Genomic DNA, 72,089 nt, shown 5'->3' on the forward strand with positions numbered 1-72,089 from the left:
TATAAGCAGAGTTTAAAAATAAAAAGTACTGACTGGCTGCCCCAACAGGTTGGATATAATTGGATATCCTTGATAAGACTGTTACCTGTTTAATCTTCTTTTACTTTCTTCCTTGTCTCAATTCTGATTCTGTAAAATAGGTGAGAAAATTCCCTATTGTGCTGGGCAGCGGTGGCGCACACCTGCAATCCCAGCACTCGGGAGGCAGAGGCAGGTGGATCTTTATAGCGGACAGAACTTTAGGGTCAAATCAGGTTTATTAACAGGTGAAATCAATAAAGCACACACACGACATAGAACAAAACAGAGAGGCTGCTGCTGGTTCAGCTGCTGCTGTCCTGCCAGTCTGCCCAAGGGAGATGGAACCAAACTGCAAGCCACATCTCCGCAGCGAGAGTGACTTTTTTAAAGGTTTTAAGGAGTCACGAAGCTTCAGAGAAGACCACACCCATTGTGTCAAAAAACAAAACAAAACAAAAACAAAAACAAAAAACATTCCATTTGATTGGTCATTAGACGGAATGGCAGAATTCCCATAACATATCCTTTTGTTCAAGGCCAGCCTGGTCTACAGAGTGAGTTCCAGGCTAGCTGGGACTACACAGAGAAATCCTGTCGGAGGAGGAGGAGGAGGAGGAGGAGGAGGAGGAGGAGGAAGAAAGAAGAAGAAGAAGAAGAAGAAGAAGAAGAAGAAGAAGAAGAAGAAGAAGAAGAAGAAGAAGAAGAAGAAGAAGAAGAAGAAAAGTGAAAACAAAAAAATTTCTTAGTTCTCAGGCCCTCACATGAGAGTGGTCCAGTGAGGCTCTGACTAAAATTGAAAATTCGAGACCGCTAAGATTTAGAAGAATGGTTGTCTCTGTGTTTTCCCAGAGGACAAACTCCGAACAGAGATGCCGGAGTATTATCCTGCCTTTTTGTTGCCTTACAGGTCAGAACAAAAAATTGAACTTTTAAAATAAAATTGGTTTTGAAATGCTTGTTATGAAAGACTTGAATCTTATGCTAGTTAGTTTATGTCGTGTGACAAACTGGAGTCACCTGGGAAGAGGAACCTCAACTGAGAAATTGCCTCCATCAGACTGATCCATGGGCATGTCTGCGGGAGGATTCTTTTTCTTTTTTGATTCATGATTAATGTATGGAGGGCCCTAGTAACATCATTTTCAGGGGGTTGGATTCCTTCTGGTCTCTGATGCATAGAAGTCACCTTACAATAAGGACAGCTTACGATACTGTCCTACTTACTACAGATGTGGCTCTAGAACAGTGTACGAGTTACTTTCATGATGCTATGATAAAGCAGCCTGATAAAAGCAAGCTAGGAAAGGACAGCACTTACTTTGGCTCACAGTTCCAGAAGACTAGAGTCCATATTGGCAGGGAGGGCATAGTAGAAAGAACAGGAAACAGAAATGACATTCAGTCACACACAGGAGTTAATCCACTTGCCATTTTTCTGAATTGGACAATCTAACTTTTTTCCCTCTTCTACGTTTTTGTTTTTGTTTTGTTATTTATTTATTTATTTATTTATTTATTTATTTATTTATTTATTTATTTATTTATTAATACTGACTAAAGCCTGTGGATGCTTTCCCCTGATGCTCTGGGCCTTCTCATTCATTCTCTGAAACTTAATACTCCCCTAGCCATGCTGATGCTTACCAACCGCCATTGTAAGAGGCTTTTTCCTCCTTCTTCCTATTCCAGCAGCTGCCAAGATTTACATCTCGCCTGTTGTGTTATTTTACTTGTCTCTTGCTGTGATAAAACACCACAGCCGGGATTTCTGTGGGCTGATGGTTCCGCAGGTCCTCAGTGGGGAAGCGTGGCGGCAAGCGGCGGACAAGGCAGCAGGAACAGAAGCTCGGAGCTCACTTCTGGAACCATAGCACAAAACAGAGAGCAAACTGGACATGGCACGAGGCCTTAAACTGCCAAAGCCCACTTCCGGTGACGTACTTCCTCCAACAAGGCCCTGTCTCGTCAACGTCCCCCAAACCACACTGCCAACTGGGATGTGAGCCTCTAAGGGACATTCTCATTCAAACCACCACACCTGGTCTGTTAGTTTTCTCTTAAATTGGAATAGAGTTGACTTTGCGCCCTTTTCTAAATTCTTTATTAATGAAACTAAGAAGAGAGAGAGAGAGACAGAGACAGAGACAGAGAGAAGACACAGAGAGAGAGACAGAGAGAGACAGTGTCTCAGTTTCTCCAATAGCATAACTCTAGGGAACCTTGTAGATCAAACACTTGGGCGTTCTCTTACTGAAACACACCTTCCACGTACAGTCATGGCCCACCTCTACCAAGATTTTGCATTTGAATACAATGTCTAAATCCAGATGTTGTGGCCCTTTAATCCTAGCATTTGGTGAAACAGAAGCAAACAGTTCCAGGCCAACCAGGGCTACATAGTGAGACTCTGTCTTGAAAAGAAGTGAAATGTCTAATCACAGTCCAAGGGCAATAATAATGAAGATAGAGGCCGATCCCAGTCACCCATGGATGTGGATGTCCACGTTCAGTTAGTTTAGCAATACTGGAAACTTAGGTAATTGTTGCTAGTTCTAAGAATCACTGGGGGTAAAGTACAGGCCAATAATATTTAGAAAGCTTCCCTCAAATCTGTGACACTCATAATAAAAGCAGGTGCCACCAATATGACAGAAGGACAGGCTGACTGCTCTGGGTTACTCCATGCTGTAGAAAATGCCAGCTTTGTTGTTGTGCCAAGTCTGGAAGTAATGGCTGCTTTGATTAAGCAATGGCCTTAACCTGATTTACTTCATGTTAGCAGAAATGTGCCAAGAAAGATGAACCTTGTATCTTGCTTACACAAGTAAGCAGCCACCCTCTGTCAGCAAACCAGAAGATACAAACTTTCAAAAGTATCTGAAAATATTTAAGGTCATATCAGAAACTCCAGCCAGCCAGGTGAGCTTATCAACCACACAAAGTGCAATCCCTTTATCCGTGACTATAAAAGAAGGACCACCCCAAGGCCAAAGTGTGGCAGGCACTGAGTGATCTGGTCAACGGTCAAGAGCCCGGAAACTTACCACAGGGAAGGACTCCTGCCACGTCAGTCCCATAGAGCTTCTCCTGCTTGGAACACTCGGGCCCCTTCAAATCTAACAGCCTGCATCTCGCCACACACATTGTCCACTTCTGCACCTTTTCTCTGCTCCAGTCTCAGTCCTTGCCTCCGACTTCAAGACAGGATCTCTCATCTCTGCCACTTGTTTAACTCTTTCTTAGCCACTCTGTGAACAGCACGATTGCATATAGCTGTGTGAAACATTAATGTGTGATCTGCCGGTAAATATTAGCGACGAGATTGTTACAAAATCATCTCTGATTGCCACCTGCTGGCTAGCAAGCAAAATACGGCAACGAAACCGACAAACTTGAGAACTTATTTATCATCTGTCTACCGGTCTCACATAAAAAATTCAGGACCCGGAACTGCCACCCCTCCGGAGCATGAACCCCAAACTGAGTGCAAATCTCCTCGTCCCCCTCCGCCACCACCACCCAGACTGTAGAGATGCGGCCTACGGGCGCCCAGCTGCTCAGAGAGCCCGCAGCAGCACTGAGCGCTCAGCGAGGCACAGGACAGTGGCTCTGCCTGCTGGCCCAGCTCCACCCCGCGGGACCGGGACCCAGCGGAGCCGGACTGCTGCTTCGCACAGGTTATGTCCTCACAGCGCTTAAGGCTTGCAGCAGCCTCGTTCCCAAACCCAGGACGCACGCAGCAGTCACCATTTTCAGCCACTAGGTGTCCTCGGATCCTCCTATAACTCTAGCGGCCGGTGGACGTGACACAGACATGGAGGGGGCTGTGTACGGACATCTAATATGGCGAGTACAAAAGGTGGCACCAAAAATGTGTTTTGCAGAGTCTCCCTTCTAAGGCCAAATCTTCTGGTTGGACAGTTTATGCAGTACGGAACAATCCTCCTCCCATCGTGCAGCAATCCACGGGATTCTATGCACAAAGGTCCCAGACCGCCCGAGGGAAAAGCATGCGCTCACAGAACTTTGTCCTGGCTTCCAAGCAGCAGGCGATCTCTGCTTCTGTTAAAGTGATAGGGCCACGTATTCAATATTATTATAACACATTTATATTTCATTCTGTAGGAAGGAATCCACAGCACACACGGCTAATGATTTGTTTCATAGTTTTTGCCCCTAACAAAATGCCCCAACCTATGTTCACCAGACAAACAAGCCAATCGTCTCCAAAATGGCCACCACAGTAAGTCTCCACGTTATAATAAATGTAAACAGAGAGTAAGACAGAAAATCATTAGATTCTTCCTCCCACCAAAGTAAGAACTCCATGTACCAAGAAGGAATGAAGTAAGAAAGACAGGGAAAATTTAGAGGAAATTGGAAAGGAGCCCCTCAGAGGTGCTGTGGCTAAAACCTCTCACCAGGGCGTTAAGAATTCCAGCACAGGATCCTGGTGGCTTAGTGAGTAAGCCACCAAGCCTGCCAGACAACCTGAGTTCCTTCTCTGCGACCTACATTGTGGGAGGAGAGAATTGACTCCTGAAAGAAGTCCTCTGACCTCCACGCCAGTGCTCTGAAAAGTGCGCTTGCATGCAGGTACACATACACATAAATACACTGTACAATAAAATATAAGAAGAAAAGGATTCCAGTACACTTAACATTTGTTGTGAAGGATGTCTATGTCAAGACAATATTTTGTGTCAAAACCGTTTTTTAAAGATTTATTTATTTTATGTGTATGAGTGTTTTGCCTGCATGTGTGTGTGTGTGTACCACACATGTGCCTGGTACCTGTGGAGGTGAGAAGAGTGTGTCAGAACTCCTGGAGCTGAAGTTACAAATGGTTTTTAATTTCCGAGGCAGCAGAAGACAGGCCCTGTCCGCAGATGGGACTGTTGGTGTACATGGCAAGGTGAAGGATCTGCTAGGAAAAAAAAAAAAAAAAAAAAGATGTCTGCAACCTTTCATAGGGGCAGAAATGGTTGTTGCCTGCCTAAGGAAACGGGCTGTCAATTTCAAGCCACCACATCAAGTGCTCTTGACCCCTGAGCCATCTCTCCAGACCATAAGGACAATATTCTTTTTATATAGAGATATTTTGAGATAAGAATGCTAAAAGAGCAATGAATCGTGCTTTAGTTGTAAATATATATGACCTTGAGTATGGCCTGTCTCATATACTCCATATATCCCTGTCCTAGGTATTTTATGGGGCTCTCACAAGCAAGACTTGATAGTCTTGCCTCTACTAAACTTCTAGTTGTAGTAAAAATAACCTGGCTTTCTCATGTAACTCCTGTGTTTTAAGGATTTGTCAGATCCAGTCTTATCCAATATGCCTCAGAATCCAGCCTGCAACCTCTCTTGTAAAAGATTTAATATTATTATTACTATTGGTGGTGGTGGTGGTGGTGGTGGTGGTGGTGGTGGTGTGTGTGTGTGTGTGTGTGTGTGTGTGTGTGTGTGCATGTGTACACATGTGTGCTGATGTTTGCAGAGGTCAGAAGAGGACACTGGATCCCCTGGAGCTAAAGTTACAGATGGCTATGGGTTTCCCTTTGAAGATATAACTGAAGAATACATTATAATCACATCTATGGCTATCGTAAAGACAATTAAGTGTAGTATTCTCCCTTGAGAAGTCTGCACTCTGTCTTGGATTTGTGTTATTCTTTTCTCTTTCTAATAACCCTAGTGCTTAAATCTATTTAGAACAAACACGGGGAGTTGAAGAAAGCACTCCTTAAGAAACACCTGTCCTAGGTGTTGTATTCCATTAATCCCACTTGGGAGGCAGATGAAGCTCTGTGAGTTTGAGGCCAACCTGGTCTACACAGTGAGTTCCAGGACAGCCAGAGCTACTTAGTGAGACTGTATCTCAAAAAACAACAACAAAAAGAAACTCCGATGGGCGGTGGTGGCACACGCCTTTAATCCCAGCACTTGGGAGGCAGAGGCAGGTGGATCTCTGTGAGTTCGAGGCCAGCCTGGGCTACCAAGTGAGTCCCAGGAAAGGCGCAAAGCTACACAGAAAAACCCTGTCTCAAAAAATCAGGAAAAAAAAAAAGAAAGAAAAAGAAAAGAAACTCCAGTGTCCTTCTTCATAAAGATTCATTCAGAAATCCTTTTTTTTTTTTTTTTTTTTTTTTTTTTTTTTTTTTTTTTTTTTTTTTTGCCAGTCAAGTGTATAAACTAAGGGCTTTGGCACCTGACATATAAACTGAGGATGTGATTTCTCCAAGGTGTAGTTGAGGGGAAGGTTTTTATTGTAGATATGAGGGAGAGAGAGTACAGCCAGAGGCATCTGGAAGAATCCAGAGCTGGGAGAGAAACTGAACATGGCCAGCAGACTGGACAGGCCATGAAAGGAGGGAGAGAGGTGGAGAGCACGAGAGGAAGACAGACAAGGAGGGTGTGGGCCAAGGAGACCCAGAGAGAGGAAGATGAAACAGAGCATAGCTGAAACACCAGGGTTATAAGGACGAGGAGAAGCTGGGGGAGGGGGTAGGTAGGGAAGCCCATGAATTAGAGCAGTTTAGGGTAGGGGGCAAGGTGAAAAGAGCCGCAGATTCTGCTAATACCGAGAGAGCCTGGAGGCCAGCAAGTGCTTTTGTGCACTGATAAACACCTCAAATAGCCCACTATTCCAAGTTTCTTCTGGACCTGACATCAAGAATCCCAGACTGACTCGGGCTGGAGAGAGTTAAGAGCACTGACTGCTCTTCCAGAAGTCCTGAGTTCAATTCCCAGCAACCACATGGTGGCTCACAACCATCTGTAATGAGATCTGATGCTCTCTTCTGGCCTGCAGTCATACATGCTGTATACATAAGAAATAAATAAATCTAAAAAAAAAAAAAAAAAAAAAGAATCCCAGACTCACGTGGGTAGAAGTTGCTGAGGACTCCACATGCTGCTAAGGCAGGGGCTTAGAGCCAGGTGCCACCTGCATCCAACTGCGGCACACAGGAACTTAGCGCGATCATTTGCTTCGATCAATCTCCAGCTGCTGCCCTTTAGCTGAGATTCTGGGATGAGATCCAATCTCTAGAGTATATCGTTCTGTCTGATATATATATATATGTGTGTGTGTGTGTGTGTGTGTGTGTGTGTGTGTGTGTGTGTGTATGTATATGTATGTGTATATGTATATATGTATGTATGTATGTATACACACACATATATATCAGGTCTGTAATCATATATATATATATATATATATATATATATATATATATATATATATATAATCAGGTCTGTAATTCCCTTGATTCCTTCCTTTGCTCCTGGCAGGAGAGAAAGGAGAAAGGCTCTCTATCTTTTTCTCTTTAACCAATCTCTTTACCTTGGGAGAAAGGGTGGGACACTGTCTAAGTTTGTCTTAGGGTTTCTATTGCTGCAATGAAACACCATGACCAATAAGTAAGTTTGGGAGCAAAGGGTTTATTTGGCTTGCACTTCCAAATTGCTGTCTATCATGAAAGGAAGTCAGGACAGGTACTCAAACAGAGCAGGAACCTGGAGATAGGAGCTGATGCAGAGACCATGGAGGGTGCTGCTTACTGGCTCACTTCTCATGGCTTGCTCAGTCTGGTTTCTCATAGAACCCAGGACCAGCATCCCAAGGATAGAACCATGGACTGGGCCTTGCCCTGTTGATCACTAATTGAAAAAATGCCTTACAGCTGAATCTCATGGAGGCATTTCCTCAACTGCGGTTTCTTCCTTTCTGTTGACTCTAACTTGTGTCAAGTGTCAAACTGACCAGTACAGACATGCAGTACACATGTAAATCCTTTCTTTCTTGTGTTCTTGTTCCATGTGCCCCAGTGCCCATGGCTGGTAGGCATGATGGGGAATGTAAGGAAGACGAAAGCATTTAACTTCCTATAGTCTTCTTCTGGCACCAGGAGTCACCCTCATTTTTTTTTTTAAATTGGTTTTTCTCCACGGTGCCTTTGCTACCGCAGAAAAATATCTGACTCAACCAAAGGGAAAGAAAAAGGAAATACACAAAGTAGCCCTAGCCCGATGAACATCCATGGGAGTCTGGGCTTGATAGCCATGGTCATTTTGTTTTGTAAAGCTCCTACACTTTGGTTAAACAATGACAACCGCAGAGACTAATTTGGTTTGTAGAACTAAAGTAAATCGTTTTTGATTCCTCTCCATCCTCATAGCAGATTCTACATACAGGTCCCAGGCAAACAGACCCTCATAGCAGATTCTACATTCAGGTCCCAGGCAAACAGACCCCCATAAATCAAAGACAGCCTGGCTACAAGTGCATCCTACTGTCTTCCTTATCAATCGAATGGCTCAGAACTGTCCCCTGTCTTCTGAAACCCTTTAAGAAGGGACCCCACTAACTCTTCTCAGAGCCTCCAATATTCTTCTATTGGTTAATAACCCCTCTAATAAATCTCTTATTCCAAAAGACAATGTGCCTCAATATCCCACTTGGATTCCATACCTGAAAAGTTTCATCAGTGTATTAGAAATAAAATCTATGCAGGGCCTTGACTTCCCCAGCCTCCAGTGCTGGAGATCACGGCCCTGATGAAGTAGAAACACTAGAACAGAATGGGACCATGTTTGCTGAGCCACCACCGGGCACAGGCACACTGTCCCATGATCCCAACACTTAGCTGCTGCTTTTGTTGTTTTTGTTTGGTTTTGGTTTTGGTTTTTTCAAGACGGTGTCTCACTATGTAGTTCTGGCTGTCCTGGAACTCACTATGTAGCCCAGGCTGGACTTGGACTCACAGATCTGCCTGCCTCTGCCTCCCGAGTGCTGGGATTAAAGGCGTGCGCCCCTATGCCAGGCTAGCTGCTGCTTAGCGACTGCTTTTCTAGCTTAGACAGAACACACAAGACTGCTGTGGATTTTAAAGTGGAGTTGACTGGTTTTAGGAACGTGGCTTCTGAGGAATTTGATTTGCCTGCCACCACACAGAGAGGACCATTCCACATCTGACTTGTTAGTTTGTTGAGATAGGATCTAACTATGTAACTGTGGCTGCTTGGAACTCTTTCTACAGGCCAGGCTGGACACATATTCATCATAGAGACCCAACAGGCTCTGACTGCCTAGTGATGCCGTTAAAGTTATATGCTACCATGCCCATCCTGAAACTTTTTTTTTCCTATCAAAGGTCATTAGCTCACCAGGAGCCAATATTCCATCATTCTCCTCCACAATGTAAATCTTTTATGCAAATATTTTATTCTTCCCCCACCTTGAAAAACTTTTGTTTACACAAAGATACTGTTGCATTCCCAGAGAGGCTGGCCCCTCACTCATCCTTCCTGCTGTTTTCAAAATTAGCTAATCAGGAATAGACTATGGAGTTGAACATCAGCCAATGAGAAACAGCTAAGCTCACCCTTGCATTAGGGATAAAAGACAGAGGTCTTCTTGGCCATGCATGCTGCTTGCTAGCCCAGTGTTTGGTTGGTGCATCCATTTTGCAAATAGAAACCTTGCTAGGTTACTTTCACTTTGTTTCTTTGTGCAACACAGAGAATTTTTTTTTTCCACAGTCACCAATGACTGGTTTACATATCTGATTTTTGGGTCATGTTTTCCAAGGGTGGTAGGACAATGACCCTTCTTGAAATACTGTCTCCAGTTTGGTCTTGTGCTTCCATCATTGACACCCCACATTCTCCTTGAGCAATTCTTGGTCTTTCTTGGTTCCTCCACAAGTTCCCACCCAATTACAATACTTAAGAATCCAACCAGGATGAGGAACACTCCTCTCTTCCCTCTGTGCTTCACTTGGAGTTAAAAATAAGATGTATCCCCAGGATAGAAGGGAGAATCTAAGTTGGTGAATGATGTGCAGGCACAGTCTGCTGCATTCTCCAGGGAATAAACTTAGGAAGGTTGGACAGTAGTGATCAGCAGAGGTTAGTGATGCCTAAGCATCTCTACTTTTAATAGCAAGGTAAAATAGAGAACTTTATAAAGCAGAAGGGTACATCCAGTCTGTCTTGAAGCTGTAGGCTTGAAATGGGGTGCTCTGCCCTCACAGAGAGAGGGAGCAGCAAACGCAATGGTAGAAACTGCTGTGGGGTAGAAACCCAAAGTCTGAATTGTGAGTCTGTATTAATCTACTGGTGACTGCCTAGAGAGAAACACTTCTCACAGAGCAGCATCAAATGCATTTTACAGGGAGCCTTTAAAAGGCAAACAACACAGAAAAACTATATCCTGGTTGGCAGTTGCAGGGGAAGTAAAGCAAGCAAGCAGTTTAACAGAAGCCAAAAACATGCAGTTAACTGGGGCATTTTGACCAGTTTCTAAAACAGGGTTGGGTACTTTCCCATGGGACTTTTCAGGGCAGAGTTCGGAAAGAGGGGGGTCAGTTTCAGGTTAAACTAAAGATTGCACCAGCTGAAACAAGATGAAGGAAACTTTGCCATGTCACAAAGCCATGGCTTAAAACAAGAGACCTGGAGGGAGGGACTGGAGATAATCTTATGATGGCTCAGTAACTAAGAGCACATACTGTTCCTAACACCCATGTTGGCTAATTCACAACTACCTATAACATCAGCTCCAGGGGCATCTGACTCCTCTGTGCTCCACAGGCACCTGTAGTCACACACCCACACCAGCACACTGGCACAGGCACATACACACACATGCAGTTTAAAACAAAAACAACAGAACTTCAGAGGTAGAGACAGGCATATGAGTTCAAGGCCAGCCTGGTCTACCTAGTGAGCTGCAGGACATCCAGGGTTACATAGAGAGACCCTGTCTTAAAACAACAACAAAAATCACAGACAAAATGAAAGCAAAAACTAGAAAGCAACAACAAAAACAAGAGAATGAAAATGTCTGCACTGAATGAGCAGTAATACTTTAAAAAACATGTATTTTATTTAGCGTGTATGCATACTTATGTGGAAGCATTGCACGTAAAAGGAAAACAGAGAACAATTTGTGAAAGTTGGTTTTCTGTTTCTACTATGTAGACTCCGGGGATCAAACTCATATTAGCAAGAGGGGCTTTTGCCCACTTAACCATCTCACTTGCCAAGTAATGGGCATTTAAAGGAGTAGAAGGAGGGGAAGAGAAGAGGTATGTGGTAACAGCATTGTCAGAGGGAGGAGATATGCCAGAGAAACCCTCTCTTGACACATGGAGTGGGGTATTTGGGGAAAGCCATTATAAAAGACGCCACCTTGTGACAGGTAGTAGTGGTGCACGCCTTTAATCACAGCACCTGGGAGGCAGAGGCAGGTGGAACTCTTAGTTCTAGGCCAGCCTGGTCTACAGAGCAAGTTCCAGGACAACCAGGACTACACAGAGAAACCCTGTCTCAAAAAACAAAAGACAAAAATGCAAAACAAAAGACGCCCCCTCTTAAGGGGGCGGGGGTGGCATCCCTAGACTTCCTTTGAACTGCACTTTCCAGAATCTCAGAGCAAGTGTCACATGACTATACACCAAAACTCAGCCAGTAGACCATTGTGGTTTGAATGATAAATGTCCCCCAAAGTCTCTGGCATTTGAATACTTGGTTCCCAACTGGTGGCACTGTATGGGAAGGTTTAGGAGGTGTGGTCTTGCTGGAGGAAGCACATTACTAGCGGCAGGCTTTGAGAATAAAAAGCCTCTACTTGCTTTCTCTCTCTGGCTCCTGCTTGCCATTCAAGATGTGAGACTCATCCAGCTTCTACTCCAGCCCCCATACCTGCTGCTTGCTGACACACCCCCGCCCCCCACCATGACCCCTTATCCCTCTGGAACCATAAGCCCAAAGAAACTTTTTCTTCTATGAGTTGCTTTGATCATGGTATTTTATCACAACAATAAAAAAGTAGTTAATATAACAATCTCTCAACTTCTGGGAAGAAACGAATCTGTAAGAGGAAAACCTGATCAGAGTGTGCGGAAACACAGACACAGATTCCAAGCAGCACACCAGACAGTGGAAAAGACCATGGGGTGGAAACGGGGCAGAATTTAGAAGCCAACCCCAAAAGACAGGACTAGCCTACCTGTGAACCAAACTTGCAAAAGACTCCGTACTGTGAGACATGGCCAGCATTCATGGCTGGATGCATAAAGGTTCACCCAGAACTGTGACTAAATCTATGAAGAAATACCCACTGACAGGACTAGCATATTTGCCCCAACCTCCAAAAGACTACACTGAGGCAAGAACAGTATTTGAGACTTGACATTTCAAAGCCTCCATGGGTGTAATGGGCTTCTGATAGACTGTGAAGGAAGGCTTGTAGACTCACAACCAGGGTCAAGATGCTCGCTGTCATATTTTTAGATCCTCATCCAGTTCATTACACTTCATATTTATTCTTCTTTATTTAATGCCTGATGTCAATGTAGTGAAACTGTGTCCTGCTCTGGGTTGTTTGTTTGTTTGTTTGTTTGTTTGTTTTATTTTTGATTGACACAACATCTCATAGTGTAGACCAGGGTGGCTTTTGTCCTCCAAGTGTTAGTATTAAAGACTTGTGCCACCATACCCAGTTCTGTTATTATCCTTTCTACATCCCTTTTTATTCCTACTTTCTTTTTCCTCTATTCTTTAATTTTTCTTTTCACAGGCTCTCACATTTCAGGGACTCTGTGTCTCAGCTTCCTGAAGGTTGGGACTATTTTAAGTTATCTAATTAGACATTTCCACTTCCTTTTCATTCTTCCTTTACCAAAACTTCCTCATCATGAAATATGGACTTAGAAAGACCAAGGACAGGCAGAGAAAGGTGGAATGACAGTCAAAGACTTTACTGAAAGGCACTGAAGGGCTGAGTAAGGTGCTTCTCCTTGGCACCAGCCTGTCAGCCAGTGAGTGCTTCATGGAAGTCTATCCTTGTCCAAATGTTTGAGTTCATATATCTTTCAAATGGCTTACTATGGATACTGTAGCTAGATTGGAAAATATTTTCCAAGTCTTTGAGAATGCACACCAATGTATTAAAAACTAAGCTATACCTAAGTAGAAAACGCATTTCACAGTGCATAAAAAATTGCCACTCAATTTGAGATCTTTGCACTCAGCCTCTAACTGTAGTTCTGTGTCACTTTGGGATTCCAGTTTGCAAGATATTGTGAAAGCATTTAAATAAAGTGATGTTAGGAGGTTGGAGCTGTAACTCAGTGCTCAAGGGTGCTTACTGCTCTTCCAGAGAACTTAAGTGAGTTGGTTCCCAGCACTCATGTTGGGTGAATCACAACCACTTGTGACTCCAGCTCCAGGGGATCCAATGTCTCTGGCCTCCATGCATAGCTGTACTTACACCGACATATCCACACCCACACATATACATACTTAAAAATAGTTCTTTTTTAAGTGGCTAGGGTATCCTACTTTGGTCTCCAATTCCAGACTAAGAATTGGATTTTGGATAACACTAAGGGCTTCCAATTCTTTGGATGGGTAGATTCATGGCAAAGGATGTCATCTATGGGTGTTTTGTTGTTGTTTTTTGGTGGTGGCAGGTTTTTTCTTTTTTTGAGAAAGGGTCTCACCATGCATCATTACTTGATATGTAGATCAGGCTGGCCTTGAACTCATAGAGTTCCACCTGCCTCTGACTTCTGAGTGCTGAGATTAAAGGTGTGTACAATCATGCCTGGCTCATCTATCCATATTTTGTGCCTACATGGACAAAAACTATAGGGCAGAGTTTCAGCTCATACTTTCACAGGCTGAAATCTGCAGTCATTTCCTCTAATGTTTCAGGGCCCAGGCATAACATTACAGTGGGGACCATGTGGTGGAGTGCAATGGCTCATTTCATGGCCGACATGAGGTAGAAAATACTAGTGCTAGTGTGCCTCCGTATTCATTACTTTTATTTTGCATCTGGGCACCTATTGGATAACAAACTTGTATACCCCAACAGTGTCTCCCATTAATTCTACCCAGAAACACCTTCATAATTACATTGGCTAGTATATTATATACTGTTCTAGATATCAATAATCCTTAACTATCATAGCTGGCCATGCTGAGTCAAAGAAGTAATCTCAATACTTGCAAGGTCATGGCAAGTGGATCAAGTGTAAGGACAGCTGTGGTGGTTTGAATGCAATCCCCCCATAATCTCAAATGGAGTAGCACTATTAGGAGGTATGGCTTTGCTAAAGTAGGTATGGCCTTGTTGGAGGAAGTGTGTCACTGTGGGAGTGGGCTTTGAGGTTTCCTATGCTCAGGACACCGCCCAGTGTCTCAGTTGACCTCCAGTTGTCTGCAAGATGTAGAACTCTCAGCTACTACTCCAGTACCACATCTGCCTGTATGCCACTATTCTGCCCATCATGATGATAATGGACTGAACCTCTGAAACTGTAAACAGCCACCCCAATTAAACGTTTTCTTTATAAGAGTTGTTACAGTCATGATGTCTCTTCACAGCAATAAAAACCCTAACTACTAGCTACATAGTATCTAAAAACATTAAGTTACATGGATCCACTGTATCTGAGAGCTGGACCATTTTCCAATCTTCTTTGCCATTTGATCCTTCAGAATATCAGGCGACTTCACAGGTCATAAATATTTCTGTGGACAGTTAAGTTGTTTCTTTCCCATGATAGTTCTTAGGAGTTAAAATTAATTTGGGCTGGTGAGATCACTCAGCCTGCCTACTGACAAGCCGTACAATCTGTGTTTGATATCCAGAAACTACCTGCTGGTAAGAGAACAAATTCTTACAAGTTGTCCTCTGACCTCCTTGGGGTGTGCCTTCTCTTTAAGGACAGATGTCAAGCTTATTTGCTTTCATCCATCAAACAGTGGTGCAACACCATGAAGTTGGGACATTTGTTTCCTGTCAGCTCAGACTACTGTAAGGAAGGCTCTGGGAGGAGATGGAATCTACATCATCTACAGGTCACAAAGTGATCGATTCTGACAGATGTTCTAAATACCAAAGAGAAGCCTGCAAATCCAATGCAGCCTCAAGGTAGAACGACTCTTGGTGGTGGTCCTCAGCTCCTAGATGCCAGCTTAGAAAGATGACGAGACTCCATCTCAGACTTACTTCCTCCCCTTTAGGTAAGACTTCACTACTCGAGGAAACAGTGAGAATGCCCCCATAGGCTCATATGTTTAAATGCTTGATCTCTAGCTGGTGAAACTGTTTTGGGGAAGAAATAGGTGTGGCCTTTGTTGGAAGTATGTCACGGGCGGGGGGGGGGTAAGACTTTGAGGTAAGACTTTCAAAAGCCCACATCATGACCAGTCTCTCTCTGTCTCCTGGATGTTTATTCAACATATAAACTCTCAGCTACTGCTCCAGTGCCATGCTTGCCTGCCTGCCACTATATCTCCACCATGATGGCCATGGATACACCCTCTGAAACTATAAGGAAGCCCCCAATTAAATGCTTTCTTTTGTAAGTTGTCTTGATCATGGTGTCTCTTCACAGCAATAGAAAGTAGAAAAAAAACACAGTTTTGGGTAAATTTTCCTGGGAAGAGATGCACAAATAAATGTCTACTTAACCTACATAGGGAACCAATAACAGACGAAAATAATGATCCCAACAAAGACTAGGTAAATCAAAAGTAGATAGCTGCATTGCTAAAGGTATCAGAACAAGCAGAATCTTTCTCACAATGCTTGCATTTTAGGGTTTTCTCCACTGTGTATCCTTTCATGGAAGTAAAGTGAATTGTAATGAGTGAAAGCTTTCCCACATTTTTTACATACACAAGGTTTCTCTGTAGTGTTAATTATTTCATGTTTTTGTAAGGGTATAAGAATAAGCAAAGGTTTCCATACTGCTTACACACATAAGGATTCTCACCAGTGTGACTTCTTCCATGTGTTTTTAGGAAACTGCAACAAGTGAAGCCTTTCCCACATTGCTTACATACATAAGGTTTCTCTCCAGTGTGTATTCATTCATGCACTTCAAGATAAGTAGAAGTAATGAAGGTTTTCCCACAATGTTTACATTTGTAGGGTTTTTCTTTACTGTGTATACTTTCATGGACATGATATAAACTATAATCAGTGAAAAATCTTCAATATTTTGTGCACAAATAGGGTCTCTCTCCCATGTGAATTCTTTCGTGTCTTATAGGAGAAAAGGAATGATTAAAGGTTTTCCCACACTGCTTACACACATAAGGCTTCTCACCAGAGTGAATTCTTCCATATGTTTTTAGGGAATTGGAACAAGTGAAGCTTTTCCCATATTACTTACAAACATAAGGGTGAATTGCTTCATGTTTTTGTAATTGCTATGAAAACAAGAAAGCTTTCCCACATTGCTTACACATGTAAGGTTTTTTTCTAGTGTGAGTTTATGTAATTGAAGGGGAAGTAGACATAATGAAGGTTTTCCCATAATGCCTTCAGATGAAAAGTTTTTCTCCACAGTGGACCCTTTCATGTACAATATATGAAGTATAAAAAGTGAAAATATTTCCACACTGTTTATATACATAATGTTTTTTTCCAGTTTGAATTCTTTCATGTCTTTGTAGACTACGGGAACAAGTGAAGGCTTTCCCATATTGCTTACATACATACATGGGACTTCTTGGCGTGGTAATGTCATTTATGCTTTTGAAAAGACCTGAAAACTTCCCCATATTGCTTCCATATTTCTTCAGTGGAAGGACTTTCATTATTTTCACCACATCTGAAGTCTTCTTCACAGTGCTTATTTTTAAACAGTTTATTTCCATATTCCCAATGCTCATATGATCTGTGCCCTGTATTAGGTTTAAGGTGTACATTTAGAGATAAATGGTCAATAACCACTTTTGCATACTCATTGCTTTCATATCTATGTACTCATGGGTAATAAGAGTTCTGATTTACAGGGTTGGAGAGATGGCTCAGTGGTTAAGAGCACTGGCTGCTCTTCCAGAGGATTAGGGTTCAATTTCTAGCACCCACAGGACAGCTCATAACCTTCTGTAACTCCATTTTCAGGGGATCCAAAATTCTCACAAAGACATACATGCAGGCAAAATGCCAATGCACATTAAAGTAAAAATAAATAAATTTTGAAAAAGAAAGTATGAGCCAGGTGGTCATGGTGCATGCCTTTAATTCAGCACTTGGGAGGCAGAGGCAGGCAGATCTCTTAGATCTCTGGCAACCTAGTATACAGAGTGAGTTCCAGGACATTCAAGGCTATACAGAGAAACTGTCTCAAAAACCAACCAAACAAACAAAGTTCTGATTTACAATACCCTCAGCAAAGAAGGTGAAGATTTTTGCATGCTGATGACCTTTTCTGCATCCATAGAATTTGTCCACCAGTTGACTGCTGCAAGAAAGCAAAGGTGCATTATACTTTCCTTGTTAATGATTTACTAGTAGAAATGTCGGTTCCATTAGCTTTGAGAAATTTTGAACATGTCTTCACTGAATGGTCTGCAACTTGGTTTGAGGACAGCTACAATAAAAACAGTGGTATTTATGAGTGGTTGTGTTATATTACTTCCATGTCAGGCAAAAATGTCTGTCACACTTAATACAAATTTAATACCCAATAGTATGCATAATTTAATACACACCAATGGCCAAAATCATGCTGCATTTCAAATTTTTTATGTCCAAAATGAGATATTTTAACAATTGGTCCCTGTCTAAAAAAATTTTATTTTTTCATATACCTTATAACTGTTTTAATTTTAATACTGTATGGAATAAAGCTGGTGTATGTGAAGCATGATGAAGTATCATTTTTGGCATCATGTTTCAGTTGTTTTCCTGTATGGGAATATTTGGACTGTTTTTCTTCTGATGGTAAAAATGTTTGTGGTTTTGCTAAAAATTCCCTGAGCTTAACTGAGTTTGAAGCTGGATGTACATGTATCTTTTATTTCTTGGTAACATGTCTGATCACAATGTAGCTCTTAAAGAACATGGATGTCTCCCAAGGCACAAGTTATCTTAGTTTTATCCATGGATTCTGGTACTTATCTTCAATGTTTTGGTGTTTCCCTGTTTTCTAAAATACAGATCCAGAGAATCCATTATGAATTATTATGTTATAGTGGATTAGCATATATGACAATCCCATCTCACACATTCACTAATGTTTCTTAAATGTTTTTTCAATTCTTGCAGCAGCAATGATAAAACAGAAATACTTTTTCTTTAATTGACTAATAAAAAGAATGATTACATACTTACCGACAGAGGCCAGTTTCCTCAAGGTTTCCTGCATCATCTCTTTATAGAGGTCCTTCTGGGATGGAATCAGGATAGCCCACTCCTCCAAGGTGAAGTTCCCAGTGACATTCTCAAAGGTCACTGACTACTATGAGTCAATGAGCCCACAGGAAGCATGACCCTCATAGCACTGAAAATCCATGGACAACATTCAAATTACAGCCTCAAAATAGAAAAAATATTCCAATGTTCTCAGGTAAAGTGAAACACAAAAGTTAAACCCACATCCCAGGACCAAGGCCAGAGAATTGTGGGTCCCATGTATGCCGCTATATATAAGTGAGCTTGTGGTAAGACTTTTGCAAGACAAAGAGAAAAAATTATGTAAAAGAATCTAAAAACACAATAAAAACCACTGCCACCAACAACAAAAGAACCCTCTAAACCAAAAATGAAAAAAGAATAAGTGACAATAAAGTCTGAGATGTGTAGCAGATAAAACTTTATAGTCTACACATGGACAGAAAAATCTTAGTTTTTTTCTACTCTTACAGAAGTGTAATCTTACTTTGACTATTTTATGTCTGTGGGTATTTTTTGCCTGCATGTGTGCCTGCGTACCACGTGTGTGCAGTGTCTGTGGAGGCCATGAGGCATCAAATCCTCTGGAACTGGAGTTAGCGATGGATGTTATAAACCATGTGGGTGCTGGAAACCAATCCTAGGTCCTCCCCCACCCCGCCCCCCCCAAAAAAAAAAGAAGTAAGTGGTCTGGCATATTAAGTTCCAGAGCAGCCACAGCTATATTGTGAGACACTGTCTTAAAATAATAATAATAATTAGCCTAAAACAGTTACATTAGTCCGCATTCCTTCTAGTTCATAACGTAACTAGAATATGAAGTGGGACCTCATGATCCTGATAATCACAGCAGATTAAGTTTGGTTCCTGGCCCCATATGCCAATAAAAAGAACAATAAAGACAGAGGAAGGAACAACAATTGCAGAAATAAATGTAGGTCTGCCAAGGGCAGTACATAAAGTGGTCTGACAGGCCCAGATCTGACTTTTGATAAACTGATGACAAAAAAGGGCCAAGTTAAAACAAAGTATTAAAACTTACAGATATAAGTTATGTAAAAATCTGAAAGGAGTTTTTAGAAGAAGTGAAGGGAGTCAATGAGATGATGTCTCTTGTAAAGTTGTTCTCCATACAATCTTGAAAAACTGAGTTACATTCCCAGAGCCCACGTACTTGTGGAATGTCAGAACAATTCCACACGCATGCCATGGCACAAGTATGCTTACATTTACAAACATACACATTATACACACCAATAATAAATAAATACATACATACATATATACATACATACATACATACTTAAATTATTAATGGAGGGCAAAACCAGAAAGCTTGAACAGGTCACAGAGGGTCTAAGTAAATTACTAAACAGTTCTTTTTTAAAAAAAAAATGTTTTTATTTTTGAGCACATTTATCTGTGTGAGGGTTTTGGATTCCCTGGAACTGGAGTTGCAGACAGTTGTGAGCTTCCACGTGGGTGCTGGGAATTGAATGCAGGTCTTTGGAAGAGCAGCCAGTGCTCTTAACCACCAAGACATCTCTCCAGCCCTACCAAACGGTTTTATAGGAGATAAAATATTTGAGTTTCAGGACAACAAGGGCTACACAAGGAAACTCTGTCTTGAAAAAACAAAACAAGCAAAATAATTTAAAAGGTCAGATATTGACAGATGTTTATTTTATCAGCCCATCTGATACAAACTTTGGGGAAAAGTAGCAGAATAGCTGGGCCTGGTGACACAGGCCTTTAATCCCAACACTTGGGAAGTAGGGAGCATTGTTACTTTTCTGTTGCTGTGAAACAGAAGCACCAGGATGCACAGCAACTTACAGAAGAGTTTGTTGTTCCAGAGGGAGTGGAGGTAATGGAGACAGAAGGTAGAGGAGGCATGGTATACCAGGTAGCTGGAGAAGGAAGCCAAGAGATCACATCGCAACTACACACAGGAAGCAGAGAGTGTGCTGAGAGTGAGGCAAGGGTATAAATTCAAAACCCACCTCCAGTGAGTATTTCCTTCAGCAAAGCTCTGCCTCCTAACATTGCCACATGCTGGAGACTAAGTGTTCAAATACATAAGCCTATGGGGAACACTTGTCATTCAGACCTCAATACAGAAGCAAATAGATCTCTTCCAATTTAGGACAACTTTGGAGCTGGAATTTTCTTTGGGCTGTCCACCAGCTCCCAAATAAAGTCACTGTGACTTATTATTAATTATAAATGCTCGGCCTTAGCTTAGGCTTGTCCCACTAGCTCTTTTAACTTAATTTAACTTGTTTCTATTCAGCTATGTTTTGCCTTGGGGCTTTTTACCTTTCATTCTGTATGTTCTACTTTCCTGCTTCCTCCATGTTTGGCTGGCTGACCCCTGGCATCTTTTCTTCCCCTTCCCTCCCCACCCCCCAGCCTAAATTCCTCCTCCTACTTACTCTCCTTGCCTGGAAGTCCCACCTATATGTCCTCCCTCACTATTGGCCATTCAACTTTTTATTAGACCAATCAGGTGCCTTAGGCAGGCAAGGTAAAACAGCAACACATCTTTACATAATTAAACAAATGCAACACATCTTTACATAGTTAAACAAGTACAACACATCTTTGCTCTTAACTGCTGAGCCATCTCTCTTATGCTTTTTTTTTTTTTAAATCAAGAGTTAAGTTTGCATTGTTGAAACACTTTAACTGGAATGGTGGTCTCTCTATTAAAACTTTTTTAATTTTAAATTTTAATTTAAAAATTTCTGAAATAGTTCTAATCCCTTCTCTCTCCAAACCCTCCCATGTCTCCTCTCCCCTTTCAAATTCATGGCCTCCTTTCCTTTATATTGTTATATACATATGTAAATTAATAAATATATAAAAACAACCTTGAGTCCATTTAGTATTGCTTGTTATTTATGTTTTCATGGCTGGCCACTTGGTAATAGATAACCAATTAGGTAGCTCATCCCTGGTGAAGAATGATCCTCCCTCTTTCAGCAGTCATTAATGGTCTACAGCTCTAAACCAAGTGTGGGGCCAGTGGGAGTTCAACCTTCCAACCTTGGCCTGTCAACTAGTGTTGTCATTGTTCAGATCTTGTGTAGGCCACCGCACTGTTGAGATTTCATGGGTGCAGCTTCCCTGTTATATACAGAAGACACTATCTTGCAGCAGATGTTCTGGTCCTCTGGCTCTTACAATCTTTCTGTCCCCTTGAGCTTTTGGTGTAGGTTTTTTGTAACAGGCACATCAACAGGGATTGGGCACCCCACTGTTTGCTGTTCTCTGCATTTTGACCAGTTGTAGATTTCTGTAATGGTCTTCATCTACTGCAAAAAGATAAATTACTTGACGAATGAAGGAAGCTACACTCATCTGTGACTGTAAGAATAAGTTCTAACAATGTACCTGCTTGAGAAAATTACAGTAGTAGGTTCTTCTCTAGATTACATGGCTTTTCCAGCCACAGGCAGTTGGGTAGGTTTTCAGTACCCTCCGACTGAGAAAGACTTAAGGCAAATTAGACAGTTGTTGGTTACTGCCAGGATGTAAGTGCCACTATTGCAGCATTGGGGATATAATGTCATGCTGCTCACTGTGGTTTTTCAGCACCCAGCTGGTTAGAACTGCTGATTGCTTTTCTTTCTTGGCAGCTCTTATAGCACCTCTAGAAAGGAGGCTTGTGGTTCAGCTCTAACTTGATTCATCCAAGTCCTGTGTCCTGGATAGTTTTATGTCAACTTGACACAAGCTAAACTCATCTGAGAGCAGGGAAGTTCAATTGAGAAAATGCTTCCATAAGATCGGGCTGCAGGCAAGCCTGTAGGGATTTTTTAAATTAGTGATTGATGGGGGAGGACCCAGATCATTGTTGGTGGTGCTATCCCAGGGCTGAAGGTCCTGGTTTCTATAAGAAAGAAGGCTGAGCAAGCCATGAGGAGCAAGCCAGTAAACAGGACCCCCTATGGCCTCTGCATCAACTTCTGCCTCCAGGTTCATGCTCTGTTTGGAGTTCCTGTCCTGACTTCCTTCAGCAATGAATAGCAATATGAAAATGAAAGCCAAATAAATCCTTCCCCCCCCAAGTTACTTTTAGTCATGGTGTTTCATTACAGCATGACTAAGACACCCTATGTCCAAAGTGCATGGTGTCTTCAGCCATAGGGTCTTCCCTTCAAGTCTGAGAGGCAACCTTGCCAATATATAGGTCTCTAGACCAACAGCTCAAAGGGAGGTTTCCCATGCCTGGCACTGGGGTTTTCATAAGATAGTCTATGGCTCTTGGAGGCAGCATTGCCATCCCAAGTGGCAGGCAAATCTTCACTAAAAAGTTATATATATATAACTTTTTATATATATATTTATATATATATATAAATGTGTGTATGTGTGTGTATGTATGTGTATGTATATATATATACAAATATACTTTATATATGCAATTTTAGGCAAACACAAAATCATTTTATAGCTTTTTCAAACATCCTTAGTGTTATTTATCCCTTCTTCGTTTGTATTCTCTCCATCCTCTAAATTTTTTTTGTTTGTGTGTGTGTGTGTGTGTCTTGTTGCTGTTGTTTTGTTTTGTTTTGTTTGTTTTCTGAGACAGGGTTTCTCTGTGTAACAGCCCAGGCTGTCCTGGAACTTGCTTTGTAGACCAGGATGGCCTCGAATTCACAGAGATCTGCCTGCTTCTGCTTCCCAAGAGCTGGGATTAAAGACGTGCACCCCACTGTCCAGCTTCCCCTAAGACACAAAAGTGCGTCTGGAAGCCACTCTCAGCCCTATCGACTCCGTCCTTTCCTCCTTCTCCCTTTCCTTCTCTTTCTGAATGTTCTGTCCCCATGTTGTCTTCAAGCCTTGCTATGCTGTCCTTCCCTTGAACAGGTGACCAAGCATCCAAACATATAAGCCTGCGGGCCATTCTTATTCAAACCACCACAGTCTCTCTCTCTCTCTCTCTCTCTCTCTCTCTCTCTCTCTCTCTCTCTCTCTCTCTCATTCTACTCTTAAAAGCAAAACTGCCTCCTCTCCTCTCATTATCCTCTTTCCCTCTTTACTGTCCCTCCATTACTGTTTCTCTATCTAGACAACACTAGTCACTCATCTCACTTTGCTTTTTTCCCTTTCCATTCATACCCAACGGAACTAATATAACGGTGCACAAAGAATTCTCAATACTCCTTTATTTCCTAAAATTATTGACATTCAGGTGGTGATAGTTTTATATTCCACACAAGACCCCCAGATACTGATTAGTTTTTGCAGACAATATTCCCCCTGTGGTGGGAACATGGGCATTTAGCGTGGGGGACCCAAACACCACAGGGCAGAGGTAACCAACACCATAACACTACCATAACCCAGTCTCTTCTAAACACTGGCACTGGAAGAATGACGTAATTTAAGAGAATAAAATTCAACAAATGATTTAACCCAACATAAACAAGCTTCAATGAAAACTACAGCAAAAACAAAAAACCAAGACAACCTGACTCCTATGAAAACTACTAATCCCACAGTAATGGCCTTCAATGTGAGTGAATTAGTTGAGAATGAAATCAAAAGAGTAACTGTAAATATGTGAAAGAAAAAGTGGACACAGACTCCTGAATGAATTCAGCAGAACAAAAACATGAATTAATAAGTCAGCAGAGGAAGTGGAGTTCAGTAGAAAGAAACATTGAAGAAGAACCAAACTAAATACTGGGAATGAAGAATTCACCAACAGAACTGTTCAAGGGAAGGACAGCATAGCAGGGCTTGAAGACAAGATGGGGGAACAGAACATTCAAAAAGCAACAGAAATCAACCATAAGAACCACCATCAGAAAGGGTTTGGAGAGACAGAAATCAGTTATAAGAACCCACTCCCAGAAAGGGTTCGGAGATAGCTCAGAGGGTGAAGTACTTACTGCACGAACTTGGCAACTTGAGTTCCATCCCTAGGATGAAACATATAAATGTGATAGGAGAAAGTTTATTACACAAAGTTGTTCTCTGACCTCCATATGTGTGCTGCATGATGTGTATGGTATGCACACACACACACACACACACACACACACACACACACACACACAGAGGAATAAATGAGTGGATGGATGAATGGAAAAAATTCTAACACTGTAAAAAGACTAAATCTATGTATCGTGGGCATGCAAGTTTATTGTGTGAAAGGCAAAAAAAATATTTTCAATAATATCATACCAGAAAACTTCTGAAGTCTGAGGAAAGAGGCCAATCCAGGGATAAATGGTGTGCAATTAGCACACTAAATGGAAAAACTGAAAGGATGAGATAAGAACATCCACATGCCATATTATAGTACAAATATATGTGTGTGTGTTGTATACATATGCTGTTTGTACTATAATATATATGCAGGACAAATGAAGTATACTGAAAGGTGCAAGAGAAAACATACAGGCAGAAGGAATATCTCATTAAGTTCAGGAATGCTTGAAAAGAAAAGAGCTGATGGGGGCTGGAGAGATGGCTCAGCGGTTAAGAGCACTGACTGCTCTTCCAGAGGTCCTGAGTTCAATTCCCAGAAACCACATGGTGGCTCACAACCATCTGTAATGAGATCTGGTGCGCTCTTCTGGCCAACTGTCATATATGCTTTATACATAATAAAAAAATTAAATTAAAAAAGAAAAAAAAAGAGCTGATGGACCAAAGAATAGATTGCAGTTCCTACAAATAACATGCATAGGCAGAGAACTTAACAAGGCTGTATCAGCAGGAGAGTGTATGAACATTGAGACACAGAATTGAGGCTGAGCTGTCTGCCCACCTCCCAAACAAAACCCAACAACATGCACACGTTAAGAGGGAACTGGATTACGACAAGGAAAAAGACATGTAAGTACTATCCTCTTAAGTAGCCTATTGCTTGGCAGACAGTGGAAAAATGAAAGGGTGCTGGTTTGCCTTTTGTTTTGTTTTGTTTTGTTTTGTTTTGAGACAGGGTTTCTCTGTGTAACAGAATCATGCCTGTCCTGGAACTTGCTTTGTAGCCCAGGCTGGCCTCAAACTCACAGAGCTCCTCCTGTCTCTGCCCCAAGTGCTGGGATTAAAGGCATGCACCACCATGCTGGGCTGGTTTGCTATTTCTTAATACCTAACAGGATGCAAAGGATAGAGAATACAGTTTGGATAAATGCAGGGAGCCCTTTCTCAGATCCCAAGCCTTGGAATTCACAGGAACACTCACATAAGAAGGGATTGAAGTAGAAGCAAGGAATGAAAAACATCTTTAATACACAAAAAGGGAGCCAGGCGTAGTGACACACACCTTTAATCCCAGCACTCAGGAAGCAGAGGCAAGCGGATCGCACTGAGTTCAAGGCCAGCCTGGTCTACAAAGCAAGTTCCAGGACAGCCAGGTCTGTTAGAGAGATTAACCCTGTCTCAAGAAAACAAAAAAACAAAAAAGGAAAAATCACGATAGCTGTCTTTAAAAAAAAAAAAAAAAAGATTTCATTTGTATATGTGTATCTATATGCTACATACATGTAGATGCTCTTCAAGGCTAGAAGAGGGTGCCAGATCCATGGACCCTGAAGTTATGGCAGTTGTGAACTGATATGGGTGCTGGGAACCACACCCATGTTATGTTCCTCCAGACAAGCAATAAACATTTGTAACGACTGAGCTGAGCCATTTCTCCAGTCTTGAAGGTCTTACTGTGTGGTCCGATTCTGGGAACCTTTGATACTCAGAGAATGCCCTGCATCTAAATGGTTTGGATTCAGGAGAACTTTACACAATGAATGAGCCTCTCACATTCTGGGTCAAATAGGATCAGATTAAGTCAATCTGGAGTGGAGAAACTAAGAAATATAACTACCCATTCTCCTGAGACAAAGACTTCCTAATCAGTAGGGACCAAGGGACATAAGTCTCTATGGACTGGTTCATATAAAATTTTCTCTTAAATTATTTTGTTTATTTAGTGCGCATGCACATATACACTTGCCATAGCTGAGCACGGACACCACAGAACAACTTGAGATAGCCTGTTCTTTCTGTGCACCATTCGGGTCAGAGATCAAACTCAGGGTGATCATCAGGCTTGACAGCAGGGGCTTTTATGTATTGGCTTTCCCACATGGTACCACCTTGAGAAGGGACCTATGGACTATGGGTGAGTTGGCCTGAGCATTACTGTGACAGCTTATAAATCCAAGCCTGCAGCCAGTGATTACTGACCCCTCTGAAGCTGCTGCACACACATAGTTTGTGACTGAGACTAAAACCTGAGCCCACATCCTGGGCATAGTCAGATTCCCATCTTCTCCTTCCTCATTTGCTTTAATAGTAACAGTGCTTTTTAAAAGGCACAGAGGCCAGCTGGGTGGTTGGTGGCACATACCTTTAATCCCGGCATTCAGGATGCAGAGGCGGTTCAAGGTCAGCCTGGTCTACAGAATGAGTTGCAGCCAGGGCTGTTTACACAGAGAAACCCCGTCTGGGGGAGGTGGAGGGGCACAGAGCCTGGTAGGCAGAATGCTCGGTTTCCTGTTTGCCTCCTCCGTGGCATGTCAGTGCTCAGTTTACTTTTTTCCACTCACTGAAACACTGGGGCAATACCTTGACGCCTGGACATTTGTTCTTGTTAGGTGTTAAAACTGATGTAGGCAAGGCTCAAGATGAAAATGGCAAGTCAGAAAGTATGCTGGGGTCTGGGCTCTGACAGCGGCTTTGAACATGAAAAGGGAAAGCTCTAAATGAAGATGCTCCTAGGCTGAACTGACTTTTGAAAACCATTTAAATGACATTTGTGTGAATGGAGGTGGGTGAAAGGACAACTTGCAGGAGGTGCGATTTTTCTTCCACAATGTGTCTCCCAGAAGTCAAACTCAGGTCTTCAGGCAAGTGTCTTTATGCTTTGCTATCACACAGGCCTAACCCCTAACTTTTTTTTTTTTTTTTAAAAGATTTATTTATTATGTATACAGTGTTCTCCCTGCATGTATGACTGCAGGCCAGAAGAGGGCACCAGATCTCATTATAAATGGTTGTGAGCCACCATGTGGTTGCTGGGAATTGAACTCAGGACCTTTGGAAGAACAGCCAGTGCTCTTAACTTCTGAGCCATCTCTCCAGCCCATACCCCTAACTTTTGATGGGGCAGGCCTCAGCTGCCATGTGACAGCTTTAAAAGACAGACCAGCAAGAGGGTCCTGCTTGGACTCCCATTTTTTTCTCCTGGGAAGATTCCACTAGAGAACACAATATGGCAGTTCCAGGGCAGACATGAACAAATGGCCACTTACTACTGTGTCACACCAAGTAATGATCCCACCAAAGACCAACTCGGAGAACAATGATTTTATTGAGATTTACTTACAGGAGTATTAATGAGGGGTTACTTACAGGTGTATGGGTGACTCAAAGTCAGTTGCACCACCAAAAAGTACACTGAGAAAGGGTGGCCACTCAAAAAAAATTCAACCCTATAGCTGCTCCCTACACAACTTTCAGGCAGCCATAATATTTACAAAGTTTTAATTAAGTACTTCATTGTTTATTATCTTATGTTTTATTCATATGAATGTTAGAGTTGAAAAGGGAGACATTATACTACACAGTAAATAAAATCCAGAAAATGATTAGATAGTTTGAAAACTTATATCACAATAAACTGTAAAATCAAGAATAGTTTCAAGACATTTATGAAATATCAAAATTATGTCAAAAGGTAAGAGTCCCATAGACATCCTCCCCAATATTATAGGCTATTGCTATTGTCCTTGGTTACCACGCATAACTTGATGGCAAGACCCCATTACTGCAGACACCACATACTGAGTCACAGAACATGAAGAAATCAAGCTTCTACTGACCTAGAGGCTTCATCCTACTGCTAGCTTCCACCATGGTGCTGGAAGGTGCTGTGCCTACTACCAGGGGAGAAGACAGACGACACAGCAAGCTTACTCAGCTGAGACCCTCTGATCTACAGTGATGATCAGTCTAGGACCATGGGTATGGCATGAATGTTGGGGGAATAACCAACCACTTTTTAACCAGATTTAAGGCTCACTCTACACACTCCACAAGATGGTACTCATGCTCAGCACCATTAAGGTGGAGAACTTTCTACTATTATTCTGTTAAAAAGACATGGTGCTAAAACCAACTCCTTTGGGTATCTTAACACCCATAAATTTCTTTTTCAACCTTCATCACGAAACATTTTTGTTTTGTTATTATTTATTAATTTATTTATTTATTCATTTATGCAGTAGATGGCAATTAACAGACTCACAACTGGTCAGCATGCAGAGAATAAGAGATTTTGGAGGGCTCAACCCTAAATAAGACATCTATCTATATCAAATCCCTTCTCTCAGGGGACTAGGGATCATTATGGAAGAGGGGGCAGAAAGGTTGTAAAAGCCAGAGCCAATGGATTACTGTAGTCAAGCAGTGTGTTCTGCACAACAGGACAGTTGCACATTCATGCCACAATAAAGATAGCTTTGCACCCTTGTATACACTGGCAGCATTTAACTCTATCAGTTAAAAAATAGAGAGCAAATGGAGAGGGAAAAGAATTAGAAGAAAAGAAACAGGGGTGGGTGGACTTGATGAAAATGCATTATGCGCATGTATAAAATTCTTAATCAATAGCAAAATGAACAGATGAAGAAAAAAATAAATCAAGGAAATGTGAACAATGTAAAAGAGCAACAAACTGCTGAGCAGTGGCGCACACCTTTAATCCCGGCACTTTCGAGGCAGAGGCAGGCGGATCTCTGAGTTCGAGGCCAGCCTGCGATACAGAGTGAGTTCCAGGAAAGGAGTCCAGAGCTACACAGAGAAACCCTGTCTCAAAAAACCAAAATAAAATAAAATTAAAATTAAAATAAAAAAAGAGCAACAAAACTAAGTTAGAAATGAATTTTGTCTCCCAAAGGAAAGCATAGGACTTGAATTCACTACTGAATTCACTACTGAATTCAAGCTTCCTAAACTATTTCACTAAATATAAAGGGAAGAAACACTAATTTATTCTTGGAAGGTAGTATTACCCTGATAGCAAAACCATGAAGGACTCAACAATGAAGAAAACTACAAAAAAATTCCTTGATGAAAACAGACCCTCCTCCCCAAAAAACCCCTCAAAATTATACTTTCAAACAAACTCAACATATTAAAAATACCACAAACTATGATCAGGTTGATTTCATTCTTCACATATAAGCATGTTTCCACAGACAGCAATCAGTAAATGTAACAGAGAACATAGATGTCCAAGGACTGAAATCTCCCTATCACTGTAATACACGGAGAAGTGGACTTTGTCCAAAGTTCTATATCCCTTGATGATAAAGTCTGGAAAAACCTAGAAAAAGGAACACACCTCACTGTGACAAGTTATAAATGACAAAACTCGAGCCAAGATGATACCAAACAGGAAAACTAAAATAATGAGGAATAACACAAAGGAGTCCACTTCTCTACACTGCTATATACATCTCCTGAATTCTCAGCTGGCAAAATAAGAGAAAAGAAAGGATCCAAGAATGGGGCTGCAGTTCAGTGGTCCAGCACTTGTCTACTACACACAGCCCCTCAATTCAATCTTGAGCACAAGGAAAGACACGTGAAATGAAGAAGTCAAATCTCTACAGACAGTATGATCATCTTTAAAAAAAAAAAAATCATTGTATGTGTATGGCTGTTTTGCCTGCATGTATGTCTGTGTACCATGCACATATCTGGTACCCAGAGACCAGAAAAGGGAGCTGGAGTCCATGGAACTAGAGTTAGAGTTGTGAGCTGCCATGTAGGTGCTGGGAACCAGGCCTCAGGCCTCTAGAAGAGGAGCCAGGGCTCTTAACTACTGAGTCATCTCTAGACCCTATGGTCATATTCTTTAAGACCCAAACACCGAAGACTCTACATCTGATTTACTACTTCAGTAAAGTAGTACAATAAAGTCAGTATAGAAAAAAATCAGTAGCTATTTATATGACAATGAAAATGGTGATCAAAAAATCAAGGGAAAAAAATCATCTTCCAAAAGCTTAGGAAATAAGTTACAAGACAAAAAGTCAAATTCACCTATGAATAAACTTAGTCAAGCCGGTGAAAGGAGTACATAATGACAATTTAAAACACTGAGGAATTGAAGACTCTGGAAAATGGGGAACATTTCTATGCTCACAAATCAGCACCATTATAATATGAAAAAGTGTAAAGTTTCTTTAGACTCAATACAACCCCCCATTAAACCTCCAATGCCATTATTTATAGAAATAAAAAACACATTCCTATAATTATAAGAAAATCAAAATACCCCAAATAGTCAAAGCAACACTGAGCAAAAAGACCAATGCTAGCTAGAGTTAACACAACATTCAACTTAAATGAGACAGTGAAACTTAAAAGTAGACATGTAGAGCAATGGAAGAGAACAGTCCCAGAACAACCACGTAGCCAAACCTTCTGATTTCAGCAAAGGCATCCAAACCGTGTACAGTATAATGGCCTCTTCAACAAGGAAAACAATACCATATGTACAAGAATATCCCTAAATCCCTCTAGCATTCTGTACAAAAGCCAACTCAAACTGAACCAAAGACCTTAACATAAGGCTAAAAAACTTGAAATTCATAGAGGAAATTTAAAGAATACATGAAGCTAGGGGCACAGACAATGGCATTCTAAATCTAATAATTTACAGGAAGAATAGGAAATAGGGAATGGGCACTAGAGGCTCATGATTACAATGTTAACACCCAGGAACCAGAGGCAGGAAAGGCTACTTACTGTAAAATAGGTGCTAACCTGGTGTATGCAGCAAACTCCAAGCCAGTCAGGCCTCCATAGCCAGAAGCAATGTTAAAGACAAACAAACAAAAATCCCCAAAGATAAATGGGATTGAATCACTGCAAGAAGTTAAAGAGCTTTTACACAGAAAAAGGAAACAACTGTAGGAAAAAGCTACAGAATGGGGGGAAAATATCTTTGGACACTCATTTATCTTTCAAGGATTTAACATAGAGAAAACACACACACACACACACACACACACACACACACACACACACACACACACACACAAATTATATTGCAAACCAACAAGTAACTGAATCAATACACAGGGAAACAATCAGTACAAATGTACAATTTGCCAATAAATCATGAAAATTCTCAATACAATTAAGTTCACCCCAGTGTGATTAGCTATCAAGGAACCAAATTAAAACACAAGCTGGTGAGAATGTAGGGCTGTTCCTGGAAATATGTTAGTATGGTCACTCTGGAAAATAGTAGTGTTTCATCAAAAACTCAAAATATGATCTTTTGATCTTGCTGTACTATTGTTTAGTAGATAGCAAAAGGAAACTAAGTTAGATTATACTCTGCATACTTGTATACAGGTTCATATGCTACTACTCATAGTACTCAATTACAGAATCAGCCTATGTGCCCATCAATAGATAAACTAAAATTTTTTAAATGTGGCATACATAAAGTTTAGACTATACTAGGTCTAAGAACTTAACAGGAACCTTGGCAGGAAAATGAATGGAACTAGAAATCACTAGAAATGACTCTCAGCCCCAAATGGTGCTGCTATATACAGAATAGAATGTAGACTTTAACAAACAAGAGAGATGAAACCATAAGTGAGTCTGTTAGGGAGAACGGGACTACTGGGGAGAAGGACAGTAACAAGAGACAGTGATTATGGTTAAAGTACATAAAAACTTGGGTCACAATGTCATTACAAAACCTATAATTATGCCAACATAAACACGAACAATTTTAAAACATTAAAAAAATTAAATGTAAAGAAAAAGAAACCCTCCTAAATGTTTACCTTTAGGAAGATATAAATGGGCCCCAAATATGTTGACGTAGACTAGTCTAAGGTTTGGTTATCACTAGGTTGAATGTAAAGTGTTTTTCTTGTATTTTTCACTTTACTATGGGCTTATCATAATGTAACCCTATGGAAACTCTAGGAACTTGTGGATAACTGCATTCATCATATTCAACATTAGTGAAGGTGTTTATATAGGAACTAAGAAATGCATAAAGGACCCAAACACTAGTTCACCTCACACAGCAAGGTCACTGAAGGACGTCACAAGCCTCCACCAATGAGAAATGCTCTTTAATGACTATGACAGAAAGGTATTCTCCAAGAACATCTGCATGCTGAAAAACCATAAAACATTCTGGATATGGAAGTATCTCATACTCACTGATGAACTGACTAGCACATCTCATGAATTACATCTCCTTTTACTCCAGTACCGTAGTCTTCTGGGTAACTGCTGTTTTGATTACAAGAGCAGAATTACATTTGCCCCTCAGTGCATCCAACATGGGGGACACTTAACTAAGAATAAATCCTTGTAAGACCCCCTAAATTAAAACATCAGTCCTGTCAGAAACTCTATGGAGAATGCTTTTACAGATGAGCCACTCACTTGTCATGTATGGAGAGAGTTAGTAGAATTTATTGAACACATTTTTGGCAAGAAGGCAGTAATACCAGCATATCCTTTAGTGTAATGACTAGAGAAATCACAATGAAAAGGAATATACATGAAAAGCAAAATTTATACAGTGAAACGCCATAATCACACATATATGATAATAACAGTTCCTGACATAAAACAAAACTAAGCCCAAGTTGACAACAGCCTGGCCTACACAGAAAGTTCCAGGCTAGCTAAGGCTATGTAGCATGACATCATCTCAAAAACAAAACAAAACAAAAAACCAAAAGCAAAACCCAAGTTTCTTCCAACCACTCAGCTCCTGGCATCAACAGACCTTGGCTACTCTCAACATTGGTCAGAGAAGCTTCTTTTTACAGTGGACAGATGTCAATGGAGGTCCATAACTGGCCAAAGGACAAGAACAGACTGAATGTTCACCTTTAAATGAGAGCTATAATGATCCCTACCACCACCAAGGCTCAAGGAAAGCCAAAGAAGCAACAAAAATGCAAGGACTGAAGGGTGAGGAGGACTGCTATGAAATGCTGGGGGTTTGGCATAGTTACTAGAATCATAGCAACTGTGACTGCATGCACAAGACCTATAAAATGAAGCAAGCCCAAATCCCAGTACAGATGGGGTAGATTATCTCCAGGCCCCAGCCCTTACTAAGAAGCTACTGGCAGTGAATAGCTATTGGGGTGTGGAGAATCATTTGTGAAAATGTAACTACTAGTCACCCATCCTCCAGTGGATGGCCCCATACCCATGCATGTATGAGCAATACTAACTAGACCTAATGGGTAATTTAAAGACATAAAGTTAAGAGGGGGATATGAGGGAGAATACAGGGAGAGCTGGAAGGAGAAATAGTGGGTACATATGATCATCTTTTATTGTATACATGAAATTCTCAAAAGTAAAAAATAAGCCAACTTGGCAAAGTAATCTGACCTATGATTACAATATACTTACACCTACTGTCTGAATAAGAAAAATAAAACAAAACTAAACACACCCTAATATTTGCTATTCTAAAAGGATTTTGAAAATACTTCAAAGTTAAAAGAACATGTACTCAAGGATTGTGAGAACACATCAGAGAAAAACATAAACACAAGAGACAAAATCAATTTAAAAGGAGTTTAGGCCCGAGGAGGTGGCTGAATGGGTAAGACCACATGCTGTGCAATCATGAGTGTATCTATACACCCAGCACTATGGGGAGTGAGGAGACAAGAAATGCTGGGTGTTCTTGGCTGGCTGTCCAGTGCCAGGGTCAGTGAGACCTGTCTTGGGGGAATAACATAGCAACAGAGTAGTAAGACATCCAATATATTACTTTGCTCACATTGTGAACACCACTAATACATAAACCATACCATCAACACATAAGCAATGCTCCAACATACACACTCGTGCACGCACAAGTGTTTTTTTTTTCATGAAAAATGAGAATATACACAAAATCAGCCAAATGAAACCAATAGGATTATTCCAATATTCACAAAGTCATATTTTTAACCACCCATTAAACATGATTGAAAACAAGACATTTATGCAGGGGCTTGAGGGATGGCTCAGCAGTTAAGAGTACTTACTGCTCTACCATGAAGATTAGGATTCAGATCCCATCACACACATCATGCATGTCACAGATACCTGTAACGCCAGCTCCAAAGGATACAACACCATCTTCTGGCCTCCACTGGCACATTCCTACTCTCTTACCTCTTTCTCTCTCACACTCACACACAAATACTAAAAAGCCTTTTAAAGATATTTATGTGGACTGGCATATTTCAAATATCATTTCACCAATGATTCCAACATAATTTACAATGAAAGCACCTACCTTATTTGATACAAAAAGATATCACTCATTAAACTAATACATGATTGCTTTAAGAAACCTCACAAAATAATTTAATAAAATACACTTTCTATTAATGTAATTTTTATATGTAGGTCTTACTGGTCTCTAGTTCATGGGTTTAAGCTGCCATTCCATATTAACACAAGGCTCTGCTTAATGCTTACTTTGTAGAGTAAAATTTAAAAATGAGTCAAGAGATGAACTTTTAAATAGTAGCCAATGATAATGAATGTGGAAGCAGACACCTTTCATTAAACATTCAAGAGCTAGAACCTGGGAGATTTCCAGTTCCAGGGAAACCTGGGATACACAGCAAAAGCTTTTGGGCAGGGGGCAGGGACAAAAAAATTTAAAGTTTATTTTTATGTGTACATGTGAACCTATGTCACATGTGTGTGGGAAGAATTGGATCTCCTGAAACTGGAGTCACATGCAGTTGTGAGCCCTGTGATCTGTTGCTGAAAACCAAATGCAGGTCCTTTAGAAGAGCAGCAAATGCTCTCAACGCTAAGCCATTCCTATCAGCCCCGGAAAAATTTCCAATAAATACAAAATACTATACTGATAACATTCTCTTCAGAGTGTGCATTTCCTGGAGCATGCTACAAGAAAAAAATATGTTCAGTCCTTCATAATACTGACATTTATGAGATCAAATATGAAAAGATTTCAAAAGACTTTTCCTATATTTGCTACTGCTCTAGATTTTCAATGTTTTTCAACAGCAAAGGTTTTCATCTGGTGTTTCCATGTGTGCCAAATGAAAACTTGAACATCTCTTTCAAGCAAATCAGCACTTCATATCAGGTTTTTTCCTTATCTGTTAACTGAACCAAGTGGTGTTCATATCAGTTTTCCATTGATAGGAATTCTCCCCATGTACATTCTCGTGAGTGCTATCAGGATGATAATGAAGAGTTCACAAATCCTATTGTTAAGGTTTCTCTACAGTAGGTTCTCTCACGTCTGTGAGAGGATGTGATGATAACTGAAGACTATCTAAGATTGCCTATATATGAAGGGTTTCTCTCCACAGTGACTCCTTCCATGTGTTCAGGGGCAATGGGGAAGAAGTGAAGGGTTTTTTTTTACAACACCACATATACAAGTAAAAGTTTTTCTAGAGTGAACTTTCTCATGTCTCCTCCATGATCTGGGACTGCAGAAGGCTTCACCACATCACTTGCAGTCATAGGCTTGTTTCTCTTTCATGTACTTCAAGGAACTTTAAACACAAAAACCATTTGCGCATTATTTTTTTTTAAAAAAATGTTTCTTTCCATTGTGGCGCTTCATGTTTGTTTCAATGAAACAATCAAAAGGTTCTTCCACTTTGCTAGCACAAATCCAGGTTTTTTCCCCCACAGTGTGATTTTGCTTGTCTTTGAAAGCTACCAAGCCAAAAAAAATTTTTTTCTCTAATTCATTATTAAAAAATACTGGAATCCATGGTAGTGTGAAGTATTTCATGTCTATGTAAATGGTTCAGAGTAAAGAAGGGTTTCCCACAGTATTTACAATTATAGGGTTCATCATCAAGGTGTATTTTTTCATGCACCTGAAGATGACTGTAATACGTGAAAGCTTCCCCACACTGTTTGCACACATGGGGCTTCCCATCACCATGAGTTTTTTCATGTCTTTGAAGGGAGTAAGACCAAAGGAAGGTTTTCCCACACTGCTTACACTCATAGGGCTTCTCGCCAGTGTGAATTCTTTCATGGGTTTTCAGTGACCTGGAAGAAGTGAAGCTTTTCCCACACTGCTTACAAATATAGGAAACGGGGACACTGTGAAGTGCTTTATGTTTTTGAAACTGACTCCAAAGCACAAAGGCATTCCCACATTGCTCACATACGTAAGGTTTCTCATCAATGTGTGTTTGTTCATGTTCTAGAAGTTCAGTAGAAGTAACAAAGGCAACCCCACACTGCTTGCATACATAGGGTTTCTCCTCAGTGTGGATTTTTATATGTCTTTGAAGAGAAGCAGAACGAGGAAAAGTTTTCCCACAATGATTACACACATAGGGCTTCTCGCCAGTGTGGGTTATTTTATGTCTTAAAAGCGAGTTCAATCGAGTAAAGCTATACCCACACTGGTCACACACATAAGGCCTCTCCCCAGTGTGAATTCTTTCATGTGTTCTCAGGGAACCAGAACAAGTAAAGCTTTTCCCACATAGCTTACAAGCATAGGGTTTCACACCACTGTGAATTATTTCATGTTTTCGTAACTGAATCCAACGCATGAAGGTGTTTCCACACTGCTTACATTCATAAGGAGTTTCTCCAGTGTGAATTCTTTCATGTATTCGAAAGGAACGATAAGTAATGAAGGCTTTACCACATGGTTTACATACATAAGGTTTCTCTCCTGTGTGAATTCTTGTATGAATTTGAAGAGAACTATAATGACGTAAGGTTTTCCCACAGTAATTGCATACAAAGAGGTCCCTAACAGTGTGAGTTCTTTTATGTGTTTTAAGGGAACGAGAATGAGCAAAGGTTTTCCCACACTGCACGCACACATAGGGCTTCTCCCCAGTGTGAATTCTCTCATGGGTTTGTAAGTAAGTGGGAAAAGCAAAAGCTTTCCCACATTGCTTACATATATAGGATTTCTTTGCCCGATGGCGTCGCTCATGCCTTCGAAAGTACCTTGAAGAACTGAAAGCTTTCCCACATTGCTTACATTCAAAGGGCTTTTCTTCAGTCAAAGTCTTTTGAAGATTTTGACCAAATCTATAGTCTTCATCACAATTCTCACTTTTATACAGTCTCTCTAGAGTGTAAGTACTTTCATAGTTCTCAAACGATGGGAGAGAACTGGAGGTGGCCCCAAATTCCACATTGTTGTACAATTCCTTTCCATACTCCTGCTCTTCATAGGATTCATGCTCTGTGTCGGGTTTAAGGAGCACACTTAGAGACAAATGGCCAATGACTACTCTTGCACATCCACTGTTTTCACATATATGTACTCCTGGAAAGGGGTTCTGGTTTACAATGCTCTGTGTAGTGAAGTCAAAGATTTCTGCACACTGATGATCATCTTTGAAGTCATAGAGTCCCTCCACCACTTGACCACTGTAAGAAAGCAAATGTGCATCACTGATACTTTATTAACTAGTTGTCAGTAGAAACGTTAGTTCTATGCAGTCTGAACTTTTAAAGGCATTTGCCTGAATGCTCTCAGAGACTCTGGGGACAACTGTAACAAAAACAGTGGTATTCAGGGGTGGTTGTGTTATACCATCGACATGTCTAGCAAACATGTCTTATGTCACACTAAAATACGTATTTCAATTCTTGATGCCATCTTGGCACCTGAAGAGGCCTGCTAGAAACAGGACTTCTAAAAAGCAAGTATGTCTGGAAGGCTGTTGGTGCAAGACTATTTTTGCTGGCTATAATAAGTGAGATCTCCAGAACCAAAGATAGCACATGGCTCTTCTTAAAACTGAAGGAGTTCATGACCAAGATGAAACCAAATTCTACTTAGGCAGTGATGTGTTTATGTGCGTAATTCGAAAAACAACACAGTGACCCCTGGAAGGAAAAACACCAACAGCAATAATCTGGGGAAGGTAATTTAGCTCCAAGAAACAGTGGCATGCTTCATGCCAAATTGTCAAGAAAACTTGCTGCAAAGGCCACTGGACATAGAATCCAAGTGAGACTGTACCCTTCATAGAGCTAAAATAATGAAAAAAAATCAATAAAAATGGATTTGTAAAACAAAAACAATATATTTAATTCTCAATACTTGTACAATTTTGATGCACCATACAAATGACCACAATCATTTTACACGAACTAATTCCAAAGTCCACAATGAAATTTTGATATTTAGTCCAAGCCTAAAAATATACCTGCTTTTTGTATCATATATACCTTATATGTAAGGTTTATGGATAAATTAATATTTCAATTTTAATAACACTGTATGGAGAAAAGTTGGTATGTATCAAATATGATAAAAATCACTTCAGGGATCATGATGTTCCAGTTATTTCCAGTACTGAAAACCTTATAATGTTTTCAGAATGTTGATATTTAATGTTTCCAGTTTTGAAGAAAATTTCCTAAGAGTAACTGAGCTTGAAACTGGACATACATGTGTCTTTTGCTACTTTGGAAAATGTGCAACCACACAACTCTTGGGGCTGTCTCTTGAGGTCCGTATTACCTTAGTTTTCTCCAGGAATTTCGGTATATATTTTCAATGATATGGTGCTCTAAACTGTTTCCTAAAACACAAACCAAGTGAAATTATTATAAATTATGACATCATAGTAAATGTTAATAAATTCTAGCAAAATTCACAGTAAAAAGTGATCCTTTTCACAGGGGCTAGAGATGGCTTAGTGGTTAAGAGTACTGACTTCTCCAGAGGCCACGGGTCCAATTCTCAGCACCCACATGGTAGCTCACAACTGTCTGTAACTCTATTTCCAGCGAGCCAACACCCATGGTAAAACACCAAGGCACATGAAATAAAAATAAAAATTAAAAAAGTGATCCATCTCACATATTCACCTAAATGTTTCTTTTCCATACTTAAACTTACACAGAAGCACTTTTTCTTTGACTGACTGACTAAAGGAATGATGACATGCTCACCTATAGTGGCCAGGTTCCTCAAGGTTTCCTGCATCACATCTTTGTAGAGGTTCTTCTGGGATGGATTCAGCATAGCCCACTCCTCTAGGGAGAAGTTCACAGCCACATCCTCAAAGGTTACTGACTCCTGAAAGAGCCCACATACATTTCCACAAGAAGTGTGAGTCTTACAGTACTGGAAAGCTAATCTTAACTCATAAGAAGTTGGTAAGATTCAATGTTCTATGTGCGTTTATCTTGGTCATCACACTTACATTTCATACACACTAAGAATCTCTCACGCGGTAATTCTGACAGTAGATTGGAGCTATCTGGTAAGGCAACAACAGGATAGGTCCATCCTTGTTTAGCTAGGTTGTGCTAACCTCTCTTTGTACTTGGGTTCAACATTTACAATGAATTCTGATTGTCTAATGTCACAAACGCAGTCAATACCAGCTGTCCTAAGACTGCATTCTTAGTAATGCAGAAGACAATTCTACTTCTCCTGGTGTCTGCAGCTGCTATTCAGAGGGATTCCTCCCCCATCCCAACTGTAAAGAAAGAAGTAGCTTTCTCAACAGTTGATATCAATCACACACCACTTTTACAGTATCTATTTTCTCTCAGAATTCTTGTAATGTTTGTAAGTGCTCATCAGACACAGGTTAGAACCCAATCTATTCAGAGACCCAGTGTGACAAGGCACCTCAAGATCTTCCTGCAATGCCTTCCCAGCCACGATGCTCTGTAAGCCAAAACAGCCTATTCTCCCCAAAGATTTCTTCTTAGGGGAGCTGGAGAGATGGCTGGCAATCAGGAGCACTCACTGCTCTTGTGAGGACCAGTATGCTGGCTAGTTTTAGGTCAACTTGACAGCAGCTAGACTGTTTTGGAAGTAACCTCAATTGAAAATTGGCTCCCAGTGCTAGGCAAAGTGGTTCATACCTCTAATCCCAGTACTTAGGAGGGAGAGGCAGGCAGATCTCTGTGAGTTTTGAGGCCAGCCTGGTCTACACAGTGAGTTCCAGGACAGCCAGGGCTATATAGTGAGACTCTGTTTCAAAAAAGAAAAATGCCGCCATCAGATTAGTCCATGGACAAATCTGCAATATATTTTCTTGACTGATGATTGATGTGGAAGGGCCCAGCTCCCTGTGGATAGTGCCGCCCCTGGGCAGGTGGTCCTGGCAGAGCAAGCCATGGGGAGCAAGATAGTTAGCAACATTCCTCCATGGCCTCTGCATCAACTCCCGCTTCCAGGTTCCTGTCTTTTTTGAGTTCCTGCCCTAACTTCCCTCAGTAATGGGCTATGATGTGGAACTGTGATTTGAAATAAACACTTTCCTCCCTAGGTTGCTTTTGATTATAGTATTTTACCTCAGCAACAAAAACTCTACTCATATCATACAATTCACAACCACTTGTAACTCCAGTTCCAGAGGATCTAATGCCTCCTTCTGGCTTCTCTTGGGGAGGGGAGATACACGCGTGTACGTGTACACACACACACACACACACACACACACACACACACACACACAAATAAGTAACAAAATAATCTTTAAAAACAAAACATTTCTTCTTAGGAATTTTGTCACAGCAACTAAACACGAAAGATAGTACTGATTATGGGCAATTCATTGTACTAATAAATTAACATTTCCATTTTTATTAGAGAATGTCAGTAGACAATGAAACAAGAATGCCACATGTTCTAGAAGCAGCTCTAACTAGCCACCATGTCACCTGTCACAGACATGTACAAAATTTTGTACATTCTGTAACAAACTTTTATGAAGTGTGATGGTTAAGGTTGTCACCTTATAGAATGTATAATCATGTAGGATGCAAGCCCCTGGTACATTTGTGATTATCTAGATTACATTACTTGATGTGGGAACAAACATCTTAAGTGTTGGTGGTAGCATTTCCTGAGCAGGGGGATCCTGAATTGTATAAAATGAAGAAAGGAGCTAAGCATCAGTATCATTCATCAGGTTGTGCTTCCTGTTTGTGGGTCATGTGGGCAGCTAATCCAACTTCCAGACACCCTGACCTCCCTGCCACGTAACTCAGCCAATCCTTCTTCCAGTTACTTTCACCAGGTTATTTTAACCCAGCAACCAGGAAAGAGAAAACTGGTACCCTATACTGGGGCTGTTTATGTGATAAAATGACCATCTTAGGCATTGTTTGTGGGAGGAACATGGAAAAATTTGGTATTTGGGTTAGAAAAGCCCTTGAATGCCAAAAGCAGGGCTTAATGGGCCATGTCTGTGAGCAGCTGTACCTGATAAAAACATCAGTGTCACTAGAGGAAAACCTATTAGGGCACATTGAAACAAGAAGAAAGATGGCCTGAGGGCAAAACCAGAGGCTCCAACCTGAGGTGGCTGTAGAAATGGGCACTGGCATCCACATGGTACTAGTTTTGAAGGAATGAAGGATGTCAGACAGGGAGGTCATACAGAACAGCTGAGGTCAGGCACCTTATAGGAGAGTCAAGAGTTCCTGCCAAGTGGGCCTCAGAAGTCAATGTGTAGAGTTCTGAAGGTGAAGTCTATTGGAGACCACAGGATACTAGAGATACCAGGACCTTAACAACAGCTCTCTGCCAAGGACAGCTATAGGCACAGAGTCCAGTCCAAGACACAGACGATATGTGATGCAGGCAGCAGCTCTGGGGTGGTGGTGCTACCTACCCTTTGGAATGTAGACAATTTCATCAAATTTAGATGTCAGGGACAGAGATGTAGGATTTGATGTTTGCCTTGCTGGATTTGTATCTTATTTTGGTCCACCATAGCTTGCCCTAATTCTTCCATTTTATAACAGGAATGTTTGCTCTGGGCCATTATATATTTGGAATTATACAGGGCTGGAGAGATGGCTCAGCAGTTAAGAGCACAGCTACTTTTCCAGAGGACCTGGGTTCAATTCCTAGCACCCACATGGCAGTTCACAACTGTCTGTAACTCCAGTTACAGAAGATCTGACACCTTCACACAGACATACATGCAGGCAAAACATCACTGCACATAAAATAAAAATAAATGAATAAATAAGTAAATGTATATATTGGATGTATGTAACTTCATTTTATAGGACCTCACAGTTAAGATACTTTGGAATCTCCAACTGTTTAAATATGCTTAATGACTATGGGGAGGTTTTGGTGTAGGGATAAATGTATACTACATTATAACATGGTCATCAGTCTATGGAGATAAGGGGCCGAAGGTTATGGCTTAAAAGTGATAAGTCTGGGTGTCAAGCTGACAAGGGCTGGATGTTAATGTTAATGTTGTGATGGTTAATATTATCAACCTGAAAGACTCCCGAGTCATCCAAGAGGCATGCCTCCATGTGCATGCATGAGAGGTATCTAGACTGAGGTTAGCCTTTGAGAATGTCTCTGAGAGATTATACTGATTGCATTAACTGGTGTAGGCATATCCACCTTGATTGTGGGTAGGATCATTCCCTAGGTAGAGGACTCTAGACTGTATAAAATGAAGACAGTGACCTGAGATCAGCATTTATTCATCATTTTGTTTCCTGACTGGATTGCATGAGCATCTACTTCACCTGCTTGTTTACCTTACTTCCCCACCAAGGCAAACTGTCCTCTAATCTGTGGACCAGATCTTTCTCCCTTATCTTGCCTGTCAGATTTTTATTTAATCATACCTATAGAAAAATAACTAATGAATATAAGTCTATTTTTATCAAAGTAGTTGAAATCAATGTCCAACAGTTATTTATTATTTAAGTAAGAATATAAAATTTGCCTAACATAAACAAGAGACTGATACAATAATCAGAGCACTAAGCTATTGATTCAGACAAATACACTGAATGAAAGAAATCAGTCTTTACTCAGCAATCTTGAAACAGAAGAACTGACTATTGAGAAGAGATAGTGTACCAGAATCACATCTTGTGTACAAAAATCACATCTATATACACAAGGCAAAGATAAACTGGCACCATGCAGTATATTTCCCCTCTTCTCCGTGGACAATAATCAAATATTCAGTCTTCAAAGTCACAGTCAGCCTGACTAAAATAATGGACAAAAATAATCCCAGCGGGCTGGAGAGATGCCTCAGAGGTTAAGAGCACTAGCTGCTCTTCCAGAGGTCCTGAGTTCAATTCCCAGCAACAACATGGTGGCCCACAACCATACACGGCTGTACATAATGAGATCTGGTGCCCTCTTCTGGTGTACAGGGGAATTTAAGGTTACTCTCTATATGCCATAAAAAAGCCTGAAGCAAGACTTTTGGGACACACACACACACACCAACACCAACACCAAAAACAAATCAAAACAACAACACAGTAGGCCTACAAAATGGGTGGGTCAGTGGGTAAAGCTGCCTTCGACAACCTGAGTGTGACTCCCAGAACCCACATACTGCACAAAGAGAACTGAAGCTCTCTTCTGACTTCCGCACACATCACAGCATATAACATACACAACACTCAGTTTTTTAAAAAGTAAACTAAAAACACGAGAAAACAACAAAAACCCAAGTACAAAGTCTGTCTAAGCCCAGCAAGGGACAAAGCCTTATCCATAAGAAGAAAATCTTCATTTGTTCCGTCATATCATAAATGTGAATTGAGTGGTAACTCCTGTTTAATAGGTCACTTTATTTGTTTTGTCCGTCTTTATGATACTGAAAAACAAGAAAAAGAATCCAGCAGGGAGAATATATAAATGTTAAACATGTTTTAAGTTACATTTATTTATTTTTATTGATATGTCTGGCAGGGGGCAGAGAGAGAGAGAGAGAGAGAGAGAGAGAGAGAGAGAGAGAGAGAGAGAGAGAGAGAGAAGAGGGACCTCCAGTACCACGGTACACCTGTGGGGTTGAAAGGTCAACTTCCAGTGTGGAGTTGAAAGGACAACTTCCAGGAGGTGGTTCTCTCCTTCAACCATGAGGTCTCAGGGATCTAATTAAGGTGGTCAAGCTTGGTGACAAATACCTTTACCCACCAAGGCAACTCATAGGCTCTAAGGATGTATTTTTAGTAAAAAGTGTAATAGAAATGTAAAGACTTTTAGTGAGAAAGGATTTTAAATTGTGAATGTTTTATTGGGTTGATATGGTGAGAAAGACGGGAAATTATTGGGGCCTACGAGAGAAAGTATGGGGAAGAAACTAGGCCATTGATTCAAGGTCTGGCTTGCCATTCCTGCTGGTGGGGTTCAGGAAAGACCAACAATGACAAAGCCAAAATTGCTTATAGAAACATTGTGTTTTCTTTATGACATCTTATCAAAGAGAATTGGACTAAATAGGGTCAGAACTGATAATACCTCCTCATTGCCAATTTAAACAAACCTCATAAATCTACTTTACAATTTTGTTTACAAAAGGAAATTCTTTATACTTTTAACCCTGTTGTAAAATATACTATGAGGAATATTTAAGAAATTGGGGGGTGGGCGTGGAGAGATGGCTCAGAGGTTAAGAACAGTGGTTGCTCTTCCAGAGGACCTGGGTTTGATTCCCACCACTCCTACAATGGCTAACAACTCCAGTTCCAGGGGATCCCATGCCCTTTTCTGGACTCTGGATACTGCACACATGTGGTACAGATACATGCCAGAAATGCATCCATACATATAACATTAAATTTAATTTTAAAAAGTTGGTAGAGGGTGTAAATCTTCATAGTACTTGGAAATATAACTTGAAAGCTACCAAGATCTCATATATACTCATTGTAAGGACACTTACCTGAGACTCTCTCTTGAGAAGCCCATGCCTAGTTTAACCCCTGGACATCTCTCTAATAATCTGTGCTAATATCTGTTTTAAAATGTCTCTTGGTAGCCGGGCGGTGGTGGCGCACGCCTTTAATCCCAGCACTGGGGAGGCAGAGCCGGGCGGATCTCTGTGAGTTTGAGGCCAGCCTGGGCTACCAAGTGAGCAGGAAAGGCGCAAAGCTACACAGAGAAACCCTGTCTCGAAAAACCAAAAAAAAAAAAAAAAAAAAAAAAATGTCTCTTGGTATATCTCCAATTTGCCTTTATATTGGTTTGCTCCAAAATAGGCCTAATAGGTTTCAGTTTAATTGCCTTTTCTGAAGATACAGGCACAAGAACTCGTAACCTCCAGCAGATACCTAAGCTTACTCCATGTAATTTTAAAAAGAATTATGTCTTACAAAAAGTAAAAATAGCATAGCTTCCATTTTTCAGATAAATTCTAACATATAATTGCATTGTTAGTATATGATCACTTGCATGCATTTCTCTCTCCTCTAAGATAGAAACAAAAGTAGAAGTTTTCTCCAAGTTTCTGCGATGGCCAGTGTAGGAATAAAAAAACAAAAATGTCATTTGAAAACCAATGTGTTACTGCCTGCTTAGAGATCAGGGGAGAGTTTATGTTTTCAAGACTTAAGTTTTACAATACAGGTTATCACTATTGTTCTTGGTTACCCACCAGAACTTGATGGTAAGACCCTATTGCTGAAGATACCTCATACTGGAGCCACAAGAAATGGAGAAATCAAGTTGGTACTCATATGGAATCTTCATCTCTGTTGGCTAGCTTTCACAGCGCCAAAGGTAATGTGTAGGTTGCTGGGGGAAAAAAATCTTACCAGCCATGAACTCTCCAAGCTATAATATAATGACTTGCCTGGCAAGACATGCCCACTGATGCAAGGGTGGCATCAATGTAATGGGTAACAACCAACTGCTTTCTGATTGAATTCACAGCCTGCTCCACAAGATAGAACCCCACAGCTGTCTAGGTCACAGGCCTTAGGGGAGAACATATGCTATTATTCTGCTAAATAGACACAGTATCAAACTGCCTTCCAAATACTTACGGTTATACCAATAGATTAGTTAGTGTAGCTTTCAATGCTCATCAAAGAAGCTTGCTTCTTCTTGAAGTTAATACAGAGACCCACAATTAATCAAAATGCAGGGATAAGTGACTGTGGAAAGCTTAGCTCTAAATGTATCCTGTTCCCCATGAGGCTCAAGAATCTTTATGGAAGAGGGGGAAAGAAACACTGTAGGAGTCAGAAGTCAGGGAGGACTATTGGGAATCATGCTTTCTAGACATAACAGGGCTGTTGCATGTATGAACTCAGAGCAGCTGTGGTTGCCTGAATAAGAACAACACAAGATCAAACTAGTCAAACTTTCAGAATAAATGGGGAGGGGCCAACAGAGGAGCTATTGACGGTTAACTGCTGTTGGAGGAGAGAGAATTTGTTTTCTTAAGAGATGTTGTTCCTGCTAGGATGACCCCACTCCCACAAACATACTGGAAACACTAATTAAATTCAGTGGATTGAAGAGGGCATAAAGTTGGTAGGCAGGTATAGTGCAGTAGGTCTGCGAAGAGACTGTAAGGGGGAATCATGGGATGGACATAATCCATACACTGAACACATGTGAGGCATTTTCAAAGAATAAACAAATACACATTTTTAAAAGTACTTAAATTTTCTATGTTGCTTACATTTAAAGTTGTATCTATAAAAGTACAGATTTTGGAAGCACCATTTAATAATGATAGAAAAGAATATGCAGAGGCTTAAGAATTGGCTACGCCATTAAGAGTCAGTCCCTCATGTTCTTCCAGAAGACTCTAGTCTGGTTCCCACTCACAACCACCTGTAACTTCAGCTCCAGAGAATCTGACACCCTCTTCTAGCCATCTTGAGCATCTAGTCATGCTTAGTAGACATTCACACACACACACACACACACACACACACACACACACACACACACACGAGAATTTGACATCCTCTTCTAGCCATCTTAAGCATCTAATCATGCTTAGTAGACATTCACACACACACACACACACACACACCAAAAAAAAAAAAAGAAAAAAATTAAATGAACAATTTAGCTTATGACTGACAAATGTTAAATCTAAATAAATACTGTAACATTTTATATTTTATATTTAAACCTGTGTATGGCTATATAAGTATAAATCCTGTCTACTCGTACTTACATTTTTATATTGTATGTATGACAACAAATTGGCTCATCAGAAATAAGTGCTCACGGGGCTGGAGAGATGGCTCAGAGGTTAAGAGCACTGACTGCTCTTCCAGAGGTCCTGAGTTTAATTCCCAGCAACCACATGGTGGTTCACAACCATCTGTAATGAGATCTGGCACCCTTTTCTGTATACATAATAAATAAGTAAATCTAAAAAAATGTTGAAAGTACTATAAAAAAAAAAAAAGAAATAAGTGCTCACATAAATTAAGACAGAGGCTGGAGAGATGGTTCAGTGGTTAGGAGCACTGGCTGCTCTTCTTAAGGACCCAGGTTCAATTCCCAGCCCCCACATGGCAGCTCAGAACTGTCTGTAACTCCTGTTCCAGGGCATCTGACAACCTCACACAGACATACAGGCTGGCAAAACACCAATGCACATAAACTATAAATAAATAAATCCTAACAAAAGAAATTAGGACCATTAGTCCAAATATTTCCTAGTTTATAATGTAACTAAAAAATTTAAAACGCAGCATCCTGCTCTTGTAATCATGACAGATTAAGTTTGGCCAGCAGTCCCAATACGCCAATTAGAGACAGAGGACGGAGAGTGAAAGAACAGCTCTCTAAGTCAGTCTGGCTCTTTCTGGGAGAACAAATCAAAGGGTTTGGTAATTCCAGATCTGGCTTTGGGCATCTGGCACATACTTCTATTTTTAAAAATTGTAATAATTTAAAAAAGAGAAAGGATTAAGCACAAGTTGTACACAGAAACAGTCCTGGCCAGGGTGATTACCTGTCTGGTCTGTCTTCTAGCTGATCGTTTTCTTAGTTCTTGCTGGGAATGTTCCCATGAAGTTCTCTGGAGCACACAGAAGGGCAACAGCATGGCCTGAGCTCTAGAGAGAGGAATGTGGACCTGCCTGGAAGAGGTGATCTTACAGCTTTCTGGGGATGGAATTGGTTTCAAAGCAGGATCCAGGCTGCAGACTCTCAGATTACCAGGCCAGAGAGGCAGAGGAGCCTGTGGGCCAGTGAAGGGGGATGGGGAGCAGGAAGTGTGGCCACTAGTACCCATTTTGATATATGCTCATTTCTCCAGGTGAGAAATCCCAGCAAGTTTGTTAGCTAGCGATTCAGACAATGTCTAAGTAAGGTGGCTGTCAGTATCTGTAAAAGGGGAAGGCTGCTGGAGATGTTATTTCCTAAGCAATAGCTGGATCCTAACATTACATTCCTTTTGCAGCCACTCAAACTGGCAAGATGAGTGGGTGGGCAGGCCTGGGTCCAGGCCCATTGGCATTCATCGGCAGCAGTCTTCCCCTCTGGCCCACGTGACTAATGAATGTATAGTCTAGGTGGGTGCCAGAAGCTGAGAGTCTAGACAAAGCAGCCAGCATGTATAAGTAAAGAATTGAGGGCTCTAATAAGAACCGACTGTGCCACCTTATATCACCACACCAAACTCTAGAGCCTTCTGTTAACATCTGTATAAACTTGCTTTCTCTCGTCCTCCCTAAGAGTTATAAAAGCCCTGTTCAGGGTAACCATAGAGAACTTCGTAGACCTAACACTTAGGGTTTTCTCCTAATGCAAAACTCTGTTCACATACAGTAAGGCCTATCTCTAGCAGGACTCTGCCTTTTAAAATAATGTGTAGATACTGGAAAAGTGGCTCAGCAGGTAAAGGTACTTGCTGCATGAGCCTGGTGACATGAACTCAATCCTGGGAAGCCATGTAAAACAGAGAATGCATTTCATGAAGTTGTTCTCTGACCTCCAAAATGCAAGTTGTAGCATGCAGGATATCACAGACAGACAGACAGACAGACAGACAGACACACACACACACACACACACACACACACACCACCACCACCATGTATTATTACTGTGTATACAACAATAATTCATAAATAAAATTTTAAAACAAAAAGCAATGTCTAGAAACATCTGAGGATCTGAGGACACTAGCAATTATGACAGAGGCCAACTCCAGTCTTCCATGGAGGTGGATCCCCCTTTCCAACAAGTTTGGGAATATCAGAAGAAGGTAGAAATTCAGGGCCTACTGCTAGTGCTAAGATTCACTGACTTATGGACACAGGTCATGGAATTTAGAGGAAGCTTTCCTGGAATCTGTGAGACTCATAGGAAAAGCAGGTGCCACTGAGAAGGAGAGACAGCGAGGAAGCCAGGGCAGACTGCTCAGTGATACTCTATACCACAGGGAATATCTGCTTTCCAACAGTGTCAAGCCTAGAAGGACTCCATTTTATTAAGCAACAACCTTGACCAGAGTTACTCCAAGTTGAAGTATAAGAGCCCCCACCACCACCAAAAAAAGAAAGGCAATATGGCTTGTTTACTCAAGTCAACAGCCAGTATCTGCCAGAACACCAGGAGAGACAAATTGACATCAACGATGACACCTGAAATTATACCAAATCTTATTAGACACACCACACAAATCAGCTTGTCAGCCATACCGCATGTAACCCCCTCACCTGGGACCATAGACTAGAAGGACCACCCCAAGACAAAGGATGGCAGGCAACTGTCAGGAGCCTGACCCACAGGGAAGAACTCCTGAGTCAGTCCTTGGACTCCAGCTCCAGTGCGGTTTCTTCTGCCCAGGACACCCAGCCAACTTAAATTGACTTACTCATGCACACTGCATATACATTTGACATCTGTGCCTGCACTGCTAGGACATCATTTTTGGTTCCCTACAGACTGTCCTTTGCATCTGTCTCAGCTCTATGCCTCCTACTTCAGAACGGACTCCAAACTCAACCACTTGAGCTCTTACCCACTCTGTGACCTGCACATTTGTATATCTTTATGTGAAATGTTCATGTTATCCGCCAGTTAATGTTAGGACTTAGATTGTTATATAAGAACCTGGGATTGCCAATGGCTGGCTAGCAAGCAAAACCGGGCATACTTGGCTAATTGTTAACAACGAAACAGACATAATTTGGGAAACTGTTTATTATCCGAAAAATTCTGGCACCGGAAACACGCCAGCTTGTCCCCCTGTTTCTGACAACACGCTCAGGACCCAAGGTCACCACACCCTGCACCCCCCTCCCCCCCAAACACACACAGACTCACACACACGAACCCCGGAGTCCCGAGTCTCACCACGACACTGCCGCCACCGCCCAGGCTGCCGAGTCGCGAGGCTGCGGGTGCCCGGATGCCGACGGAGGCCATGGCCGCAGCACGGGGCGCTCAGCAGGGGACAGGACCGCGGCGGCGGCGCCTGCTGACCCAGCTCCACCCAGCGGGACCCGGGCAGCGCGGCCCAGCGGAGCCCGGTGAGTCATAGACGCCCGGGGACTCGGCTGCCCGGGGAGGCCGCGTCCCCACTGTCGCCTCCGCTGGCAGCCGCCTCCTCCCAACACCCGGGACGCCCGGCCGTACGCACCATGTCCAGTCGCCGGGTGCCCTGGTGCTCGCCAGCGGCTCCTGTGATCAGCGGATGAGACACAAACACTGGGGACAACCTGCGGGGCTCTCTCCGGAGAAGACACAAACGCCTAAGATGGCTGGACGGGAAGTGGCATCCCCGCTGCTGGACCCGCCCTCTCCCAACATGTGGAAGCCTCATTGGACGGCCTAGGCAGCCAAGCAACTTTTCTTATTGGCTAGCGAGTCACATGCCCGCCTCCTAATGCTTAAATGACAGAAAAAATATCCTCTAGCGTGGACTGTGGCGCCAAATCTCAAATCGGAGCACAAGCTTTCCTGGAGTCTAATCTGACCGTGAGATCCCCGAACTCTACTTCTAGCTTTACATATGAAAGGAGTGAAACTATATTTTACATGGAATTAAAAATAAGTAGGAGCCTATTCTTTAACAAGGCAAAGATGTCAGCTAAATTCTATGTGTATGCGTGAGAAATGGCATAGAAAAGAATAAGTCTGATGTGAGTTATGCCTGTTTGGCTCAGCTTCTAATGTTCCCTCTCCTTTTGCCGTGGATGGTTGTCACCAAGGTCTCTCTGTGCCTGGCAATTTACACATTCTGTTCACCCTTTTGGAAGTTTCTCTTGAACCCATTCCACCACTATTGACCCCACACAGTCATTTCTATAGCAAAACATTTTGGGAATGAAGGGACACTTTGACATGTTCAAAACATGTCAAAGATGCTTCAGGAATTGCAAGGGTTGGGCAGGTCTCAACGGAGCTCCATGACACTAAACATAAACCTGGAAAACTCCACAGTGACTTCAAGGGCAATCATTCCTGCTCTCAGGACCACCAACGGAAAAAAAAAGAAGGGAAAAGAGCAGACGAACAGGACACAGCTGGTCTACTAATTTGGCAGTAGATATTAAGTAAGACTTTTATAAATTCGAAAGAGAGAGAGCTGGATGCGGGGAGTGGGGGTGGGGTCTGAAGTATAAATGTATACTTCAGAATATACATTTACATATGTATATTCTGGGGTGGGGAAGTAGAACTAAGTTCGCAAAGAAAGGGTAGACGATAGAAAGAAAGCCTTGAAGAGGGGAGAAGGTTGGATTTGAAAGGCTGCTCTGAGTGGTGAAGGCATTGTAGGAGGCCAGGGAAGAAGCAATGAGCAGACAAGAGATTCTTACAGTGAGTCAACGTGCAGACTTGGAGCAAGGTCTGGAGAGCTGGCAGATAGAGGTATTTAAAGCCATCTTTTAGAAAAACGGGAGCAGAGAAAGGAAAGCTGAGGCTGCAACCAGCAAGCTGACTAGATGGCGTCCACAGTTTTTTAAGAATTTAATTTTTAAAAAAAATTATGTTTGTCTGTGTGCCTGCCACATGCGTGCAGGTGCCCATAGAGGCCAGAAGGGGGCACTGGATCCCTGGAGATGGAGTTACAAGCTGCTGACTATGGGTGCCCATACAGAATTTGGGTACATTATTATTATTAAGAGTATAGTCCTGCACTCTAAACCACCACAGACAGAGACAGTTCTCCAGCTCCCTACATTTATACTTCAGACCCCACCCCCAACTCCCCGCATCCAGCTCTCTCACTTTGGAATTTATAAAAGTCTTACTTAATATCTACTGCCAAATTAGTAGACCAGCTGTGTCCTGTTCGTCTGCTCTTTTCCCTTCTTTTTTTTCCGTATTGTTTTCCTTTTCAGAGACTTGCCCCAAGAACACAGGCTGGACTGGTTTTTAAAGTTCCTGGTCTCAGTCTCCTAATGGCTGGGACTGCTTCAGGTTATCTGATTATATTTCTTTACTTATCTCTCTACTTCTAAACAAAATTAGCTCCTCTCCCCTCTCATGTCCCTACTGCCCCCTTGTATTTACTTTTTCCCTGTCTACTGTTTGTCATCAGCAAAGGAATAATCATCACCTTTATTTTTCTTTTCCTTTCTATTCATACCTAATGTAACTGATACACATGCAAAAAGAAGTCGTAATATTCTTCCACTTTCTAAAATGACTGGTATTTGAGGGACAATAAATTTGTGGGTTTTTTTTTTTTTTTTTACTAAATAGTCATTTATTTTAATGTATTTTCGTAGTGGGCCTACCCATGGATAGGAGTATTTTTACAGACACTATTTCCCATTTAGTCTGGTAGCCCAAACATTATAGAGCAGAGTTAAACAAAACTTTAATCCTGCTACAACCTGAAAATTGCAAACAGTTTCATTTGAAAAAAAGCAATGTGATTAAACACAGACAGACAGACAGACAGACAGACAGACAGACACACACACACACACACACACACACACACAGCAAACCAATGATTTAACCCAAAATAAAAGAAGCTTTAATGCAAAACTATAGTAAACATGAAAAACTAAGGCAACATAATTCCACCAGAAGATACATAGTAATGGCCTCCAAATCAAATGAATTAGATGAAATTTTAGACAAATAAAAATAATGATTTCACACACACACACACACACACACACACACACACACACACACACAAAGAGGCTACAAATGCCTTACAAATTCCAACAGAGCATAAACACAAGAACAGACAAAGGAGAAATCCTGTGGCCTTTGGCTTCACTCACTGACAACTTCTAAAGACGTCTCTCCTCATTGGCACTGTGATTTCATTCAACAATTTTATAGCTTTTGGCCTGAATACCCTTTCCCCACTGAACCCCTAGAATCTCACTGAAGTAGAAGGCCCTTGAATATTGGTTGGATTTATTTCTCATCCTCTGATGTATGTGTGTTACCAGTGTGTCCAAAGTGGTTGCTACCTCCTATTCACTTGGTCCAATAATATAATGTCACCAATGTGATATTTTGTGGAAGAGACAATCAAGAACCTTTCTGCCTAAGTTATGACACAGGCCTGGAGAGTTAATATATCCTGAGGTAAAGCTGTAAAAGTATACTGCTGACGTTGCCAACTGAAAGCAAATTGCTTCTGGCAGACCTTTTGGACGGGTATGGGCGGTGGGGGGCGGGGGGGACGGGGGATGACGACGACGACGAAAGAGCTAGATCAATAGTTCCGTACCATGTGCCAGGAGATGGGTTAATTTGCTCAAGTGAGAACCCCATATGTGGTATGGCAGCTGCAATCAGAATCACTACTTGATTGAGTTGTCATTCTCCACAATCTACCTGTCTTCTGCACTGGCAGATAGGAGAACTAAAGGGAGATGTGATAGGAACCACCTCTGCATCTTTAAGTCCTTGACGGTGGCACTAATTTCTGCAGTTCCTCCAGGCATGCAATACTGCTTTTGATTCCATATTTTCCTTGGTGGAGGAAACTCTAAAGGCTTCCATTTAGCCTTTTCAAATATAATAGCCCTCACTTCACAGGTCAGGGAACCGATGTGAGAATTCTGCCAACTCTCAGCATATCTATCCCAATTATACATTCTGGGTCTGGGGAAATAACCACAGGATAAGTTTGGGGACTCAATGACTGGACCTACTGTGAGTTGGACTTCAGCCAAAACTTCATTAAAACCTGGCCTACATATGCCCCCCTTTAACTGGAGGACCACAATGTTTTATGTGATCTCTTGGAATTAGCATTACTTCTAAACTGGTATCCAATAGACCCCTGAAAGTTTGATGTTTCCTTTCCCCAATGTACAGTTACACTTGTAAAAGGTCCTCTGGGGAAGGACTGAAGAAAGGCTAACAGCAAAATTTTTAGGTATTTATCAAGGTCCTTCCTCGGGGGAACCTCGCCATCCCTTCATTAAAGTGGTTTTAGGTCTGCAAACTGGCTCAAGTCTGGAAAGTGATTCATGGACTGAGATTCCCTTTTGCCACAATGCAATGTAACCTTTCATTTGTTTGAGGGTTTGTTTTTTTTTCCCTTATACAGATCAAACAAAAACTCTGTAGGCTTCTTATCTAGTTCTTTCCTGAAAACACTATGATTGGTTAGCTAGTACCAAAGGTCCATATGAGTAATGCCACCATAAAATTCACTTGTGCTGACCGTTACAGGGTAGGGCACAGTGGTTCTCAGCCACTGTGGTTATGGCACCTTTGGGGGTCGAATGACCCTTTCACAGGGATCGCATATCAGATATTCTGCATATCAGATATTGACATTATGATTCATAAAAGTAGCAAAATTACAGTTATGAAGTAGCATTGAAAATTATGTTTGGGAGTCTCCACAACATGAGGAACTGTATTAAGGGGTCAGAACATTAGGAAGGTGGAGAACCACCGGGCTAGGCCTTTATGGACATTGTTTTGTCCAAGCTGCCCATCACGATAACTATGATCACCTTGCCTTTGGTGATTCACTGCTGCCACTTGGCCCTGCTACCTCAGGGCCCTGTTAAACTCATTGCATTTAATTCATCTAATGGAACAGCAGCATCTAAACCTCTACAGTCTGGCACAAGGAAAAGGGCGACAACAAAGCTCTTCAAGTGTCCTGTTGCCCCTCTCACCATTGTGTGTGTGTGTGTGTGTGTGTGTGTGTGTGTGTGTGTAAGATTAGTGAAGGGCATGTCTTCTGGACCTTCCCATTGTGGAAGATTAGGTTTTACACAGTGTAACCACTCTAGCATTTCAATTTCCCTGAGCCTTAAAGTCCCTTCATCAATACTAAGCCAATGGGTATCAGGCATCTCCAACTTCTTTTCAGTAGGCCATATTTTGACAAATGGTTCAGCCAACCATTCAAACATACTTTTTGAACTTTTGAACTAAGTAAGCTTTTATATTAAACTTAGAATTTCCACTCAGTGGGCCCATATCAATAAAAGTCTGATTCAATTTTATGTTACTTCCACCATTATCCCACACCCTAAAAATCCATTCCTGCACATATTCCCAGACTTCTGCTTAAATAAATCACCAAACTCATTAAGTGCTTTAGTAGTACAGGACACCTCCTCAGGGACTACACTTTCTACTTTCGTGTAGGAGCATGCTTTGCCTTGAGTCTGATTATAGATGGGCCCTGAGGGACATCAGTATTGTCTTGCCTGTCATATCCTCAGGCAAAGGCGAAAAGGGCACTATTTTAAAGGGTGGAGGTGAGGTACAACTTCCTCAGGTGAGATAAACCCTTAGGGAATCTGAGGGTTCAAAGTTCTCAGCTTCAGTAGTGTCCTCCCACACATCCCCATCCCAAGTTATAGGATCCCATTCTTTACCAATTGTTAGTAATTGTTAGCCCTTACTATTGTTATAACAACTGACACCTTCCAAGGCTGGGGCTTGAAGTTTTGTTGTAATTCAGCCAACTTCATAATAAGGGCTTCTGATTGATTTTCTGCAACTTGGGCACTGTGGTTGATAGAGAGAAGATTCTCTTCCAGGGCACACTTAGAAGCCTTTAGACTGTGTGGGTGCATGTGGAGCCAGTCACTTTTATCACTATATTCACCCCTATCCTTTATCAACTTATCCAGAGATGCTAAGAGCAACCAACCACAATCATCATTTCCCTTATTTCCTCAAACTGTCAAAAGTTTCATACACAGAGTCAACAAATCCATTACCACCTACAGTTGGTGTGTCAGGATAATCAAATGCATTTATCTCCTTAAGTTTGTAAAAAAAAAAAAAATAGTTCACACGTGGGTTTTTAGTACAATCCAAGCTCTTAGTAGAGGCTTTAGTAACTGGAGAGTTTTTGGTAATGTGGGTGTTGGCAAATTGAAAAACCTGTTTCAGATACTTAACAGATTCATCCTTATACTTCTGCTGTCCTAGAACCATTTCTGTATTAGTGAAGGTTACTCTAGACTCTAGTGTGTAAAGGGGATTCGTTAGAATGACTTACAGGCTGCAGTCAAGCTAATTCAACAATAGCTGTGTTCTGGCTGTGAACAAAAATTCCCAGAATCCCATAGTTGTTCAGTCCACAGGTCTGGATGTCTCAGTTGGTCTTCAGTATATGATGAAATCGTGAAGAAGTAGGCTCTAATGCCAGTGAAGGAATGGACTTGTAGCAAGGCAAGAACGAGCAGGAAAGAGCAAAAGCTTCCTTCTTCCATGTCCTTATATAGACTTCCAGCAGAAGGCGGGCTTAGATTAGAGGTGTGTCTTCCTAACTCAAAGATCTAGAATAGAAGTGGATCTTCCTACTTCAAATTAAGCAAAAAAATCCCTCACAGGTGTGCCCTCCATTTCTAGGTCTTAGTTAATTCCAGATGTAGTCAAGTTGACAACCAAGAATGGCCATCACAGGTGGTATTTGTTGCCCAGTTCACTTGGTCACATGGGCTGTGTTCATAAGAGACCTAACAAAGAGGTTCACTGAGTTAGATCTTGGGGCTGAAGTTCCTGGTGTGACATGATATTATAAGATAGGAAACAGATGAATCATTTGAACAAACTGTTCCTAAAATGCTAAAGCAAGTAAAGGAGGAACATTGGGAGGACAGCAAAGCAGACAATGAGGAGTCTCCTGGTTATTCAAAATCAAATATGGAAAGACTTGTGTTGAGATGGAGATCCTAGGGGAAAATATTAGTAATAAGGAAAATGAGGTGCTATTCACTTCTGAAAATATTTAAGGCCTGAGCAGTAGTTCACAGAATGACAAACAAGGGAATGAGTGACTTAAGACAGGTGTGGTGGTTTGAATAGGAATGGCCCCCCACAGACTCACAGGTTTGAATGCTTGGCTCATAGGGAGTGGCCTTATTAAGAGGTGTGGTCTTGTTGGAGTAGGTGTGGCCTTGTTGGAGGAAGTGTGTCACTGTGGGAGGGAGCTTTGAGGTCTCAGATGCTGAAGCTAGGCCTAGTGTGGCTCAGTCTTTTCCTGCTGCCCAAGGATCAAGATATAGACCTCTCAGGGGCTATAGAGATGTCTCAGGGGTTAAGAGCACCACCAAAGGACCCAAGTTCAATTCCCAGCACCTACATGGCAGGCCACAACTGTCTGTAGCTCCATTTCCAGGGGTCCCAATACCCATATCAAAACACCAATGGACATAAAATAAAAATAAATTTTAAAAAAGATGTAGAATTCTTAGTTTCTTCTCCAGCACCGTGTATGTCTGCACACTGCCATATCCTATCATGATGATAATAGACTAAACATCTGAAACTGTAAGCCAAACCCAATTAATTGTTTTCCTTTTTGGGAGTTGCTTTGTCTCTTCACAGCAATAGAAACCCTAACTAAGACAACAGGGAAGGTCTTTATTTGGGAAAAGTCTAAAGAGGGACTCTATAACAATCAGAACTCTTCTATCTGCTAACAGTGGGGTAGTTATCGGGCTGAAAAGTGATAGTGAGGAAGGTTGTTAAAAGTCTCCTTTTCAGGCCTGCAGTTGCCCATTGGAAGAGGTAGCCAATGAGTAGTCAGTTAAAGAATGTTAAGTGAAGGATCTAATCCTGTTTGGCCATTATCTGGGGTCCATGGAGCAGGGACAGCAATAATCTAGAGAAATAAATTACTTTAGTATTGGAAATCAGATTACTGTAGTTACAGAGTTGTTCCAGTTCAATCAAAATTGAGTTTCTCTCCAAAATGACATGGCCCTGGCTAACATCTTGGGCCCATTACTTGCTAAGAAACACAAACTGGCCCCTCCAAGACCATTGGTGATAGGGTCATGTCCAGGTACATCTTTGGCTCTCCAGCACCTAAAGATGATGAGCTAAATGGCTCAAGGAAAAATGACTGTGGTTTATAGAGTGGTGGATTAGGAACTGTCTCTTTCCATGCCGCTCTACTCAGTATTGCTTTCTTAAGATTTTATTTGTAATTATGTGTATGTGTTTGTGTGCCTGTGCGGATATGCACACTTGTTCAGTGCCCGTAGGTGGCAGATTCCCTGGGACTGCAGTTGTGAGTTGCAGGATGTGGGTGCTGGTGACTCACAGTCTTCTGCAAGAGCAGTGTTTCTAACCATGAGCCATCTCTCCATCCCCCAAGCATAGCTTTCTTGAGTACACATTTAATACAAATGATGGGTTCTTTAAAGGCAAGCATTTCTTTTCAGTATTCCCTTAGGCATTCAATACCAACTGATACTTGGGATGGATAATAGTGAGCCAAGGTATCCTTTGTAGTGGGTTTTTTTTTTTTCTTTAACATAATACTAACCTTTTTGTGTCTTATAGATTTTTTTGTTTTGTTTTGTTTTTCCAGACAGGGTTTCTCTGTATAACAGCTCTGGCTGTCCTGGAATTGTCTTTGTAGACTAGGCTGGCCTTGAACCCACAGAGATCCTCCGGCCTCTGCTTCCCAAGCTCTGGGATTAAAGGCCTGTGCCACTGCTGCCAGGCCTGTATCTTACAGATTTTAAACCATCTTGCAGAAAAGTAAAATGAGCACCAAGGGACTGGAGAGATGGCTTGGCCTGCTCTTCCAGAAGACCTGGGTTCAGTTCCTAGCACCCACACGAGCAACTCAGGACTCTCTTGTAATCCAGTTCCAGGGGGACCAAACACCCTCTCACAGACATACATACAGGTAAACAACCAATGCACATAAAATCAAAATATTTTTTAAAAGATATAGAAAATGCAGTGAATTACTGATTTCCAAACTTATGTGTGTTCATCTGTTGCTATGATGATAACAGTAAAGAATTAGTTCTCTTTCTTGGAAAGTAAAGCATAACAACTTTTTAAAAAGTTTAAGATAAAAGTGCCAGGCTTTCTTTTGGGGGGCCACCAGACAGCTCCCAAATCATGACACAGAGACTACTATTAGTTTTGAATGCTCAGCCTAGCTTAGACTTATTTCTGGCTAGCTTTTTGAATTTAAATTAACTTGTTTCTCTTTATCTACCTTTTGCCTCAGGACTTTTTAGTTTTCATTCTTTCTGTATATATTAATTTCCTGCCGTCTTCATGTTTGGTTTCTGTCCCGGGCATGTCCCTCTCTTTCTCCCTGTTCTCTTATTTCTCCTTCTTCTCTCGTTCCTCCCTCAAGCCTAGATTTCTCCTCCTATTTCTTTCCTCTCTCTTCCAGCCCTGCCTATCCCGCCTCTGCCTAGCTATTGGCCATTCAGCTCTTTATTAGACCAATCAGGTACCTTAGGCAGGCAAGGTGAAACAAATGTAACACATCTTTACATAGTTAAATATTCCACAACAGGGTCGGAGTTGAGGTGGAGGTGGGAGTGGTGTGTGGGTAACCGTGGGGGCACTGTCCAAAAGTCATACAATTGTTGAATGAAATCACAGGGCCAGTGATGAGAGACTTCTTTAGAAGTTGTCAGTTATAGAGCCCCAAAGGCCAAAGAATATGCGGTTATTGTCAATGGTGCTGTTTGCACTCCCAAAAGTCTATGACCAAGACCCTGTTGTTAACAATATCACACTCAGTTACAGCATACGGGAAGCTGAGCTGAGGAGGAGCTGGGAATCTGCCTCCTTGCTGACAGACCCACATAGTTCAGAAAGGTGCCATGTGCTCTATGGGAAAGAATTGTCGGCAACAGTACTCCTCAGTATCCGCTGTGTGTGTGTGTGTGTGTGTGTGTGTGTGTGTGTGTGTGTGTGTGCTATAACACCAACGTGCCAGGCAAGCTGTCCCCACTAAACCAGCAGTGGCATGGTTGTTACCAATAGAACAAACTGCATTTAAATTTCCACCTATAGGAAAGAATTCATGGTACTGTAGTTGTGGCAAGAGCCCATGGTAATACCAGTGAGGAAGCAATGGCTATTTGTAAAAATGTGAAATGCCTGTCAAAATGCTGACCACAAATTGGTGTTTATATTTAAAAAAAATATACCAATTTTCTACCTCTTTCATGCAGGGAAACTTCTTTGCAATGAGAAGTTACTACAGAGATTCATTACTGGTCAAGCTCTTGAGAACTGACTGTTGCGGCCCTGTATCCCAGTTATCAGCTGTACCCCGATTATCAGCCTACACGAAGGAAAATAATCAGATATCTGTGTCCCCATCTCCAACATTACCTCCAGTCAGTGACATCATATGAGGAGGAGCAAAAGTGCAGGAGCACAGCTGGGTGTCGTGGCGCACGCCTTTAATCCCAGCACTCGGGAGGCAGAGGCAGGAAGATCTCTGTGAGTTCGAGGCCAGCCTGGGCTACAGAGTGATTTCTGGGACAGCAAGGGCTACATAGTGAGACCCTGTCTTGAAAAAAACAAACAAACCGTGAGCACGTAAGAGGCCTGTTGCCTCCCGTGGCTGATTCCTGCAAACTGAAATCTCTTTCCCTGGGCACGGGAAGGAGACTCATGAGACTCATTCTCATGAAACTTAACGAGGCCCAGGAAAGTCAGAAAGTTACAGAGTGCACAAGACGCCATTGTTAGGGAAAGAAGATTCTGGCTCTGAGAAGCCTGTAGGTTGTGTGAGGAGCAGCAGGATGCAGCTCTCCCGAACCCTGATCTCTGCTGGGGTGGGCTTTGCAGTGATGCAGATGAATTTGCATCCCCTGTGCTCCTGTAAATCACCACTGGAAGCTCATGGGTTCACCGAAGTAGACTTGGTAGGTTTGGTTTCCTCTCTATGCCCTATCTGGTTTGAATGGAAGTTTGTAATGTCTCCCCAGGAAGCAACCACACAATTATTGACATTAGCACCTGTCTCCTACCACGGAGCACCTCATGACCCCCAAGCGGGGTCACCAACCTCTCCTCATTCTGTGTTAACCACCCCCTCCCCCCTCCTCCAAAGCTACTAGAGCAGTGGTCTCAACCTTCCTAGTGCTGTGACCCTTTAATACAGTTCCTCATGTTATAGTTACCCCCAACCATAAAACTGTTTTCGTTGCTTCTTCATAACTGTAATTTTGCTACTGTTATGAATCATAATGATATCTGATATGTGACCCTGGGAAAAGGTCATTTGACCCACAAGCTGAACGGCTGCACTAAAGCCTCTTTTGGTTACTAAAACCTCCACAAACCCAGTATGGATTAGTGGCTTGAACAGTGTTCGCTGGACACATATGAGTTCTGCTGGCATCTGAAATGAGGGTTGTCTTGGCAGACTGGAACTCAAGCCTCTGGAGTCAGAACTACATACAAGTAGTGTCATGTTTCCATGGAATTGTGAGATATCAACTTGTTGGCAAAAGTGGAATACTAATGTTAGGTGTGAAAACAGAGCAGACATTGGGTGACAGAAAAACAATGTGTGTGAAACGTTCACTTTTGGTCTCCTATGTTTAATACACGTGGTGCTTTGAAAAGAACGGCCCCCATAGGCTAACGTATTTGAATTCTTAGTCACCAGGGAGTGGCACCATTTGAAAGGATTCGAAGAATGAAGCGCATGGCCTTGTTTGAGGAGACATGTCAGTAAACGGTGGGTTTTGAGGTTTCAAAAACCCATGCCAAGCCCAGAGTCTCTCTCTCTGCCTACAGATGAGAATATCCAAACTCTCACCATGTCTGTCTGCATGCTGCATGCTCCCTGCCATGCCTGTAAATTCTAGGCAAGCCTGTAATTAAATGCTTTCTTTTAGGCTGGGCAGTGGTGGCACACACCTTTAATCCCAGCACTCGGGAGGCAGAGGCAGGAGGATCTCTGTGAGTTCAAGGCCAGCCTTGAATATTACTTTAACTGTGTAAAGTACACAGTTTATGCTACATTTATTTAATAATGTAAAACTGTGTTGCATTTGTTTCACCTTGCCTGCCTAAGGCACCTGATTTGTTTAATAAAGAGCAGAATGGCCAATAGCTAGGCAGGAGGAAGGACAGGCGGAGCTGGAAGACAGAGAGAATAGAGGAGAAATCTAAGCTTGAGAGAAGAAGCAAGAATGAGAGGAAGAAGGAGAGAAGGAGATGCCTGGGGCTAGAAGCCAGGAAGACACCAGACAGACAGACAGACAGACAGAGAGACAGAGCGGAGCAGTGAAAGTAAGATATACAGAAGTAAGAAAGTTAATAAGGTAGATGAAGAGATAAAGGTTAAATTTCAGTTAAAAGAAATGTGCCTGGGCTGGAGAGATGGCTCAGAGGTTAAGAGCACTGGCTGCTCTTCCAAAGGTCCTTAGTTCAATTCCCAGCAACCACATGGTGGCTCACAACCATCTGTAATGTGATCTGGCACTCTCTTCTGGCCTGCAGGCATACATACAGGCAAAACACTCTATACATAATAAATAAATCTTTAAAAAAAAAAAAAGTTAAAACGTTCCTTTAAAAGAAAGAAAAAAAAAGGAAGGAAGGAAGGAAAGAAGGAAGAAGGAAGGAAGAAAGGAAGGAAGGAAGGAAGGAAGGAAGGAAGGAAGGAAGGAAGGAAAGAAGGAAGAAAGAAAGAAATGTGCCGAAGCTAGGGCAAGCATTAAAAACTAGTAATAAGTCTCTGTGTCATGATTTGAGAGCTGATTGGTGACCCAAAAGAAAAAGCCTAGTATATGGATACTCATCCCTTCCAACCTTATCCAGTATCCTCAAGCCTAAGTTTGTCCTCCACATTGTGCTTCCTTCCAGCAATGAACAAAACTTTGGCAATCAGGAGTCTACCTCCACGTCCCATTGATAAAAACAGCCTATTGGGCCTTTAATCCCAGCATTCAGGATGCATAGACAGGTGGATCTCTGTGAGATGGAGGAGGCCTTCATGTGCCATACAACACAAACTTAATAAACTTGTAAGCAAGACCTGATATATAATTAAAATATATGTATCTTGCTTAATAGTTAAAAAAAAAAAGGTTTTCAGAACAATTTTAAAATAGTTCAACCTTAAAAGGACACTACATCTCTAGAGAAATGGAATTGAGTCAGCTTTAAAGTAGTGACAAAAGCAGAGTGACCGGAGAGCTGAAAACTCAGTCATTCTAGGTCCTTAAGGCTGGAGCCTCAGCGCTCAGGGGTGATGGGTGGGTGAGTGAGTGGAGGGTCGGTGAGTGGGTGAGTGGGTGGGTCAGAGGGTAGATGAGTGGGTGGAGGGCCAGTGGGTGGGTGAGTGGGTGGGTCAGAGGGTGGGTGAGTAGGTGGGTGAGTGAGTGGGTGGGTCAGAGGGTAGATGAGTGGGTGGAGGGCCAGTGGGTGGGTGAGTGGGTGGGTCAGAGGGTGGGTGAGTAGGTGGGTGAGTGAGTGGGTGGGTCAGAGGGTGGGTGAGTGGGTGGAGGGTCAGTGTGTGGATGGACAGGCTTCAGCAGTCCCAGTCTGACACAAGGTGCCTAGAAGTTTTCTGAAGCACTGTGTTTCCCTAGCCACAATGAGTTTGGAAACACTAGGTTTGATATGGATGAAGTAAACATCAATTGCAGCAGCGCACATGAACTAGGTAGCAAGAGCAATAGACAAGTGAGCAGAAGGCAAGATGCTCTTCCTTCCACGCTTTTTATCTGGACCCCCAAGTGCAGCCTACAAGTGGGTGGATCTTCCCACATCAATCAAGAAAATCAGAACAGTTCTTCCAGTGAGGGTCCACCCACAGGTGTTTCTAATTGGTGGCGAGTTGGCATTAAAACCAACCATCACAGACATACAAGAAAGTAATGCTAGAAAATAAACAGCAAAGAGAGAAAAATAAACATATGCAAAACAGAAACAATATAAAATCAATAGAAATATGGTTTAAAGGGTTTAGTCAATGGCCCAGTGGGTAAAAGCACTTTGCAAGCTGAGGACCTGAGTTTGAATCCTTAACACTCATGTAAAGCTGGGAATGGCGTCAACCATGGCTTCAATCATGCCCATACACCCAGCCCTATGGGGAGTGGAGAGGGGTAAACAGCTGGATTTTGCGGGCTGCCAGATTAATTCATAGTTGAGTAAGAGACACTTTCTCAAGAGAATAAGTCAGAGAGAGTGGTAAAGCAGGTCACCCATTGATATTACTATTCTGGCTTCAGTAGGAACACGGACACATGTGCACACACACACAAACATATATGCATACAGCACATGGTCTTACATACATACATACATTTCAAAATTTTTTTTGTTCATGAAAAAGAATAAAAGTACAGACAAAGTGGCCAGAACTAGGCATATGAAAGCAGTGCAAATATTCCAATATTCTCAAAAAGTCATTTTTAATTAATCACAATTTTTGAAAAAAAAGCATTTATGCATATTGACATGTTACAAGTAAATGTCAGTCCACCACATGAACCTACACAATTTATAATACAAGTAGAAACATGTACCTAATTTAATGCAAAAGGACATCACCCATTAAACTATAGATTGCTGCTTTAAGAAACCTTACAAAACCATTTCATGATAGTGTACTTTCTACAGCTGTTTTGTTTTTCAAATGTGGGTCTGACCAGTCTCCATTCCATGGATATAAGTTGTCATCTCATCTCATGTACTTGGCTTATGCTTGTTTTGTAAAGCAAACTTTGGAAATAGAAGTCTAGAATTAGCTCCTGGGTTGGAGAGATGGCTCGGTGGTTAAGAGCACTCACTGTGCTTACGAAGGACTTGTGTTCAGTTCCCAGCACCTACAGGACTGCTCACAACCATCTGTAACTCCAGTTCCAGAGGTTCCAAGGCCCTCTTCATGGTGGTGCAGGCACTGCACACATGTGGCACACATTCATACACGCAGGCAAAGCACTCATACATGTGAAATAATATAAATAAGTCTAAATTTTAAAAAATCTGTATTTAAGGTTATTCTATGGTAGGACCTTTCATGTCTGTGAAAGGAACAGCAGTAATGGAAGGCTTTCCAATATTGCCTACATACAAAGGGTTTCTCTCCAGTGTGACCTTTTAAAAAATTGTTATGAATATGGGTAATTTGCCTGCATGAGTAATTTGTCTGTGTACCATGAGCATACAGGGGCCACTGAGACATTAGATCCCTTGGAACTGGAATTAGAACCAATAGTAGGCTTCCATGTGGGTGCTGGGAATTGAACCTAGGTCCTCTGGGAGAACAGGCAGCATTCTTAACTGCTTAGCCATCTCTCTAGTCCCCTCTAGTTGACTTATTTGGAGGAAGCAGGGAAGAAGTGACGAGTTTCTACACTGCAGACATGCACAGGGTTTTCTGCAGTATAATCTGCGGCATGTCTTTGCCATGATCTGGGACTGCAAAGATTTAAACGCCACCTGCATTCCTAGGGCTTTTCTCTAGTGTGACTTCCTTCATGGACTTGAAGAAAACTTTTAGTACAAAAATCATTTCCATGTTATTTTTTTTTTAAAAAGTTCCCCTCCATTGTGGCTGTTTCAAGTTTGTTTTGTTTTTGTTTTTTAAGAAATCAGTAGGGGAAAAAAAAGAAATCAGTATGATAGAAGGCTTTCACACATTGGTAGACTTATCTTCAGAGTGAGGTTGCTTATGCGAAAGCAACCCAGCCATTTAAAATGTGTAAACATTATGCCAATGAGAATAAGTAAAGGCTTTCCCATATTGTTTACATGCATAAAGTTTCTATTCAGTGTTGAGTTCTTTCATGCTTTTTAAGGTGGCTAAGAGACCTAAAGCCTTTCCCACATTTCTTACATTCATGGGGTTTCTCTCCACTGTGCATCAGTGCATGATACTGAAGAGAACTTAAATGAGTGAATGTTTTACCGCACTGCTTACATACACAAGGTTTCTCTCCGGTGTGAATCATTTTATGTTTCCGCAAAGCACTGTCAGAACTCAAAACTTTCCCACACTGTGAACACACATACGGGTTATCTCCACTGTGTATCTTTTCATGACTTCGAAAGGTTGTAGAAGATATAAATCCCTTCCCACATTGTTTGCACTCATAGGGTTTGATGCCATTGTGGGTTACTTCATGTCTTCTTAACTGATTCAAAGACAAGAAGGCTTTTGCACACTGCTTACACACATAGGGCTTCTCACCAGTGTGAATTCTTTCATGTATTTGTAGTGAACCCAGACGAGTGAAAGCTTTCCCACACTGCTTACAAACATAGGGATTCACACCACTATGAGTTACTTTATGTTTTTGAAATTGAGTCCAAAGCATGAAGGCACTCCCACACTCCTTACATACATAAGGTTTTTCCCCAGTGTGAGTTCGTTCATGTACTTGAAGATAAGTAGAAGTGATGAATCCTTTCCCACATTGCTTACATACATAGGGTTTCTCTCCAGTGTGGATTCTTGTGTGTCTTTGAAGGGAAGCAGAACGAGAAAAGCTTTTCCCACACTGATTACATGCATAGGGCTTCTCGCCAGTGTGGATTAGTTTATGCCTTAAAAGAGAATTCAAACGAGTAAAGGTTTTCCCACATAGTTGACACATATGGGAACTTGTGCCGGTGTGAATTTTTTCATGTCTTAGAAGAGAACTGGAATACGCAAAGGTTTTCCCACACTGCTTACATAAATAGGGCTTCTCTCCAGTGTGGATCCTTTCATGTACTTGCAGGGAACTGGGGAAAGGGAAGGCTTTCCCACACTGCTTACATGCAAAGGATTTCTTTGCATGGTAATGATGTTCATGCCCCTTCAGGGACCTGAGGGAAGTAAAAGTTTTCCCACACTGCTTACATTCATGGTGTTTTTCTTCAGCCGTAGTCCTTTCATGACTTTGACCAGGGCTTAAGTCTTCATTAGACTGCTTATTTTTATCAGATTCCTCGGCAGTGTCAGTACTTTCATGCTTCTGAAAAGATGGGGGAGAGCTGGAGGTCTTCTCAGATTCCTTATTATTATCCAACTCCTTTCCACTTTCCTGAACTTCATTTGATTGTTGCCCTGGCCTAGGTTTTAGCTGGACACTTAGAGCTAAATGGCCAATGATTACATTTACAAACTCATTTCTTTTACATATGTGTACTCCTGGATAAAATTTATGGTTCACAGTGCCTTCCATAGAGAAGTTGAAGATTTCTGCACACTTATGACCTTCTTTACAGTCATGTAGTTTCTCTACCAGTTGACAGCTGTAAGAAATGAAAGTGTTTGATTATTAATGATTTACCAGTAGGAATACTGGTTCTATGTACCATAAGAATCTTGAACATATTTTGACCGAATGCTATGCAGCATGATTTGAGGGTAGCTATAATAAAAAAGCAATAGTATAATAAACCAATGAGAAGTTATAGTGTTTCCATGCTTGACAAACATTAAATGTATATTTCACATTTAAATACACATTTCAGTACTCAATATTGTGCACAATTTGATTCACAATACTGATAATGAAAATCATGTTGCATTTTGAACTACTTGAATGTTGTGGTAGTTTAAATGAAAATGGCTCCCCCTGGCTCACTGGGAATGGTACCATTGTGTGGTGTGGCCTTGTTGGAGGAGGTGTGGCCATGTTGGAGGAAGTGTGTCACTGGGGCTGGGTTTTGAGGTTTCAGATGCTCAATCCAGGCCCAGTGTGTCACATTCTCTCTTTCTGTTGCTTGTGAATCCAGATGTAGAATTCTCAGCTACTTCTCCAGCACCTTGTCTGCCTGAATGCCACCATGCTTTCCACCATGATGATAATGGACTAAACCTCTGAACCCGTAAGCCAGACCCAATTAAATGTTTTCCTTTATAAGAGTTGCCCATGTTATGGTATCTCTTCACAGCAATAGAAACCCTAACTAAGACAAATGTCTATATTGAGTTATCTTTTTTATTTATTTATTTATTTATTTATTTATTTATTTATTTATTTATTTATTTATTAAGATAGGATTTCACTTTGAAGTGCTGGCTGGCCTGAAACTCACTAAGTAGACCAGGCTGGTCTCTAGATCAGAGATCCACCTGCCTCTGCCTCCCAAGTGCTGGGATTAAAGGTGTGGCCCCACACCTGCCTATTTGTATCTCAATTATTAATTCTAGTCTAAAAGAGTAATCTTATTTTTGTTTCATATGCACCTGATACCCAAGATTGTAGACAAACTGACATTTCATTTTCTATAATGTATATGGAGTAAAATATAAAGTAGGATAAAGTATCACAACCTGGCATCATGATACTCCAGTTGTTTCCAATGCTTGAATATCTGAGATGTTCTTACTGATGATGTGGAACGTACTGGCAGTTTTGGAGACAATTTCCTGAGATCAACTCAGATTGAAGCTTGATATATTTGTATCTTTTACCTTTTTTTGTAAAATGTCCCATGACACCATAAGCTTTGAGGAAACTGGATTACCTTTGTTTTCTCTCAGAATTTTGGTATTCATTTTCAATCTTTTGGTGTTTCCTTATGTTTCCTAAAATACAGATCAAGGCAAATCATTATGGATCATGATATTATAGTAAAAACATTAGTAGATTCCAACTAAATTCATGGTATAAAGTGACCCCATCTCACATATTTACCCTCTTCTTTCCCCCCTTTTTTCAGGACAGAGTGTGAACACAGTCTCCTGCTACCACAAATTATACAGTCAAGTTTTCTGCATTTGGGGAAAGCACAGGAGTGAGCACATAACAAGTGGAATGGATGAGTCTCACTTTGGGAAGACCACCTCCTGATTGTGGTGTCTCCCCTGTCAGGTAAGTATATCCAAATGTTTCTTTGCCATATTTCAGTACATGCAGCAACAATGATGAACTAGAAGCACTTTTGTTTGATTGACTTATTATGAGAATGATTATGTCTTTACCTATTGACACCATGTTTCTCAATATTTCCTTCATCACATCTTTGTAGAGGTCCTTTTGAGATAGATCCAGCATAATCCACTCCTCCATGGTGAAGTGCACAGCCACATCCTCAAAGGTCACTGACTCCTAAAAGAACACACATATATTTCCACAAGGATGAACCTCACAGTACCAGCTATCCAGAGCTCATAAGAAGTTATTGTGACATTGTGTTCCATATATGTTCAAGTTGTCTTAGTGTCTTGGTCACCACACTCTTTTTTTTTTTTTTTCTTTCTTTTGAGACAGGGTTTCTCTTTGTAGTTTTGGTGCCGGTCCTGGATCTCACTCTGTAGACCAGGCTGGCCTCAAACTCACAGAGATCCGCCTGGCTCTGCCTTCCAAGTTCTGGGATTAAAGGCGTGTGCCACCACTGCCCAGCTGGTCACCACACTCTTACTGTTCGTTCATACATACCAAGATTCTCTAATACAGTAACTCTGACAGTAGATTGGAACAGTTGGGTAAAGTAACAGCAGAATAGGACCATCTTTGCCCTCATATGCTGTGCTAATTTCTCTTTGTCCTCTGGGTCACTGTGACAACTTTTATAACAAATTCTGATTATCTAATGTCCCAAAGAAAATTCAAGACGGATCTCTGTGAGTTCGAGGCTAGACTGGTCTGGTCTATAAAGTGAGTTCCAGGACAGACTCCCAAGCTACACAGAAAAACCCTATCTTGAAAAGCAAAAAAAAAAAAAAAAAAAAAGCCTTGTAAAATCACTTTTGCCGGGTAACCTTTAATCCCAGACCTCGGGAGTCAGAGCCAGGACAGGCACCAAAATTATACAGAGAAACCCTGTCTCAAAAAACCAAAAAAAAAAAAAAACTACATATTCTTACAAATGCTAAAGGAAAACATTTCATTTCTCTTGGTATCTGGGACCTGTGATTAAAAGTGATTCCTTCTTATATAACTATAAAAATGATGTAGCTTTCCTAAACAGTTGATGCCAAGCTTATGTGACTTTTATATCATTGTTTTCTCTCAGAATCCATACTACATTTCCATGGTATTACCAGAGAGAAACCATTTGGCTAGACTCTATATTTTCTGAATGTTGAATCTTTATGGTGTTTTGAATAAGATTGGTCTCCATAGGCTCATATATTTGAATGCTTAGTCATTAGGGAGTGGCTGAGAAGGGTTAGAATGATTAGGAGGTGGGGCCTTCTTAGAGTAGATATGGCCTTGTTGGAGGTGTGTCACTGGGGTGGGATTTGAGGTTTCAAAAGCCCCTGCCAGGCCCAGTCTCTCTCCTCCCCTCCCCTCCCCTCCCCTCCCCTCCCCTCCCCTCCCCTCCCCTCCCCTCCCCTCCCCTCCCCTCCCCTCCCCTCCCCTCCCCTTCCCTCTCCCCTCCCCTCCCCTCCCCTCCCCTCTCCCCTCCCCTCCCCTCCTCTCTCCTCCCCTCCCCTCCCCTCCCCTCCCCTCCCTCCTTCTCCCTCCCCCCTCCTTCCCCCATGCCTGCGGGCCTGCCAATCAGGTTGTAGCACTCAGTTACTGCTTCAGCTCCCTACTATGATGAAAATGGACTAAATGTCTGAAACTATAAGCAAACTCCCAACTAAATGTTTTCTTTTAAGGGATGGCCAGACTGCAACCCACAGCTCCAGAGAGGCTAGCTAACGGAAAGACCCTAGGAGGAACACATGGATGACCCAGCGAAGGAGAAGTGGATGAGATCTACATGAGCGGACTGGGTGTGGGGGGGTGGCCGAGGGTGAGGTATGGGGGATGAGAACATAGGGAAATGGGAAGGTTGAATTGAACAGGGACAGAGTGGGAGGGCAGGGAGGGAGATACCATGATAGACGAGGACATCATGGGAATAGGAGGAGGCAGGGTACTCTGGAGGCTCTCAGGAATCCACAAGGATGACCCCACCTTGGTCTGCTGGCAGTGGTCCAGAGGGTGCCTGGACTGGTCTACTCTGGTGACCGGTCTAGTGAATACCCTAACTGTCATCATAGAGCCTTTGTCCAGTGACTGATGGAGGCAGATGCAGAGATCCACGGCCAGGCACCAGGCTGACCTCCAGGAATCCAATCAATGAGAGAGAAGAGGGATTCTGCAGGTGGGGGACGTCGAGATCATGATGGGAAGACATGCAGAGATGACCAGCCACACTAGAGGAAACTCATGAACTGTAGACTAGTGGCTGTGGAGCCCCCATGGGACTGGACATAGCTCAAACTGTTTGGAGGGCACCCAGACAGGGGGATCAGGATCCATCCCTGGTGCATGGGCAGGCTTTTGGGAATCCAGTGGCTGTGGTGTGACACCTTTCACAGCCTTGGTGCAGTGGGAAGGGGCTTGGACCTGCCTAGGCTCAGTGTGCTGGGCTCTGCTGACTCCCCATGGGAGGCCTTGATTTGGGAGATGTGAGGATGTGGGGTGGCTTGGGAGAGAGGGCTGGGAGGTGGGAGGAGGGAGGAGGTGGGATCTGTGGGTGGTATGTAGAGGCAGTAGAAAATTTCTTAATAAAGAAAAAAAATGTTTTCTTTTATAAGAGTTGCCATAGTCATGGTGTCTCTTCACAGAAATAGAACAGTGACTAAGACAAGTGGATAGTATTGAATCACTCTTCTCACAACTTGTTAGGGACTTGAATAGAGCCTCTATGATTCACTATAAACAACATTTAGAAGTGTGTACCTGTTTTCTCATAGAGTATTCTTAAACAATAATTTGATAAGACTTGTGATGTAAGGCCAGAGAGATGACTCAGCAGTTAAGATTACTGGCTGCTCTTCCAGGGGACCTGGATTTGATTTCTAGCACTTGTGAGGCAGCTCACAACTGTGCAACTTCAATTCCAGGTAATCAAACCCTCTCTTCTGGTCTCTGCAGGCACTAGGTGCACACACGCATTACATGGATGTACACTCAGGCAAAACAACCATATACATAAAATAAAACAAAATAATCATTTTTATTTTTTTAAAGACCTGAT

General features: G+C 41.7%; 2 protein-coding genes, 1 long non-coding RNA gene and 1 other non-coding gene across 6 annotated transcripts in view; all 4 read right to left on the reverse strand.

Annotated features, from left to right (window-relative positions):
• The window catches only part of LOC107402984 (uncharacterized), a 12,404-nt gene extending 8,700 nt beyond the window's left edge, over nt 1-3,704 (reverse strand). For both annotated transcript variants that reach the window (XR_013047013.1, XR_013047014.1), the window contains exon 1: nt 3,066-3,704. This is a non-coding gene — a long non-coding RNA (uncharacterized LOC107402984). The remainder of the gene's footprint in view (nt 1-3,065) is intronic.
• Nucleotides 3,705-27,544: 23,840 nt separating this feature from the next.
• Nucleotides 27,545-50,773, reverse strand: LOC102916249 (uncharacterized). The gene is made up of 4 exons (XM_006991288.4): nt 50,614-50,773; nt 39,200-39,326; nt 38,766-38,826; nt 27,545-37,663 (listed from the first exon to the last, which is right to left on the reverse strand). Exons 1-4 carry the CDS (start codon nt 50,614-50,616, stop codon nt 36,004-36,006), a joined length of 1,851 nt encoding a protein of 616 aa, XP_006991350.2. The 5' UTR covers nt 50,617-50,773; the 3' UTR covers nt 27,545-36,003.
• A 13,790-nt stretch (nt 50,774-64,563) lies between these two features.
• The window catches only part of LOC102925117 (uncharacterized), a 16,600-nt gene continuing 9,074 nt past the window's right edge, over nt 64,564-72,089 (reverse strand). Inside the window, exons 2-4 of one of the 2 annotated variants that reach the window (XM_016009558.3) lie at nt 69,094-69,220; nt 68,637-68,697; nt 64,564-67,415 (exon numbers count right to left, since the gene is read on the reverse strand). In XM_016009558.3, coding sequence (XP_015865044.2) covers nt 65,945-67,415; nt 68,637-68,697; nt 69,094-69,220 — 1,659 coding nt within the window. In that variant the 3' untranslated portion in view covers nt 64,564-65,944. Of the gene's footprint in view, nt 67,416-68,442; nt 68,698-69,093; nt 69,221-72,089 lie in introns of those variants that run through there. The other variant, XM_076558948.1, reaches the window with a different exon arrangement.
• LOC121825207 (U1 spliceosomal RNA) lies at nt 68,829-68,991 on the reverse strand. Its single transcript, XR_006067338.2, has one exon. It is a non-coding gene; the product is annotated as a U1 spliceosomal RNA (small nuclear RNA).

The sequence above is a fragment of the Peromyscus maniculatus genome, chromosome 22 (assembly GCF_049852395.1).
Source record: "Peromyscus maniculatus bairdii isolate BWxNUB_F1_BW_parent chromosome 22, HU_Pman_BW_mat_3.1, whole genome shotgun sequence".
NCBI lineage: Eukaryota > Metazoa > Chordata > Mammalia > Rodentia > Cricetidae > Peromyscus > Peromyscus maniculatus.

What these genes read in the sequence shown, in the direction of transcription:
- LOC102916249 (XM_006991288.4), bottom strand. An exon ending in GAGGAACCTGGCCACTATAG is followed by an intron (nt 38,827 to 39,199) that starts GTGAGCATGTCA and finishes TTTGTGTTTTAG; the next exon opens with GAAACAGTTTAGAGCACCAT. An exon ending in AATTCCTGGAGAAAACTAAG is followed by an intron (nt 37,664 to 38,765) that starts GTAATACGGACC and finishes GCTTTCTTACAG; the next exon opens with TGGTCAAGTGGTGGAGGGAC.